The 70,014-nt window shown below is 43.0% G+C and overlaps 2 protein-coding genes across 4 annotated transcripts in view; both read left to right on the plus strand.

Moving 5' to 3' along the window:
• The window catches only part of LOC139404531 (sodium- and chloride-dependent GABA transporter 2-like), an 18,698-nt gene extending 17,943 nt beyond the window's left edge, over positions 1-755 (plus strand). For both annotated transcript variants that reach the window (XM_071147229.1, XM_071147230.1), the window contains exons 15-16: positions 1-101; positions 312-755. The exon at positions 1-101 is cut by the window's left edge and continues 49 nt beyond it. In XM_071147229.1, the coding sequence (XP_071003330.1) occupies positions 1-101; positions 312-479 (269 nt within the window). In that variant the 3' untranslated portion in view covers positions 480-755. The remainder of the gene's footprint in view (positions 102-311) is intronic.
• Positions 756-26,672: 25,917 nt separating this feature from the next.
• Positions 26,673-57,545, plus strand: LOC139404533 (sodium- and chloride-dependent GABA transporter 1-like). 2 transcript variants are annotated; one of them, XM_071147235.1, is made up of 15 exons: positions 26,673-27,033; positions 29,671-29,805; positions 30,086-30,186; positions 33,940-34,049; positions 34,599-34,731; positions 37,995-38,129; positions 38,280-38,383; positions 41,268-41,392; positions 42,239-42,351; positions 42,686-42,817; positions 42,889-42,991; positions 53,506-53,606; positions 55,625-55,792; positions 57,028-57,164; positions 57,245-57,545. In XM_071147235.1, the coding sequence occupies exons 1-14, from the start codon at positions 26,796-26,798 to the stop codon at positions 57,121-57,123; spliced, it is 1,794 nt and encodes a 597-aa protein (XP_071003336.1). In that variant the 5' UTR covers positions 26,673-26,795; the 3' UTR covers positions 57,124-57,164; positions 57,245-57,545. The 2 variants fall into 2 exon arrangements, with proteins under 2 accessions (XP_071003336.1, XP_071003335.1); XM_071147234.1 differs by having other exon boundaries at positions 57,028-57,545.
• The last annotated feature ends 12,469 nt before the right edge of the window (positions 57,546-70,014 follow it).

Consider the following 70,014-nt stretch of genomic DNA (forward strand, 5'->3'; position numbering starts at 1 on the left):
TAGAATACGCACCTGAGCCCTGGGCCTCCCGAGTTGCCTCTCTCCTCATCCTCACCCCGCTGATGTGTATCCCTGTCTACATTCTGCTGTGTCTGTGGAGGGTGAGTGTCTATACCTCACCTACCGTCACTCCATCATCACCCACCAGGCACTTACTGGGTGTCTACCCATAGATGTCTTGGTTTAGGGGTAGGTGGGGGGAGGTGTATGTGTATATATTTTAATATCTGTGTGTGTGTGTCTGTGGGTGTGTGCATGAATGTGGGTATTGTGGTTTTTCTTCAGTGTTTTGACCATGTCCTTCCTCCCAGAATCCTAAAGGGATGACCACTGCGTCCAGTGACCTGCGCCAGGCACGGCCACACGAACCCAGACTCACCGTGTGTGAGCGTGTCATTATCGAGGGACAAGAGAAACCCCCCAGGAACGTAGGGGATCGGGATGAGAAGCTGGCCATCGAGGAGATCAGTGGAGTCTAGTGTTGATGACATCATAGAACCTCGACTGTCAGGGTGCCGGACTGCCTGGTTGGTCTATGGGTTGTATTCATTATGGAGTCAGGTAGCCTAGCGGTTAAGAGTGTTGTGCCAGTAACCGAAAGGTCAACTGGTTCGAATCCCCTAGCCAAAAAGGTAAAAAATCTGATGCGCCCTTGAGCAAGGCACTTAACCTTAATTGTTCCTGTAAGTTGCTCTGGATAAAAATGTCTGCTAAATAACTCAAATGTAAAAATTTGCCACCAAACGGAAGAAAAAGGACTAAAAAAGGAGGGACAACTTGAACTTGTTCAATAAAAAAAAGAAGCAAATGTTCTATGAAATGCTTCGCTATGCTGTGGTCTGATAAATACAACCCAGGCTTCAACTGACCAGACTGAATGGCAGATACAGCAGGGCAACACCAACAAAACAAATGTTCTATGAAATGCTTCGCTATGCTGTGGCCTGATAAATACAACCCAGGCTTCAACTGACCAGACTGAATGGCAGATACAGCAGGGCAACACCAACAAAACAAATGTTCTATGAAATGCTTCGCTATGCTGTGGTCTGATAAATACAACCCAGGCTTCAACTGACCAGACTGAATGGCAGATACAGCAGGGCAACACCAACAAAACAAATGTTCTATGAAATGCTTCGCTATGCTGTGGTCTGATAAATACAACCCAGGCTTCAACTGACCAGACTGAATGGCAGATACAGCAGGGCAACACCAACAAAACAAATGTTCTATGAAATGCTTCGCTATGCTGTGGTCTGATAAATACAACCCAGGCTTCAACTGACCAGACTGAATGGCAGATACAGCAGGGCAACACCAACAAAACAAATGTTCTATGAAATGCTTCGCTATGCTGTGGTCTGATAAATACAACCCAGGCTTCAACTGACCAGACTGAATGGCAGATACAGCAGGGCAACACCAACAAAACAAATGTTCTATGAAATGCTTCGCTATGCTGTGGTCTGATAAATACAACCCAGGCTTCAACTGACCAGACTGAATGGCAGATACAGCAGGGCAACACCAACAAAACAAATGTTCTATGAAATGCTTCGCTATGCTGTGGTCTGATAAATACAACCCAGGCTTCAACTGACCAGACTGAATGGCAGATACAGCAGGGCAACACCAACAAAACAAATGTTCTATGAAATGCTTCGCTATGCTGTGGTCTGATAAATACAACCCAGGCTTCAACTGACCAGACTGAATGGCAGATACAGCAGGGCAACACCAACAAAACAAATGTTCTATGAAATGCTTCGCTATGCTGTGGTCTGATAAATACAACCCAGGCTTCAACTGACCAGACTGAATGGCAGATACAGCAGGGCAACACCAACAAAACAAATGTTCTATGAAATGCTTCGCTATGCTGTGGTCTGATAAATACAACCCAGGCTTCAACTGACCAGACTGAATGGCAGATACAGCAGGGCAACACCAACAAAACAAATGTTCTATGAAATGCTTCGCTATGCTGTGGTCTGATAAATACAACCCAGGCTTCAACTGACCAGACTGAATGGCAGATACAGCAGGGCAACACCAACAAAACAAATGTTCTATGAAATGCTTCGCTATGCTGTGGTCTGATAAATACAACCCAGGCTTCAACTGACCAGACTGAATGGCAGATACAGCAGGGCAACACCAACAAAACAAATGTTCTATGAAATGCTTCGCTATGCTGTGGTCTGATAAATACAACCCAGGCTTCAACTGACCAGACTGAATGGCAGATACAGCAGGGCAACACCAACAAAACAAATGTTCTATGAAATGCTTCGCTATGCTGTGGTCTGATAAATACAACCCAGGCTTCAACTGACCAGACTGAATGGCAGATACAGCAGGGCAACACCAACAAAACAAATGTTCTATGAAATGCTTCGCTATGCTGTGGTCTGATAAATACAACCCAGGCTTCAACTGACCAGACTGAATGGCAGATACAGCAGGGCAACACCAACAAAACAAATGTTCTATGAAATGCTTCGCTATGCTGTGGTCTGATAAATACAACCCAGGCTTCAACTGACCAGACTGAATGGCAGATACAGCAGGGCAACACCAACAAAACAAATGTTCTATGAAATGCTTCGCTATGCTGTGGTCTGATAAATACAACCCAGGCTTCAACTGACCAGACTGAATGGCAGATACAGCAGGGCAACACCAACAAAACAAATGTTCTATGAAATGCTTCGCTATGCTGTGGTCTGATAAATACAACCCAGGCTTCAACTGACCAGACTGAATGGCAGATACAGCAGGGCAACACCAACAAAACAAATGTTCTATGAAATGCTTCGCTATGCTGTGGTCTGATAAATACAACCCAGGCTTCAACTGACCAGACTGAATGGCAGATACAGCAGGGCAACACCAACAAAACAAATGTTCTATGAAATGCTTCGCTATGCTGTGGTCTGATAAATACAACCCAGGCTTCAACTGACCAGACTGAATGGCAGATACAGCAGGGCAACACCAACAAAACAAATGTTCTATGAAATGCTTCGCTATGCTGTGGTCTGATAAATACAACCCAGGCTTCAACTGACCAGACTGAATGGCAGATACAGCAGGGCAACACCAACAAAACAAATGTTCTATGAAATGCTTCGCTATGCTGTGGTCTGATAAATACAACCCAGGCTTCAACTGACCAGACTGAATGGCAGATACAGCAGGGCAACACCAACAAAACAAATGTTCTATGAAATGCTTCGCTATGCTGTGGTCTGATAAATACAACCCAGGCTTCAACTGACCAGACTGAATGGCAGATACAGCAGGGCAACACCAACAAAACAAATGTTCTATGAAATGCTTCGCTATGCTGTGGTCTGATAAATACAACCCAGGCTTCAACTGACCAGACTGAATGGCAGATACAGCAGGGCAACACCAACAAAACAAATGTTCTATGAAATGCTTCGCTATGCTGTGGTCTGATAAATACAACCCAGGCTTCAACTGACCAGACTGAATGGCAGATACAGCAGGGCAACACCAACAAAACAAATGTTCTATGAAATGCTTCGCTATGCTGTGGTCTGATAAATACAACCCAGGCTTCAACTGACCAGACTGAATGGCAGATACAGCAGGGCAACACCAACAAAACAAATGTTCTATGAAATGCTTCGCTATGCTGTGGTCTGATAAATACAACCCAGGCTTCAACTGACCAGACTGAATGGCAGATACAGCAGGGCAACACCAACAAAACAAATGTTCTATGAAATGCTTCGCTATGCTGTGGTCTGATAAATACAACCCAGGCTTCAACTGACCAGACTGAATGGCAGATACAGCAGGGCAACACCAACAAAACAAATGTTCTATGAAATGCTTCGCTATGCTGTGGTCTGATAAATACAACCCAGGCTTCAACTGACCAGACTGAATGGCAGATACAGCAGGGCAACACCAACAAAACAAATGTTCTATGAAATGCTTCGCTATGCTGTGGTCTGATAAATACAACCCAGGCTTCAACTGACCAGACTGAATGGCAGATACAGCAGGGCAACACCAACAAAACAAATGTTCTATGAAATGCTTCGCTATGCTGTGGTCTGATAAATACAACCCAGGCTTCAACTGACCAGACTGAATGGCAGATACAGCAGGGCAACACCAACAAAACAAATGATTGACATTTCAGATGCATCATGCTACACATGTTTACACCTGCTCTTGAATATTCAGAGGTGTTTTCTCTCTGTTGCATCTGTTTTTGTTTACTTTTCCTCCTGGATTGTATTTTTTTGAACCATTTTGATAACTGAGTCCAGAACCCTTTCATATACCTCATATGTTACGGAACCTTGTATATTTCATAAACAACCTCCTCATAATAAATTAAAAGGTTTTCTGTATGTTTACTTGTAACCTTTATTTAACAAAAATTCCTATTTACAATGACGGCCTACACCGGCCAAACCCAGACGACGCTTGGCCAATTGTAAACTGACCTATGGGACTCCCAATCACAGCCGGTTGTGATACAGCCAGGATTCAAACCAGGGTGTCTGGAGTGACGCCTCTAGCACTGAGATGCAGTGCCTTAGACCGCTGTGATACAGCCTGGATTCAAACCAGGGTGTCTGTAGTGACGCCTCTAGCACTGAGATGCAGTGCCTTAGACCGCTGCGCCACTCGGGAGACCCCAAATATGCTAATGACTGATACCCGTTGTATTATTCAACATATTTTCAGTATACATGGCGTCCATGTTGTTACTTTCCGTCGATATCTCGGTCTGAAACAGCAAGCGGCCAGGCTCAACTTGTTCCCACTGTCAATTACAAATCAATCTATTCTAAACAGGACTTTCCCCTGCTCCTACAATACAAAACATCATGTTGTTCACCAATACCATACCTCGCCCTCCCCTCTTGCCCGTATGTATGGCTTAATGGACCCATAGAATAGTCCCAACCTGTTAAACCCCGCCCACCTCGTACTCCAGGCAGACAAGAGCCAACACTCAAAGATTTCAAGTAATATTTGAACTGAGGTCTGACACTGTATGAACTTGGACAACCTACAGTATATTTGTTGGTGGGTACATATGTGATGTCACAGGGGGCACGGGGGGCGATGCCGGAATGGGATCCTATCGTCTCTTTCCTGGTTCTGTGTCTCTGTCATCAGGCCACTGCTCATCCGGGGCTGCCATCCATGTAATCTGAAGCGGCATTCAATTAACTGGCAATTCATCCATACGTCCTTGGGCTCCTCTCAATACCATCCGCACTGTGGAATTGTGGTACCTAACCTTGGGGCAACACCTCTCTGTCGGCCAATTGGAATCTGGGAGAGATTTTTTTGTTGTTGTCGTCAGGTAATTAAATATGAGGAAGTGGTTGATGGGGGCCAATGAGAATGCTAGGCTTGTGTGAAGGATCCAGTCAGCAGGCCGATAAGAGGATGGGGATTACGGGTGGGGGAGTTATTTAAATTCAAACCACCATTTTGGATGGATGGGTTGGCTCCAGTTAAGGGCCCCTAGGGGCCTCAGGGAAACCGAGAACAAGAGGCCAGGAGGTCCATCCAACTAATTACAGTATCTGCTCATCCACATTGACTGGTCATTCTATCCCCACTTCTTTCCATGCATACACACTAGAAGTAAAACATATGCTAAATATAGTATCTTCTCATTAGGCCATCACATCACTTTGGTGTCTAATTTGGAACCTGTGGAATATAGACCATTCTGGTACAACCAACATGGAATTGATCTAGTGTCAACAACACAATTCGCACTCCAAAGGCTAGCGTTCTGAACATTACCCTAACTAAACTGCACGAAGCTAACCAACTCCGCTACACCTGCACCAACAACATCCAAGTTTTAAGTCAGTTCTGAATCCCTAACATACTGCTGTCTGCAAATCACCAATGAGGATGCTTGTTCCCACATGTACCCAAACTAACAGTGAGGAGGCTTGTTCCCACATGTACCCAAACTAACAGTGAGGAGGCTTGTTCCCACATGTACCCAAACTAACAGTGAGGAGGCTGCAGTCCAAAATACATTGCTCTCTGATAGCTGTGACTTCACTGAATGAGAAATACATTGAGTGTAAATTGTGTTTTGGACAGTGTGATACAGTGTAGTACAGGATGATCTCCGTTCCAGGCTATCCTATCAACGGGACCTGAAAAACTGTAATATCCTATGTTTCTCAGAGTCATGGCTGAGCAAGGACATGAATATACATCTCACTAGTTTTTCTATTCATAGTCAAGACCAGACGGCAGACTCGGGTAAGACGAAGGGAGGAGGGGTGTGTCTCTTTGTTAAGAACAGCTGGTGCACCATTTCTAATGTTTTTACTCGCCTGAGTTAAAATACCTCATTTATAAGCTGCAGACCATCCTATTTACAGAGTGAGTTTTCATCTATATTTTTCATAGCTGTCTATTTGCCACCACAAACCAATGGTGGCACTAAGATACAAGAATCTGTATAGGGACATAGACAAGAAACAAGAAAACGCTCATTCAGAGGCAACGTTTCCCAAGGCCGGTGATTTTAATGAAGGGAAACCTCATTTTTATCACCTCTGCAACTAGAGGCGACAAAACTCCAAATCACTTTTACTCCACACAAAGAAACACATACAAGGCCGTCCATCACCTTCCCATTGGGGAATAAGACCATCACTCTATCCTCCTGCTTACAAGCAAGTTGTCCAATGAAGCTAATGCAAAGCTACAGACTGGAATATGTTCCGGGATTCATCCGATGACATTGAGGAGTTTACCACATCAGTCACCGGCATCATTAATAAGTGCAACAACAACATCATCCCCACAGTTACCATACATACCCCAACCAGAAGCCATGGATTACAGGCAACGTCTGCACTGAGCTAAAGGCTAGAGCTGCCGCTTTCAAGGAGTGGGACACTAATCCGGTCTCGTTACAACCTCCGATAATTCACTAAACCTTGCTGGTTCTGGCGCTCAATGGATTTGGCAGGGCTTGCAAACTATCACAGATTACAAAGGGAAACCCTGCCACAAGCTTCCCAGCGATGTGAGCCTACTAGACAAGCCTTCTATGCTTGCTTCGCGGCATGCAACACTGAACCATGCATGAGAGCACCAGCTGTTCCAGACGATTGTGTGATCTCGCTTTCTGTAGCCGATGTGTGTAAGACCTTTCAACAGGTTAACATTAATAAGGCCGCGGGGCCAGACAGAATACCAGGACACGTACTAAGAGCATGCGCTGACCAGCTGGCAAGTGTCTTCAATTACATTTTCAACCTATCCCAGACCACCGTAGTCCCCCAAGAACGCCAATGTCTAAATTACTATCATCCCATAGCACTATTGCCATCTATAGCCATGAAATGCTTTGAAAGGCTGGCCATGGTTCACATCAACAGCATCATCCCAAACACCCTGGATACACTCCAATTTGCATACCGCTCCAACAGATGCACAGATTACACCATCTATATTGCACAGCACACTGCCATCACCCACTTGGACAAAAGGATGCATATGTAAGAATGCTATTCATTGACTAGAGCTCACCATTCAACATCATAGTCCCCTCCAGGTTCATCACCAAATCCAGGACCCTGGGACTGAACTGCTCCCTCTGCAACTGGATCTTGGACATCCTGACGGGCCGCCTCCAGGCAGTAAGGGTAGGCAACAACACATCCGCAACACCGACCATCAACATGGGAGCTCCTCAGGGGTGTGTGCTTATTCCCCTCATGTACTGCCTGTTACCCACGACTGTGTGACCGCACACTACTCCAACACCATCTTCAAGTTTGCTGACGACACGACAGTGGTAGGACTGATCACCGACAATGATGAGGCAGCCTATAAGGAGGAGGTCAGAGACCTGGAAGTGTGGTGCCAGGACAATAACTTCTCCCTCAACGTCAGCAAGATAAAGGAGATGATCCGGAAATGGAGGGCTGAGCAGGCCCCCAACCATATCGACAGGGTTGTAGTGGAGCCGGGTCGAGAGCTTTGAGTTCCTCTGTGTCCACATCACTAAGGACTTAACATGGTCCACACTTCCAGGTGAGCTCTCTGCCATCCAGGACCCCTATACCAGGCGGTGTCATAGAAAGGCCCTACATATTTTCAAAGACTCCAGCCACCTAAGCCATATCCTGTTCTTTCTGTTATCGCACAGCAAGTGGTACCAGTGCACCAAGTCTGGAACCAACAGGACCCTGAACAACTTCTACCCCCAAGCCATAAGACTGCTAAACAAGACCGCTAAATAGATAATCAAATGGCTACCCAGGCTACCTGCATTTACCCTTTTTTGCATTGCCTTTATGCACACACACTGGACTCCCAGACCACTCACACACACACACACACACACTACATATGCACACACACTTTTACACTCACCACATAAGCTGCTGGTACTGTCTATTATCTATCCTGTTGCCTAGTCACTTTAAGCCTACCTATATGTACATAGCTACCCCAATTACCTTATACCCCTGCACACCGACTCAGTACTCATGCTGCCTGTAAATAGCCATGTTATTTTTACTTGTTATTTACTGTGTATTTATTTGTCTTGTCACTATTCCTATTTTTTTGTTCATTTAGTATCTTCATCTCTAACTTTATCTTTAACTCTGCATTGTTGGAAAAGGACCCATGAGCATTTCACTGTTAGTCTACACCTGTTGTTTATGAAGCATGTGACAAATAAACATGGATTTGATTTGTAAACGAGGAATAGATTTGACTATCATGTTGTGCAACAGTTCAAGCCTCACACTCCATCATCCTATAGTTTTATGTAAGGGATGTTTCCCAAGGAGAATAACAGACAATCACAGAATCATACATGAATCAATTGAAACAACTGCAAAGCATATAACTATAATGATACAGGGTGAGACCCAGATGCAGACACGGGAGGCAGATGGTTTGAGTCTCTGATATTTATTATAATCCAAGGGGCAGGCAAGAGAATGGTTGTGGACAGGCAAAAGATCATAAACCAGATCAGAGTCCAGGAGGTACAGAGGGGCAGGCAGGCTCGAGGTCAGGGCAGGCTGAATGATCAGGCAGGCTCGAGGTCAGGGCAGTCTGAATGATCAGGCAGGCTCGAGGTCAGGGCAGGCTGAATGATCAGGCAGGCTCGAGGTCAGGGCAGGCTGAATGATCAGGCAGGCTCGAGGTCAGGGCAGGCTGAATGATCAGGCAGGCTCGAGGTCAGGGCAGTCTGAATGATCAGGCAGGCTCGAGGTCAGGGCAGGCTGAATGATCAGGCAGGCTCGAGGTCAGGGCAGGCTGAATGATCAGGCAGGCGGGCTCGATGTCAGGGCAGGCTGAATGATCAGGCAGGCTAAAGGTCAGGGCAGGCTGAATGATCAGGCAGGCGGGCTAAATGTCAGGGCAGGCTGAATGATCAGGCAGGCGGGCTAAATGTCAGGGCAGGCTGAATGATCAGGCAGGCGGGCTAAATGTCAGGGCAGGCTGAATGATCAGGCAGGCGAGCTAAATGTCAGGGCAGGCAAAGGTCAGAACCGGGAAGACTAGAAAAACAGAGACTTGGAAAAAGCAGGAGCACGGAAAAACCACGCTGGTTGACACCACAAGACGAACTGGCAACAGACAAACAGAGGACAGGGAAGATGGGTGATACCTGGAGGGGGGTAGAGACAATCACAAGGACAGGTGAAACAGATCAGGGTGTGACAGTAATGGCTATTGTATACTCAACAGATACATGATGTGGCCATATTATAATGTTCTCTGTACCTCATTATTTACAGGACTGGATAATCATTTGGAGCTGATTAGGTCATTTTTGACAATGACATCCTGACCAGGCTCCTGGGACTGTCACTGCTCAAATAAAGCTACACAAGGGACACTGCTGAGAATAAATAGCATCACTGTTTATAGTCACTACAGTACAACACACACACACACACACACACACACACACACACACACACACACACACACACACACACACACACACACACACACACACACACACACACACACACACACACACACACACACACACACACACACACACACACACACACACACTCTTTCTCTCTCTCTCTAGGCCATTTTCCAGCCTAGCAGATCGGTAGGCTAGGCTAGGCTATTAAATGCTCTGCAGCCATGCAAAAGTGCTGAGTCAAAACCCCCAAAATGAATAGTTAAAAGTCAAACATGTCATAGTGGTAATGTGTTGGTCACAACTTATATACTGTGCTATGAAACAATCTATAATGGTTCATTCAAACTATAATGGGGTGACCTGCATGCATAGGATAAATGTGGAATGTTTTTTTCCTGGTCGGGCACATGTACCGTATACGGGCAGATCACCCCATTTCAGCATTTAGCCGTTATAAATCGCTGCATACTGTATATAAAGTGTGAACAACACATTGCTGCTATGACATGCTCGTACAGCTGGGGTCACTGGGTCTAGTGATAAAGAATGTAGAAATTGTCTGCCACTGACCACAGTAGTAATGGTGTTAGCTAGCTCGGTATCATTGTGGCAGACAACCAACTGCCAAACCTCTGCGTAACCTCTGCATAACTTCAGTATCATATTTGCCAGATTTCATCCTCAATGTAAAAAATAGGAAAACCCATTTGCTTGCTGGCCACAACAATAAACAGGCTTGTCTACATTTCAGGCCCCATATAGTTTTACACTAGGGACAACATGGTTTCTGTGAGGGTCACCTTTAGTGCTGGTGTGCGTTTTTCTTCACAACACCACACAGTGCAGACTCATTCGCTGTTCAGTGGCGCCTGAAAGTGTCCCATCATCTTGTCAAAGGACGTACATACATCACTCTGCGATCCTTCAGTCGGCCGATACTCCATGTACACACACACACACACACACACGCACACACACACACACACACACGCACGCACGCACGCACGCACACACACACACACACACACACACACACACACACACGCACACACGCACACACACACACACTTCACTCCGTGGTCCTTCAGTTAGCCGATACCCCATGTACACACACACACACACACACACACACACACACACACACACACACACACACACACACACACACACACACACACCTACACACTTCACTCCGTGGTCCTTCAGTTAGCCGATACCCCATGTACATGCACACACACACACACACACACACACACACACACACACACACACACACACACACACACACACACACACCTACACACTTCACTCCGTGGTCCTTCAGTTAGCCGATACCCCATGTACATGCACACACACACACCTACACACCTCACTCCGTGGTCCTTCAGTTAGCCGATACCCCATGTACATGCACACACACACACACACCTACACACTTCACTCCGTGGTCCTTCAGTTAGCCGATACCCCATGTACATGCACACACACACACACACACCTCACTCCGTGGTCCTTCAGTTAGCTGATAGTGCTTGGCGCCTATACATCTTCATCAAAGCTTAATGGAGCCGGCAACTGTTTGCTGCTCTCAGCAAGAAATCACATCACAGAAAGCGGAGGAAATAAAAACTTGAATATGCTGCCGGACATTTCTGAGTGACCTGACGCCGTTGAACGAGAGCGTCTGTGACAAAATAAATGCCACAGTTTATAGTAGCCAAAGAAAAGATCCGAAAGAGAGTGAGTGTGAAAAGGCTTTGATGAAAGTACTGCAGAAGAGAAAGTAAAGTACAACCTTTCCTCACAGACCCACAGTCATCAACAAACATATTCACAGCCATATTCTCTGTTCAATCAGCACAATTTCCCATTTGGAATTTCCCATATGATGGGGCTGTTAAACTGGGGAACCTTTTTTATTGAGCCGCATATTCCGAGGCATTAAAAGACGTTATCTGGGGAGATTGAAAATGCCTCAGGGTTTTGAGAGGTGGAGAGTGAGTGAGAAGTCTGTGGGAAGGTCCTGTAGGAGAGATTGAACATGCCTCAGGGTTTTGAGAGGTGGAGAGTGAGTGAGAAGTCTGTGGGAAGGTCCTGTAGGAGAGATACATTATGTTATGTTGCACTGCTCCAAATCCCCGTGAGCCGTAGATCAGACAAACTGTAAGGGAGACCTCTATTAGTCCTCAGCTCCCCCTCTCTTTAACTCTCTCTCCCTCCAACCTCTAAACTATCGTTGGCTGTTCTCTCTATCTTGACATAACTTCTTACTTGTTCTCCTTTTCTCCTCTCCAGACTCTCTCTCTCTCTTTCGCTCTCTCTATTTTTCTCTCTCTTTCTCATTCCAACTCCTCTACACACTCTCTCCCCCTTTCTTTCTCGTTTCTCCCTAAATTGCGCCAATAAAGGTTGTTTTAAAATGAGAAATAACCTTTCTTTCTTCCTCCCGCTCCCTCTCTCCACCTTCCTCTCCCTCGCTCCCCCTTCCTCTCCCTCTTTCCCCCTTCCTCTCCCTCTCTCCCCCTTCATCTCCCACTCTGTACTTTATGTGTCCCTACTGCTGGGCCCATTAGCAGTGGAGAGATTTATACTCCCGGTGTCCCCTGCTTCACCGGATGAAACCTCCACAATATTATCCTTTTATCTATGCATGCCAATCAGAGTGTGTGTGTGTGGACGGCATTGATTCTTGGCCAGGGCAGAGTGTGACCTGAATTAACACAAAGGCACAAGGATGCTGCAAAGACATTGCTTTTCGCACACTTTCTGTTTTCCAAAGTCACAGACAGAACTGGAGAGCTGTATTTGTAACAGTTTACTTTTATTGTTGGAATGTTAATGTGGAGAGAGAAATGAGAGATGAGCGAGTGACTAAAAGCTGTACATCCATTTGTTTTATTTTGTTGTAATACAGTTCACAGAAATCATCAATGGTTCAAATGATACCCCCACCTTTGCTGCAACAGTATTTGTAGATATACATTTGTGGGAAACTTGTTGTCAGAGTCCTTTAAGAACAGTGGGTTTGGAGTCCGGCGCAGAGAGCAGAGGGTTCGAATAAATGTATATTTTATTACCGGAAGAAAACGGTCACGCCAAAAACACAAGGCGCATCAACTGACCGGCCCATACACAGGACCCAAACTAACAGTATAACAATCCCGCACAAACCTAGGCGGGCCTAACAGGCTTAAATAGACAAAAATCCAGAAACACAATAAGGAACAGGTGCAACTAATAAAACCAAACAAACAGAAAAGGACAAAGGGATCGGTGGCGGCTAGTAGACCGGTGACGACGACCGCCGAGTACCACCCTAACAGGCAGGGAAGCCACCGCCGGTGGGAGTCGTGACACTTGTCTCGCTAATGCACTTTTGGAAGTGACCTGTTAACCTGTTGCCATAGTGATTGCCTAGTTGCGAGGTTGTTATATAAAAATATAAATGCTATTACGGATGAAATTACAAGATTAAAAAAAGGACTCAAGTTTTTTCTCTGTATTGATCTGTATTGCTCTGTATTGAACTGTATTGATCTGTATTGCTCTGTAAATTAGCATTTCTTTGGACAAGTCAAGTTCGGTACCTACCCCAACCCAGGCCTATTTCTGATTGGCCCTGATCAGTGCAAGGTCACAGCACCTTGACTAAGTTAGTTGAACACTAATGGGAAGATAGTAAAATATGGATGATAACAATACATATATGTTCTATAACAATAACAATACAATAAGAATCTAGCTATAACACAACATGGAGAGATGTAGATATCAATATATGAGGTCTGTAGATCTATTGGGAGAAACAATATCTCCTGTGTCTTGTACTTAGATAATGTTGTGAAACAACTCCTTAACCGTTAAATGTTTTCTGCTCTGAAGCCAAAGTTAGAAACAAAGGGGAAATAAGCTGTCCCAAAAGCTTCACTGTACAATGTTTACAATTGCTTTTCACAAAAAGTCTGTAGACATGTTATTTGTTGGGGATTTTACTTCAGGGCCAAAATGTGTTTGTTCGCAGACATCATTGTTCACATCTGACTTACACCTGGTCTAGTTTTTGCTTATGATCATTTCCAGTTTGTATTTGTTTACTGTCCTGTCCTCAAAGAGCCAACCAGACAGTATGTCTGACACAGGCTTTCACAATAAACCTATTGATGAGAAGACAACCTCTGAAATACATCAGAACAGAATGGCACCAAGATACACTCTCAGTAAACACTGCTTTGTACTCAGATGACAGATGTCAGTCAGGAGAACAACAAGACATGTACAACCAAACACCAAGCGTCATGCGGTTGTCTGGAGTTCGGTAAAGTTGACTTGATCGTTGAAGTAATGATTTTGTTTAACTCTCTACCTTTCTTTATTCTGTCTTTCTCGCTCATTCAAGATGGCCAATGCTAATAGGGATCCTTGGGACGTCCCTACCCTAAACCCTAACCATAACCTTAAACCCTACCCTTACCCTAAACCCTAACCATAACCTTAAACCCTACCCTTACCCTAAACCCCAACCATAACCTTAAACCCTACCCTTACCCTAAACCCCAACCATAACCTTAAACCCTACCCTTACCCTAAACCCTAACCATAACCTTAAAACCTACCCTTACCCTAAACCCTAACCATAACCTTAAACCCTACCCTTACCCTAAACCTAACCATAACCTTAAACCCTACCCTTACCCTAAACCCTAACCATAACCTTAAACCCTACCCTTACCCTAAACCCTAACCATAACCTTAAACCCTACCCTTACCCTAAACCTAACCATAACCTTAAACCCTACCCTTACCCTAAACCCTAACCATAACCTTAAACCCTACCCTACCCTAAACCCTAACCCTTTAAACCCTACCCTTACCCTAAACCTAACCATAACCTTAAACCCTACCCTTACCCTAAACCCTAACCATAACCTTAAACCCTACCCTTACCCTAAACCCTAACCATAACCTTAAACCCTACCCTTACCCTAAACCCTAACCATAACCTTAAACCCTACCCTTACCCTAAACCTAACCATAACCTTAAACCCTACCCTTACCCTAAACCCTAACCATAACCTTAAACCCTACCCTTACCCTAAACCCTAACCATAACCTTAAACCCTACCCTTACACTAAACCTAACCCTAACCAAAATGCTTCCCTAAACCCTAACCCTAACCTTAAACCCTAACCTTAACCCTTACCTTAACCATTTTAAATGTAAACTTCAATGTGGTAGGGACATCCCAAGGATCCCGGAGAGCACAAACCATTCAAAGACACGTATCGTACAACCGAACACCAAGCACCATGCTGTTTAATTGGATGTTAGGGTGTTATGTTTTTCTTCAACTAACCTCTCTCTCTCTTTCTGTTTCCCTTCTCTCCCCCTGTACCCCCATCCCCATCTCTTTCTCTCATTCATTATTCTCAGAGCGATTCTCTAGCCTTGCTATAGTAGCGGGATAATTAGCCTCCATTGATCACAGGGGCCACCAAAAGCAGATTGATGAAAACCAGCTCTGACAACACTAATTCTGTGAGCCATCAGCCAGAGAGTCCCAACTCCCACACAGATGACAAACTCTCACAAACCTCCAGCCGATGACTCCCATCTCCTGATCTGCTATCGACAGGACCTGCATCTCAAATGACATCCTATTCCCTATATACTGTACTTCTGAAGTGCCCTGGTCAACAGCAGTGGTCTACATAGGGAGCAGGGTGCCATTTGGGAAGCAGGCTCACTGTGGGCATTATTAGCCTCCCATTATGATGTTAATCTCTCCTTTTTTAATAAAAGCCTGTGGATAAACATGGGTTGCAGAGCTGGTCGTCAATGCCAAGGCTTTGTTGTGGCAGGTATTAATGTTCAATTAGCTCTAATTGGCTTGTATAATTGGATATGAGGGACAAGATATTGGAGTGAAGATGGTTCAGGAGAGATAGTGGAGTCTCTGAGGTCCTTGTGTGAAAGTAATCTCATTCCTTGGCTAGATGGATAGATGATAGATGAAGAAATTGTTTTACTATTGCTAATTCCTATGATCTAATGGCAACTTGGTAATGTTATAGAAAAATTGCACATTTACCTGATTTGTTTGATATTAATAGTTTAATATTAATACTTAACAAATAGGAGGGTATTTCTGTCCTGTTAGTGTCTGTGTTTTTATGGTCTCCACTCTAGTTCCCTGCAGCAAATCTGGGCGTATGGTCACTAGAGATGGCTTGAGCTGACACATTAGTTAAAGACTGCATTACATAGACAAGATGTGGTGGGTGTAACCGAGATAGAGATAGCCAGAAGGAGTTTAGAACAATTCCCCATTGTCTCTAAATCATCATTTCATCTGGGAAACTAAGCCAGGGTGGGGATAAGACAATAACCCACGAGCAGATAACAACAGGATGAACCCAGAGTGGCTTTTGATGCTCCTTGGTTTGCATGAGAGGGGTTGAACCAACCATGACTGAGCATTGTTAGTGTCAGCTATATATAGTACTCTGCATTTGTGTAAAGATTAGGTTACTCAGTCCAACACTCAAGGGTGGGGGGGTCAACCAACATCATTATTGCAATAATTAATCAATATTAAATAAAGATGATTGTTTGAAGAAATGACCAAATCTCCCTCAGTACTGAATTTCCACGACAGTAATCAAACCATCAGTATCGTCACCTGTCTTGCAAAGCAGAACCATATCCCACTATATCACCATTGATATAATAACCATGAACAGGAGTTTTCTCTGAGGTTCACCAAGTTACGTGGTCAGGAAGAAATCCTGGCCCTACATATAACTGTAAAAAACTCATAACTGCTACCAGTCCATGTGGTCACTTTCAGATGGAGGGAGAGAGTTCTGGACAAGCCTTGCTGAACAACACACTATGTATCTGGAAGACAGACTCAGCTCACACTGCAGAGAGAGTTCTGCTTAGTGAGTCTCTCTCCTCTACCCTGTCTCTCCATTTCCTCCTGGAAGAGTGTGAAGTAGATAAAGAAGGACAGGAGATACTCTCATCTCTCTATCTGTGGTGTTTCTATACTGTATGAGAGCTCCCCCCTCTCTCTCTCTCTCTCTCTCTCTCTCTCTCTCTCTCTCTTTATATATATATATATATATATATATCTTATCCTTTATTCTCTTGTATCAGTCTGCCTGTCTGTCCGTCTTACCCTATTTTTTCCACTTCTCTCTCTCACTTTCCCTCTCTGTTTTTCTCAATAATCAAAATCTTTGGATTCCCCCAGTGAGTGAAAGAGAGAGAGGAAGTAGGGTCTGGGCCTCCAGCGCTGGCTACGATGACCCATTTGGCAGCAGAGTGGGTCTACAGTATGTTCCAAATGACACTCTATTCCGTCTATAGTGCACTACTTTTGAGCCCTAGTCAATTCAACATCTATTCCACGTCAGTTCAGTGTAATTTCATTGAAATGATGTGGATACAACATTGATTCAACCAATGTGTGCCCAGTGGGAGGGTGCCATTTGGCAGCATTGCAGTCTCAGCAGAAGCTGGATTTGCCTGGCGACGCAGGCCCAGATCCAGCATTGAGATGGCAGACATATGCTGCTGGGACTGTTGTTTTCACCCAACTCCACACCTAGTCATACACACTATACTGCAGCCAGCTATAGTCTGCAAAGGAACAGCATTAGATGACTGCTTTTTCTAAAGGTATGAATGGAATGACTTGTTCTCTCGAGGCCACACAGTATCATTTGAAGATATTTGTGGTTTGGGTTAGATCTGAAAGTTTTAAATTGTGTGATATCTGCAGAAATAACTGTGGTATGATTGACAACGTAGAATTATATAAGGTTGCAGTAAAAGATCAGTTCTGCCACTCAGGTTAAGTCCTAATTATCTCTCCTTCCTCCCAAAATGTGCACTTGCTCACTTCCCTTCACTGATTTGAATGGAAATTGTGTGGAAAAGCCCTCGGGCCCATGCCTCCACCTATCCAATGCTTTGTGGGAAGATACAGTATGTGGGAAGTAGTGAACAAGTACACAGTTCAAGAGAAAGGAGATATTATAGGGATCATTATAGGGATCACCCTCAGAGTCGTATGATTTCACATTATGTTCTGTGCTCTTCATATTCCAGGCCTAGTGCCAGTAAGCAGTGAGCAGTGGCTGTTTCATTTTTCAAACTTCCAAATGTCTTTCACTGCTTGGATTAGGACCTCCTCTATAGGGAAATCCCATGGTAACGGCCCTGGCAAAAGCTGACTGACCCTCAAACACAAACACACATTTTCAAAGATACATATTCACACACTCTGGGAAACACACATATACCCACACACTGCAATACACACTGTGACACCACCACCCACTCATTAGCACTGCGACACACACACACACACACACACTCTCCACCCCCACCCGCACTGCAACACACAATGCACGACACCCTACCGGAATCAGGCGATTGACTTCTCCCTCATGGCCTGGGGCCTCACCGGGCAGAATGATAATCCGATCACACAACAGGTCAACCTTTATTATCTGCCACTCAGTACCAGCCGAAGGAAGAGACACCACCAGCTACAGAGAGAAAAAGGGGAGAGGGTGAAGAAGAAAGAGGGGGAAGCCATTTTTTTAAACTTTCTTTCCAGCAGCGTTGACATGATGACAGTTCCCTTGGGTGGGGCAGTGGATGAAAGCTTTTCATAGAGGGGATAGCTGGATCCTTTCTCCATTGGATGGTTTTACTCATTTTGCCTCGTGCTACAGGTGTAAAGGTATAAGGAAGGGACCCTGATCACCTGACAAGGGACATTAAGACTTCAGATACAGGTATGCTGCAGATCCTTCTCCATCCTCCTTCTCCTCACAGAGCTCTGAGTTAACTCCAGGAAGACTAGCTGCTGCTTCAGCTAATGGGGATCCTAATCAAAAGGTTTTTTTTGGGCTCTCCCCGTAGGATAACCCTTTTTGGTTCCAGGTAAAACCCTTTTTGGTTCCAGGTAGAACCATTTTCCCTCTGGGGAAAGGTTCTACATGGAACCCACAACATTTCTAGTTGGAACCAAAAGGGGGTCTTCAAATGATTATCCTATGGCGACAGCCAAAGAACCCTTTTAGGTTCTAGATATAACCTTTTTTTGTAACAATGTAGTATAATATAAAACATACAATACCAAAACTTAACTTATGATACCCCAAAGTTGCCTCTGGCTGTGACGAAAATACAATTTATGGGCGTATATAGTTTTCAGACAGTATCCGAAGATCACTTTGGTAATGGGACACTGAAATGACAAATGACGAGACTATGAGATCATATGCTCCAAACAAATGGTGTTTTCATCATTTCTCCTCTCTTTTATCTGTTTATTTCACAGTGTGGAGAACCATTCTTCTCCACAGCTCCTCTGGGATTTTGTTGGGTGTCTCCAATTCATCCAAAACACTAGTTTAATTGCAGGTGAATACTTCAATACAAAGCATTGTGCCAATAGCAGCCGTACTTCTCTCTAAATGATTAGTAGCAAGGTTACACAAAATAAGTATCTTTGAAATGGTCATTTGAAAGAAAAAGTTTTGGTCAACAGGGCAAATTGCCCATGAGAAAAAACTCCAAGATATGTCTAAATTGGTCATGAGAAAAAACTCCAAGATATGTCTAAATTGGTCATGAGAAAAAACTCCAAGATATGTCTAAATTGGTCATGAGCTAGAAAGCAAAGAGTTTTACATTTGAATAGGGAATAGAAAGTAAAGAGTTTTACATTTGAATAGGGAATAGAAAGTAAAGAGTTTTACATTTGAATAGGGAATAGAAAGTAAAGAGTTTTACATTTGAATAGGGAATAGAAAGGTAAAATATGGGAAAGGGAATGAAGACGATAAAACAAGGAAAAACAAACAAATACTTTAGGCCATTTTCCAAGGATATTGCCATGAAAATAAACATGCACATTTACCAAACTAAACCACAGTTCCAATAAGAACCGTAGGTCAAAAGTTTTCATTTGAATACATTTACATTTGAGCCAGACAAACATAACTTATAGCCTGCTGAAGTTTAACATGCTCCGGGACTTTGGCAACTTGTTTGTTGTTTAAAGTATTGTTTAAACCTCCTGCTTTGGGCTGGATATGTCAACGTGTAGTTCATACATGCATAATCTATGAATTACTGTTTTACAAAATCCCTAGTTGGAAAACGACTGTGTTTCTGGAAGATGTGCCGCAGCATTTACCCGACATATTCCCCCACGTGTGCCAGCCTCCTAGCAATTTGAGTTCTAGCCAATGAGCTTCAACCCATCGCCATTTGAGTGACAGCTTTCAAGAAGCACACACAGCAGAGCAAGAGAGACAGCAATCACGTAGCTCACATATCTACACATATGTGATGTAGTAAGCAATTAAATCCACTAAGAAAATATTTTTGCATCTTTGTAGACAGACTTACATATGTCACAAGCATTAAATACATAGTGCATTACACATACAGACACACAGCACGTCACAAGTATTAAATACATAGTGCATTACACATACAGACACACAGCACGTCACAAGTATTAAATACATAGTGTATTACACATACAGACACACAGCACGTCACAAGTATTAAATACATAGTGTATTACACATACAGACACACAGCACGCCACAAGTATTAAATACATAGTGCTTTACACATACAGACACACAGCACGTCACAAGTATTAAATACATAGTGTATTACACATACAGACACACAGCACGTCACAAGCATTAAATACATAGTGCATTACACATACAGACACACAGCACGTCACAAGTATTAAATACATAGTGTATTACACATACAGACACACAGCACGTCACAAGTATTAAATACATAGTGCATTACACATACAGACACACAGCACGTCACAAGTATTAAATACATAGTGCATTACACATACAGACACACAGCACGTCACAAGTATTAAATACATAGTGCTTTACACATACAGACACACAGCACGTCACAAGTATTAAATACATAGTGCATTACACATACAGACACACAGCACGTCACAAGCATTAAATACATAGTGCATTACACATACAGACACACAGCACGTCACAAGTATTAAATACATAGTGTATTACACATACAGACACACAGCACGTCACAAGTATTAAATACATAGTGCATTACACATACAGACACACAGCACGTCACAAGTATTAAATACATAGTGCATTACACATACAGACACACAGCACGTCACAAGCATTAAATACATAGTGCATTACACATACAGACACACAGCACGTCACAAGTATTAAATACATAGTGCATTACACATACAGACACACAGCACGTCACAAGTATTAAATACATAGTGTATTACACATACAGACACACAGCACGTCACAAGCATTAAATACATAGTGCATTACACATACAGACACACAGCACGTCACAAGTATTAAATACATAGTGCATTACACATACAGACACACAGCACGTCACAAGCATTAAATACATAGTGCATTACACATACAGACACACAGCACGTCACAAGTATTAAATACATAGTGCTTTACACATACAGACACACAGCACGTCACAAGTATTAAATACATAGTGCATTACACATACAGACACACAGCACGTCACAAGTATTAAATACATAGTGCTTTACACATACAGACACACAGCACGTCACAAGTATTAAATACATAGTGCTTTACACATACAGACACACAGCACGTCACAAGTATTAAATACATAGTGCATTACACATACAGACACACAGCACGTCACAAGTATTAAATACATAGTGCATTACACATACAGACACACAGCACGTCACAAGCATTAAATACATAGTGCATTACACATACAGACACACAGCACGTCACAAGTATTAAATACATAGTGCTTTACACATACAGACACACAGCACGTCACAAGCATTAAATACATAGTGCATTACACATACAGACACACAGCACGTCACAAGCATTAAATACATAGTGTATTACACATACAGACACACAGCACGTCACAAGCATTAAATACATAGTGCATTACACATACAGACACACAGCACGTCACAAGCATTAACATAGTGCATTACACATACAGACACACAGCACGTCACAAGTATTAAATACATAGTGCATTACACATACAGACACACAGCACGTCACAAGCATTAAATACATAGTGCTTTACACATACAGACACACAGCACGTCACAAGTATTAAATACATAGTGTATTACACATACAGACACACAGCACGTCACAAGTATTAAATACATAGTGCATTACACATACAGACACACAGCACGTTACAAGTATTAAATACATAGTGTATTACACATACAGACACACAGCACGTCACAAGTATTAAATACATAGTGTATTACACATACAGACACACAGCACGTCACAAGTATTAAATACATAGTGCATTACACATACAGACACACAGCACGTCACAAGTATTAAATACATAGTGCATTACACATACAGACACACAGCACGTCACAAGTATTAACATAGTGCATTACACATACAGACACACAGCACGTCACAAGTATTAAATACATAGTGTATTACACATACAGACACACAGCACGTCACAAGTATTAAATACATAGTGTATTACACATACAGACACACAGCACGTCACAAGCATTAAATACATAGTGTATTACACATACAGACACACAGCACGTCACAAGCATTAAATACATAGTGCTTTACACATACAGACACACAGCACGTCACAAGCATTAAATACATAGTGCTTTACACATACAGACACACAGCACGTCACAAGTATTAAATACATAGTGCTTTACACATACAGACACACAGCACGTCACAAGCATTAAATACATAGTGCTTTACACATACAGACACACAGCACGTCACAAGCATTAAATACATAGTGCATTACACATACAGACACACAGCACGTCACAAGCATTAAATACATAGTGCTTTACACATACAGACACACAGCACGTCACAAGCATTAAATACATAGTGCTTTACACATACAGACACACAGCACGTCACAAGTATTAAATACATAGTGCATTACACATACAGACACACAGCACGTCACAAGTATTAAATACATAGTGTATTACACATACAGACACACAGCACGTCACAAGCATTAAATACATAGTGTATTACACATACAGACACACAGCACGCCACAAGTATTAAATACATAGTGCATTACACATACAGACACACAGCACGTCACAAGTATTAAATACATAGTGCTTTACACATACAGACACACAGCACGTCACAAGTATTAAATACATAGTGTATTACACATACAGACACACAGCACGTCACAAGTATTAAATACATAGTGCATTACACATACAGACACACAGCACGTCACAAGTATTAAATACATAGTGCTTTACACATACAGACACACAGCACGTCACAAGCATTAAATACATAGTGCATTACACATACAGACACACAGCACGTCACAAGTATTAAATACATAGTGCATTACACATACAGACACACAGCACGTCACAAGCATTAAATACATAGTGCATTACACATACAGACACACAGCACGTCACAAGCATTAAATACATAGTGCATTACACATACAGACACACAGCACGTCACAAGTATTAAATACATAGTGCTTTACACATACAGACACACAGCACGTCACAAGTATTAAATACATAGTGCATTACACATACAGACACACAGCACGTCACAAGTATTAAATACATAGTGTATTACACATACAGACACACAGCACGTCACAAGCATTAAATACATAGTGTATTACACATACAGACACACAGCACGTCACAAGCATTAAATACATAGTGTATTACACATACAGACACACAGCACGTCACAAGCATTAAATACATAGTGCTTTACACATACAGACACACAGCACGTCACAAGCATTAAATACATAGTGCATTACACATACAGACACACAGCACGTCACAAGTATTAAATACATAGTGTATTACACATACAGACACACAGCACGTCACAAGCATTAAATACATAGTGTATTACACATACAGACACACAGCACGTCACAAGCATTAAATACATAGTGCTTTACACATACAGACACACAGCACGTCACAAGCATTAAATACATAGTGCTTTACACATACAGACACACAGCACGTCACAAGTATTAAATACATAGTGCTTTACACATACAGACACACAGCACGTCACAAGCATTAAATACATAGTGCTTTACACATACAGACACACAGCACGTCACAAGCATTAAATACATAGTGCATTACACATACAGACACACAGCACGTCACAAGCATTAAATACATAGTGCTTTACACATACAGACACACAGCACGTCACAAGTATTAAATACATAGTGCTTTACACATACAGACACACAGCACGTCACAAGTATTAAATACATAGTGCATTACACATACAGACACACAGCACGTCACAAGTATTAACATAGTGCATTACACATACAGACACACAGCACGTCACAAGCATTAAATACATAGTGTATTACACATACAGACACACAGCACGTCACAAGCATTAAATACATAGTGCATTACACATACAGACACACAGCACGTCACAAGTATTAAATACATAGTGTATTACACATACAGACACACAGCACGTCACAAGCATTAAATACATAGTGTATTACACATACAGACACACAGCACGCCACAAGTATTAAATACATAGTGCATTACACATACAGACACACAGCACGTCACAAGTATTAAATACATAGTGCTTTACACATACAGACACACAGCACGTCACAAGTATTAAATACATAGTGTATTACACATACAGACACACAGCACGTCACAAGTATTAAATACATAGTGCATTACACATACAGACACACAGCACGTCACAAGTATTAAATACATAGTGCTTTACACATACAGACACACAGCACGTCACAAGCATTAAATACATAGTGCATTACACATACAGACACACAGCACGTCACAAGCATTAAATACATAGTGCTTTACACATACAGACACACAGCACGTCACAAGTATTAAATACATAGTGCATTACACATACAGACACACAGCACGTCACAAGCATTAAATACATAGTGCATTACACATACAGACACACAGCACGTCACAAGTATTAAATACATAGTGCATTACACATACAGACACACAGCACGTCACAAGCATTAAATACATAGTGCATTACACATACAGACACACAGCACGTCACAAGCATTAAATACATAGTGCTTTACACATACAGACACACAGCACGTCACAAGTATTAAATACATAGTGCATTACACATACAGACACACAGCACGTCACAAGCATTAAATACAGAGTGCATTACACATACAGACACACAGCACGTCACAAGTATTAAATACATAGTGCTTTACACATACAGACACACAGCACGTCACAAGTATTAAATACATAGTGCTTTACACATACAGACACACAGCACGTCACAAGTATTAAATACATAGTGCTTTACACATACAGACACACAGCACGTCACAAGTATTAAATACATAGTGTATTACACATACAGACACACAGCACGTCACAAGTATTAAATACATAGTGCATTACACATACAGACACACAGCACGTCACAAGTATTAAATACATAGTGCATTACACATACAGACACACAGCACGTCACAAGCATTAAATACATAGTGTATTACACATACAGACACACAGCACGTCACAAGCATTAAATACATAGTGCTTTACACATACAGACACACAGCACGTCACAAGTATTAAATACATAGTGCATTACACATACAGACACACAGCACGTCACAAGCATTAAATACATAGTGCATTACACATACAGACACACAGCACGTCACAAGTATTAAATACATAGTGCATTACACATACAGACACACAGCACGTCACAAGCATTAAATACATAGTGTATTACACATACAGACACACAGCACGTCACAAGTATTAAATACATAGTGTATTACACATACAGACACACAGCACGTCACAAGCATTAAATACATAGTGCATTACACATACAGACACACAGCACGTCACAAGTATTAAATACATAGTGCATTACACATACAGACACACAGCACGTCACAAGCATTAAATACATAGTGTATTACACATACAGACACACAGCACGTCACAAGTATTAAATACATAGTGTATTACACATACAGACACACAGCACGTCACAAGTATTAAATACATAGTGTATTACACATACAGACACACAGCACGTCACAAGCATTAAATACATAGTGCATTACACATACAGACACACAGCACGTCACAAGTATTAAATACATAGTGTATTACACATACAGACACACAGCACGTCACAAGTATTAAATACATAGTGTATTACACATACACACATACGAGGGGGCATTAATGGCCAAACTCAATATCTTTGAATTGATTATGCCCCGATACTCAAACACATTAGTGTGTGTCGTCATTGAGGGTTCAGAGTTAGCATGAATGCACCACAACTCACAGTTACCTCTGTTCTATATCTATCTATCTATCTATAGGCTAGATAACTATTTATTTGTTTTTGTGTCATATACCATAAATTTACGAGTCAATGAGATTAATCTCTGTTGCTTCACAGCTCCACCTCATCTTCAGTTTCTCCTTCTCCCTGTGAAGTACACTGGTTGAGGACAAAAAGGACCAGACACACTAACCGAGGCTCAATTTGACCGTACATCATTTGACCACACATGGTGGACCGTACATAGTGGACCGTATAGGATTGTGAGGACCGGGGGTTCAACCCGAGTGAACCGTGGTCCAGTGAACCGTGGTCCCGCCCTATGGGGAAGACTGGTAAGAGCACAGTGGACCTCAACTCCCCGACAGAGGTCAAACAGGCAGTCCCATTCGAGGTCATGGAGATGGTGGCGTCCCCGGATGGCGAGGAGAAGGAGGAAGTACTTCCTGACAGGGGCGCCTGGAAGGGCAAGTTTGACTTCCTGTTGTCATGTGTGGGCTACGCCATCGGCCTGGGGAACGTCTGGAGGTTCCCTTACCTGTGCGGCAAGAATGGAGGAGGTAAGATAAAGCTGTTCGGGGAGGGAGGCCATTTTGGGCCTGGAGAGCCAAAACGGCGTCTGGGAGAAATCATTGTTACAGGCTTTGAAATAGTGAGATTTCAAGGGGTGCCTGAAGAGGCAGGAGGAAAACTACACATTTCAAAATATCATCAGTATAAAGCACAACCTATTACAATTCATGGGAGTGCACTGTTTGATAAACTAACACATTGTACTAAAAATAATATTTGAAGAAACATGCTATTTAATATTGTGGGTGTCCAGTGTCCGTATTGGCTTTAATGTGAACTATGGGACTTGCGTAAAATGACATGAAAATGAACAGGCATTGTAAAAAAAGGAGCTTTCAATGAGTACATTTGGCTATCCATCTTATTTTGTTTTATGCAACCTGAGTGAGAGAAAATCTAAACATGTCATTATTACCATGATGACTATTTAATGACCGACCTTGATTTTTATTGATGAGGCTATTGTTAATAATGAAATTGCCATTAGGAAACATCTATATTTCATCACAATGTACTGTACACTGCGCTAGTATGCGGCATCATCTTTATGGACTATTGAGGTCACTTTCTGTGTTACAAATACATTTTTCATGAGGACTAGATACATAACATCAACAGTGTTAGTGTTCACAGAAACATTCTTTTTTGTAAAAGTGAGTGTTTTTCGAGGTAAAACATCCTTAAAGTTTAACGAATAACACCTTTCTATTAAGTTCCATTTGTTTTTGAAATGAGCATCTTTCCAGTATTGTACAATCAAATAAATCACAGAGTTGATATTTTCTATTTTTAACATTAATAACTTTGAGAAGTGAGCAAAGATTAGAAGCAAAAACATTAGATACTATACTTCTGACAGGTATTTAATCATTTACAGATCGATTTTACTGACGTCATGTATTCTTTTTTGCATTTTACACTTGAGAGGAACTGATGTAATGCAGTGTTCCCCAAACTCAGTCCTCGGGACCCCAAGGGGGGGCCCGTTTAGGTTTATGCCACCGTACTACACAGCTGATTCAACTAATCAACTAATCATCCAGCTTTAATTATTTGAATCAGCTGTGTAGAGCTAGGGCTAAAAACAAAACGTGCACGCTTGGGGTCCCGAGGACCGAGTTTGGGAAACACTGATGTAACATATTGATACAGTATTGCACAGTCCCCTTGTTTTCATGCATAGTTCATTCTATTGATTTCTGTAGACCTCATATATTTCACTAGTTCCACCATTCATCAGGGCTCAGGTCTATAGGTAAGCATCTGCGTATGTTACTGTCTGTGTCCTACATCCAACTTCTCCTTTGGAGATCAATCAAGTGTTTTGAATTGAATTCAATATTGATATCCATTTAACCCTTGCAGGAGTGTGCTTGTTTTGCACAGCAGCGTGTCCCTGTGTGGGGAGTTGACACTTGATATAGAAATTGTGAGTTTGGTTGTGTGCTCTGGGTGATTTGTCAGCCAAGTTTACCATCAGAACTGAATGGGTCATGTCATCCCACTGGACACACGGTGGTTGACTCAGCATTGTTTCCACATCATTTCAATGAAATAACATTGAACCAACGTGGAATAGACGCTGAATACATAGGATAGACTGCTAGTTTGTTAATCACATGTGATGATGGCCAAATCACACACTTCTGAAATCACCTATTTGTAATGATGTGCGCTGAGAGTCAGGAAGCAAGTTCAGGGAGTGAGTGTTTTAATAAATAAACACAACATAATACTAAACACGAACAGCGCACAGACATGAAACAGAAACATTGATGCCTGGGGAAGGAACCAAAGGGAGTGACATATATAGGGAAGGTAATCAGGGAAGTGATGGAGTCCAGGTGAGTCTGGCGATGCGCAGGTGCGCGTAACCATGGTGACAGGTGTGCACCATAACGAGCAGCCTTGTGACCTAGAGGCCGGAGAGGGAACACACGTGACACTATCCATAAATCCACTATCTAAAACTGATTGAATACTGGCCATTTAGTGTCTTAATCACATCCGAGTCTCAATCATTCAACCTTCTCCACAAGTGTGCACTTGCACAACCCTCATGGTAAAAACTACAGGAGCCTGCAGAGGGGAGAATGTCTCATAATAATGGCTGGAACAGAGCTAATAGAATGGAATCAAACACCTGGAAACCATGAAAACCATGTGTTTGATGTATTTGATACCACTTCACTTATTCTGCTCGTCATTACCACGAGCCTGTTCTCCCAAATTAAAGTGCCACCAACCTTAAAAAAAAGCTGTCTCCAGCACAGGAGGTTGGTGGCACCTTGATTGGGGAGAGCGGGCTTGTGGTAATAGCTGGAGTGGAATAGGTGGAATGGAATCAAATGCATCAAACAAATGGTGTTCTTTCGCACCTTCCTTGACATTATTATGAGCCGTCCTCCCCTCAGCAGCCTCCTGTGGCTCCAGACAATGCTTACACCAATCCCATGCTTTTAAAATCCATGATAGTAAGTGTGCAAGTGCACAAGTTAGAGAAGGATTGAGAAAGGGGATGCAGACCGTAAGTAAAAGTGTAAACACAGATGAAAGAGGATTTATTTGGTGTGATGTGAAACACACTTCCTGTTCTGTCACACTGTGTCCTGGTCCTGTGACAGGGGCTTTCCTGATCCCGTACTTTCTCACCCTGGTGTTTGCTGGTATACCTCTGTTCCTGTTGGAGACGTCACTGGGCCAGTTCACCTCGGTGGGGGGGCTGGGGGTGTGGACCAAACTAATGCCTATGATGAAAGGTGAGATATGTTGAAAATCCCACATCATATTGACAGATAGTCTAGGTAGGTGATTGATTGTTTGATTACATTAATTAGACAGTTAAAGAATGTATATACATGTACATACAAATGCAACACATGAAAAATCTTTGAGGAGTCAAGCTCATTGTAGTTCATATAAAAATCCAACAGAATAGATATACACATATCCCAAAGACAAATAATACTTAGCTATAGCAGTTCCTAGTTAGTTAAAATTGTTTATTAATACTGACCTCTATCTCTCCCTCCCCTACAGGGGTTGGTCTGGCCTCAGTGGTGCTCTCCTTCTGGCTCAACATCTACTACATTATCATCATCGCCTGGGCCCTCTACTACCTCTTCAACTCCTTCAGAGAGGTAGGTGGCATCACTACACTAAATGATCATCATCGCCTGGGCCCTCTACTACCTCTTCAACTCCTTCAGAGAGGTAGGTGACATCACTACACTAAATGATCATCATCGCCTGGGCCCTCTACTACCTCTTCAACGCCTTCACTACACTAGAAAGCAGTAGGCCAGTCAAATCAAATCAACGTTTACTGGTCACATGCACACGGTACAGTGAAATGCTTGCTAACTCTCCTCAACAATGCAGGAAAACATCTGTCCCAGCTGTCTCGACAACTTTTATTTACTTTGATTTATTTCACCTTTATTTAACCAGGTAGGCCAGTTGAGAACACCTTTATTTAACCAGGTAGGCTAGTTGAGAACACCTTTATTTAACCAGGTAGGCCAGTTGAGAACACCTTTATTTAACCAGGTAGGCCAGTTGAGAACACCTTTATTTAACCAGGTAGGCCAGTTGAGAACACCTTTATTTAACCAGGTAGGCCAGTTGAGAACACCTTTATTTAACCAGGTAGGCCAGTTGAGAACACCTTTATTTAACCAGGTAGGCCAGTTGAGAACACCTTTATTTAACCAGGTAGGCCAGTTGAGAACACCTTTATTTAACCAGGTAGGCCAGTTGAGAACACCTTTATTTAACCAGGTAGGCCAGTTGAGAACACCTTTATTTAACCAGGTAGGCCAGTTGAGAACACCTTTATTTAACCAGGTAGGCCAGTTGAGAACACCTTTATTTAACCAGGTAGGCCAGTTGAGAACACCTTTATTTAACCAGGTAGGCCAGTTGAGAACACCTTTATTTAACCAGGTAGGCCAGTTGAGAACACCTTTATTTAACCAGGTAGGCCAGTTGAGAACACCTTTATTTAACCAGGTAGGCCAGTTGAGAACACCTTTATTTAACCAGGTAGGCCAGTTGAGAACACCTTTATTTAACCAGGTAGGCCAGTTGAGAACACCTTTAATTAACCAGGTAGGCCAGTTGAGAACACCTTTATTTAACCAGGTAGGCCAGTTGAGAACACCTTTATTTAACCAGGTAGGCCAGTTGAGAACACCTTTATTTAACCAGGTAGGCCAGTTGAGAACACCTTTATTTAACCAGGTAGGCCAGTTGAGAACACCTTTATTTAACCAGGTAGGCCAGTTGAGAACACCTTTATTTAACCAGGTAGGCCAGTTGAGAACACCTTTATTTAACCAGGTAGGCCAGTTGAGAACAAGTTCTCATTTACAACTGCGACCTGGCCAAGATAAAGCAAAGCAGTGCGACAAAAACAATAACACAGAGTTGCACATGAACAAACGTAAAGTCAATAACACAAAATAAAGAAAACTAGAAAAATGTATGTACAGTGTGTGCAAATGTAGAAGAGTAGGGAGGTAGGCAATGAATAAGCCATAGAGGTGAAAATAATTACAATTTATCATTAATACTGGAGTGATAGATGATGATGTGCAAGTAGAGATACTGGGGTGCAAAAGAGCAAGAGGATAAGTAATAATATGGGGATGAGGTAGTTGGGTGTGCTATTTACAGATTGGCTGTGTACAGGTACAGTGATTTGTAAGCTGCTCTGACAGCTGATGCTTAAAGTTTGAGAGGGAGATATAAGAGTCCAGCTTCAGAGATTTTTGCAATTCGTTCCAGTCATTGGCAGTAGAGAACTGGAAGGAGAGGCGGCCAAAGGAAGCGTTGGCTTTGTGGATGACCAGTGAAATATACCTGCTGGAGCGGGGGCTATGGTGGGTGTTGCTATGGTGACCAGTGAGCTGAGATAAGGCGGGGCTTTACCTAGCATAGACTTATAGATGACCTGAAGCCAGTGGGTTTGGCAACGAATATATAGCAAGGGCCAGCCAACGAGATCATACAGGTCGCAGTGGTGGGTAGTATATGGGGCTTCAGTGACAAAACGAATGGCACTGTGATAGACTACATCCAATTTGCTGAGTAGAGTGTTGGAGGCTATTTTGTAAATGACATCATTGTTGCGAAATAGGAAGCAGATTCTAGATGTAATTTTGGATTGGAGATGCTTAATGTGAGTCTGGAAGGAGAGTTTACAGTCTAACCAGACACCTAGGTATTTGTAGTTGTCCACATATTGTCCACAAGTCAGAACCGTCCAGAGTAGTGATGCTGGACGGGCGGGCAGGCGCGGGCAGCGATCGGTTGAAGAGCATGCATTTAGTTTTACTTGCACCTAGGTATTTATAGTTGCCCACATATTCTAACTTCAAAGGGCATTGACTCCTATGGTCATAGCCTGGTTCCATATCTGTTTGTGCCCTGTTGCTGACTCAGCAGAAAGAACAAAAAAATCTGGAACCAGGCTATGGAATAAGCAGTCAATAAATTGAATCGTTTATTGTCCTTCAAGGAGTATATTCTTTGCTGTGACTTCATAGCTTAACTATGTGACCTGACCAGAAATCAGTGTGGGTTGAATACGTTATAGACTATAATTAACAAATGCTCTAAGAAATATGCAGGCCTTAGTCAGATTTAGTGAATAGAGTTACTGAGTAGTTCACTTAATAGTGTTCTCACTCCTGTTCACTGTGGCTGCTCATTTTGTTCCACACAGAGTTATTATATCTGTAGAGACAGTCTCCATCACCACTCTTCTCACACCAGACAGGAGCACAAAGAGATGGGTCAGGGGTGTGCGGGGCGAGAGAGAGAGAGAGAGAGAGAGAGAGAGAGAGAGAGAGAGAGAGAGAGAGAGAGAGAGGCAGAGAGGCAGTTGGAGGTAGAGAGAGAAAGAGAGCTGGAGGTAGAAAGAGAGAGGGAGGGGGAGAGGGAGGGAGACAGGAGGGAGAGGGAGGGAGACAGGAAAGAGAGAGAAGACATCATTGAAATGAAGCAGACAATCTGAGACACTAAGAGCTTTCCACTCAGAAGTGGTGAAGAAATACATATATGATGATGATGATGATGACCTGCGAACAGGAAATAAAATAAAATGGTTCTAAGCACAGAGTGTACCTGAGACTCCATTACGGGTTATTTCATCTCGATTAACTGAGATGTAATTTGGTCCGTCAACGGGAGATTGGTGTTTTTAGTGGTTTGTAGTTTTTTACATATAGCTTACAGTAACATAAATGAATGAAAATGCTATTATGTTCTTTGACCTTACCCAAGACCTTCATAAATATAACCAAAGGCTTGATTGAAGCAATATTGCAGCAATTAGATAGAAGGTGGAAAGACCTTTAGTTTCTACATGACAATGAAAACCCTGCATCCATTGACTTCAATTCAAATGACTCTATTTTCTTGTGAGGGAGCTTGTTGTGTGGAATGGTTCTTATGACAAACAAAAAGCACATACAAATAAGTACAAGCAGGCAGTAGAGGACAGGACAAAGGTGACCCGAGTTGCTCACTCCATCAAAAAACATCATAGATTCCTACCATAATAGCCTCCTGTACCAGCCAGCTCTGAGCCTGGGGAGGAGGCTACTAGCATACATCATTGATTACTACCCTACTGTATGAGTTAAATAGCTCTCTGCTCTCCACTGTCCTCCATTATGCAATGGACAATGCTAATGCATGTTGGTGCTCATCTTATGTCTGTCTGTCTGTCTTTCTGTTCCCACCCTCAACTCCTTGTTCTCGTCTCTTTTTGTCTTCCTCTTTGTCTCTTTGGATGACACAAAGACACTCCCTATCTCATTTATTTCTCCCCCCTGTCTCTCCATCTCCATCTCTCTCCATCCATCTCTGTCTCTATCTCTCTCTAGGATTTGCCATGGGAGGGTTGTGATAACCCGTGGAACACAGAGAAGTGTTTCTCCAACTACAGTTTGACAGACACTACCAACCTCACCAGTGCCGTCACTGAGTTCTGGGAGTACGTCAAATCATTTATTTTAACACTTGAATTGTGGGGTTTCTAATGGTTTTTCATTTTACATCTAGCCTACATTAACATCAATGAATGAAAACGCTATTATCTTTGAAGAAAAACATTCATATACTAATGACCTTCATAAATATAAGCAAAGGCTTGTTTTCCTGATAGCACACCTGACATGTATTTATTAGACTGTTAGAATGTTGATGTCCAAAAGACACGTCATTGGCTGGAAGTGGGGTCCCTGGAGGCCAGGCATTTCTAGTGCTTCTATCATTTTTCACTGAGTCATGTGAAAAGCATGGTGTCAAAGGTGGAAAATGTGTGTGTGTGTATATTAAACGTGTGTGTGGGGGACCTGAGAGTGTTCATAACTGTTTGTTTGTGAGAATGTCCTGTCTGTCTGTATGGTGAAGTGATCATGTGTGTGTGTATAATATGTCCGAAAGTATGTATGCATGTGTCTGTGTGATCCAGGTGTGTGTGACTGCACTGATCGGTGTGTGTGTGACTGCACTGACCAGTATGTGTGCGTGTGTCCGCCAGGCGGAACATGCACCAGCTGTCCAGTGGTCTGGAGGAGCCTGGTGAGGTGCGCTGGCCCCTGGCTGGAACTCTGGCTCTGTCCTGGATCCTGGTCTACTTCTCTATCTGGAAAGGAGTGGAGTGGACAGGGAAGGTCAGCCCTGCTCTTATTATTACGCTCTCTCTTTTTGCCTTCTCTCTTTTGCCTTCTCTCTTTCCTTTCATGTCTCTTCCTCTCTCTCTTTTTGCCTTCTCCTTCCTTTCATGTCTCTTCCTCTCTCTCTTTTTGCCTTCTCTCTTTCCTTTCATGTCTCTTCCTCTCTCTCTTTTTGCCTTCTCTCTTTCCTTTCATGTCTCTTCGTCTCTCTCTTTTTGCCTTCTCTCCTTCCTTTCATGTCTCTTCCTCTCTCTCTTTTTGCCTTCTCTCTTTCCTTTCATGTCTCTTCCTCTCTCTCTTTTTGCCTTCTCTCCTTCCTTTCATGTCTCTTCCTCTCTCTCTTTTTGCCTTCTCTCTTTCCTTTCATGTCTCTTCCTCTCTCTCTTTTTGCCTTCTCTCCTTCCTTTCATGTCTCTTCCTCTCTCTCTTTTTGCCTTCTCTCTTTCCTTTCATGTCTCTTCCTCTCTCTCTTGTTGCCTTCTCTCCTTCCTTTCATGTCTCTTCCTCTCTCTCTTTTTGCCTTCTCTCTTTCCTTTCATGTCTCTTCGTCTCTCTCTTTTTGCCTTCTCTCCTTCCTTTCATGTCTCTTCCTCTCTCTCTTTTTGCCTTCTCTCTTTCCTTTCATGTCTCTTCCTCTCTCTCTTTTTGCCTTCTCTCCTTCCTTTCATGTCTCTTCCTCTCTCTCTTTTTGCCTTCTCTCTTTCCTTTCATGTCTCTTCCTCTCTCTCTTTTTGCCTTCTCTCCTTCCTTTCATGTCTCTTCCTCTCTCTCTTTTTGCCTTCTCCTTCCTTTCATGTCTCTTCCTCTCTCTCTTTTTGCCTTCTCTCTTTCCTTTCATGTCTCTTCCTCTCTCTCTTTTTGCCTTCTCTCTTTCCTTTCATGTCTCTTCGTCTCTCTCTTTTTTGCCTTCTCTCCTTCCTTTCATGTCTCTTCCTCTCTCTCTTTTTGCCTTCTCTCTTTCCTTTCATGTCTCTTCCTCTCTCTCTTTTTGCCTTCTCTCCTTCCTTTCATGTCTCTTCCTCTCTCTCTTTTTGCCTTCTCTCTTTCCTTTCATGTCTCTTCCTCTCTCTCTTTTTGCCTTCTCCTTCCTTTCATGTCTCTTCCTCTCTCTCTTTTTGCCTTCTCTCTTTCCTTTCATGTCTCTTCCTCTCTCTCTTTTTGCCTTCTCTCTTTCCTTTCATGTCTCTTCCTCTCTCTCTTTTTGCCTTCTCTCCTTCCTTTCATGTCTCTTCCTCTCTCTCTTTTTGCCTTCTCTCTTTCCTTTCATGTCTCTTCCTCTCTCTCTTTTTGCCTTCTCTCCTTCCTTTCATGTCTCTTCCTCTCTCTCTTTTTGCCTTCTCTCTTTCCTTTCATGTCTCTTCCTCTCTCTCTTGTTGCCTTCTCTCCTTCCTTTCATGTCTCTTCCTCTCTCTCTTTTTGCCTTCTCTCTTTCCTTTCATGTCTCTTCCTCTCTCTCTTTTTGCCTTCTCTCTTTCCTTTCATGTCTCTTCCTCTCTCTCTTTTTGCCTTCTCTCTTTCCTTTCCTGTCTCTTCCTCTCTCTCTTTTTCCATCTCTCTCTTTCTGTCTTGGTGCTTTCGTCTCGGTCTCTCTCTTTCTGTCTCCTGATGTCTGGGTGTCTCTCTCTCTGCCACTCCATATGGCACATCTCCATCTCTCTCTCTCTCTCTGCCTCTGGCACATCTCTCTCACTCTCTCTCCCCCTGGCACATCTCTCTCTCTCTCTCTCTCTTTCTCTCTCTCTCTCTCTCTCTTTCTCTCTCTCTCTCTCTCTCTTGCAAAAGGTATTTAATGAAAAAACTCTCGTCACCTGTAAGACACATCAGCCACAATACAATTGATAGAATGGCTAAATCCATTTCAGCAACATCATATACAATAGTTCAATCCTGAAACATGCAGCAGATCACAGCCTCCTTCCATAACGGTAACCTGGCAAAAAAATACCTTAACAACTTTGTCGAGTTAGGGGGTGTTAAATTAACGCTCACTTTTTAAGAAAATAAATGTATGAGCAAGGAACACATCTTCGCATTCTGCTCCGAGGGTAATTGGAATTTAATGTGAACTGCACAAAGCAGAAAATTAACTCCCCCAAGGCCCTGGCCTTGATGGAATTTACCAATTAATCACAATCATTATTTGACAAAGTGCAAAGCACGTTCACAGATCTCTGTCAGGAGAGGAAGGCGAGGCAGGCGAGCAGGAAGTAGAATGTTTCAGTCCCTAGTGGGGAATGTTTCAGTCTGCTCATGTACCATTGAGGCTGGAAGTTCACCTTCATCTGGGATTTTTAGTTAGTCAACTACCCACCTTTTCACTCCTCACCAATACACCATGTCTGTTATTCAGGTGGTCTATTTCTCTGTCTCCTATCTGTTATTCAGGTGGTCTATTTCTCTGTCTCCTATCTGTTATTCAGGTGGCCTATTTCTCTGTCCCGTATCTGTTATTCAGGTGGTCTATTTCTCTGTCCCCTATCTGTTATTCAGGTGGTCTATTTCTCTGTCTCCTATGTGTTATTCAGGTGGTCTATTTCTCTGTCCCCTATCTGTTATTCAGGTGGTCTATTTCTCTGTCCCCTATCTGTTATTCAGGTGGTCTATTTCTCTGTCCCCTATCGGTTATTCAGGTGGTCTATTTCTCTGTCTCCTATCTGTTATTCAGGTGGTCTATTTCTCTGTCTCCTATGTGTTATTCAGGTGGTCTATTTCTCTGTCTCCTATATGTTATTCAGGTGGTCTATTTCTCTGTCTCCTATATGTTATTCAGGTGTTCTATTTCTCTGTCTCCTATATGTTATTCAGGTGGTCTATTTCTCTGTCTCCTATCTGTTATTCAGGTGGTCTATTTCTCTGTCTCCTATCTGTTATTCAGGTGGTCTATTTCTCTGTCTCCTATCTGTTATTCAGGTGGTCTATTTCTCTGTCTCCTATCTGTTATTCAGGTGGTCTATTTCTCTGTCCCCTATCTGTTATTCAGGTGGTCTGTTTCTCTGTCTCCTATCTGTTATTCAGGTGGTCTATTTCTCTGTCTCCTATCTGTTATTCAGGTGGTCTATTTCTCTGTCCCCTATCTGTTATTCAGGTGGTCTATTTCTCTGTCTCCTATCTGTTATTCAGGTGGTCTATTTCTCTGTCCCCTATCTGTTATTCAGGTGGTCTATTTCTCTGTCTCCTATCTGTTATTCAGGTGGTCTATTTCTCTGTCTCCTATCTGTTATTCATGTGGTCTATTTCTCTGTCTCCTATCTGTTATTCAGGTGGTCTATTTCTCCGCCACGTACCCCTACTTCATGCTGTTCATCCTGTTTTTTCGTGGGGTCACTCTCCCCGGGGCCAAGGAGGGCATCCTTTTCTACATCACCCCCGACTTCAACAAACTCCTCAAGTCTGAGGTACGGTGGCCCCTAAGAGTCACACACTCACAGACCATATGCCTATGCACACACTGAAATGTCAACAGGAAAAATAAGATATGTTTTATGTCTTGAAAACTGTCCTTAAAAAATGTGTGTGTGTGTGTGTTTGTCTGACTACTCTCCCAGGTGTGGCTGGACGCTGCCACTCAGATCTTCTTCTCCTATGGACTGGGTCTGGGTTCGCTCATTGCCTTGGGAAGCTACAACTCCTTCAACAACGATGTGTACAGGTAAACAACCCCCACAGCCTCTCCTTTATGCCTTATGCCCCTGTTAGTGACCCACTGGTTTCAAACCTGGGTCTCATGTGTGAATGAAGAATGAGCTAAAGCCTGTGCATTTTCTCAGGGAGCTAACGCACATCTTCAGGTAAGGCTCATCAAACCACCTCTGTTACATGTTAAAAACCTAGATGATGGAACCATTCTATTTGCTTTGATTCTATACTTCTAGGTCCCACTCCATCTTTCCTCTATTTGCTTTGATTCTATACTTCTGGGTCCCACTCCATCTTTCCTCTATTTACTTTGATTCTATACTTCTGGGTCCCACTCCATCTTTCCTCTATTTACTTTGATTCTATACTTCTGGGTTCCACTCCATCTTTCCTCTATTTGCTTTGATTCTATACTTCTGGGTTCCACTCCATCTTTCCTCTATTTGCTTTGATTCTATACTTCTGGGTCCCACTCCATCTTTCCTCTATTTGCTTTTTCTATACTTCTGGGTCCCACTCCATCTTTCCTCTATTTACTTTGATTCTATACTTCTGGGTTCCACTCCATCTTTCCTCTATTTACTTTGATTCTATACTTCTGGGTTCCACTCCTTCTTTCCTCTATTTACTTTGATTCTATACTTCTGGGTTCCACTCCCTCTTTCCTCTATTTACTTTGATTCTATACTTCTGGGTTCTACTCCCTCTTTCCTCTATTTACTTTGATTCTATACTTCTGGGTTCTACTCCCTCTTTCCTCTGTTTACTTTGATTCTATACTTCTGGGTTCTACTCCCTCTTTCCTCTATTTGCTTTGATTCTATACTTCTGGGTTCTACTCCCTCTTTCCTCTATTTACTATGATTCTATACTTCTGGGTTCTACTCCCTCTTTCCTCTGTTTACTTTGATTCTATACTTCTGGGTTCCACTCCCTCTTTCCTCTATTTGCTTTGATTCTATACTTCTGGGTTCCACTCCCTCTTTCCTCTATTTACTTTGATTCTATATGTCTGGGTTCCACTCCCTCTGTCCTCTATTTACTTTGATTCTATACTTCTGGGTTCCACTCCCTCTGTCCTCTATTTACTTTGATTCTATACTTCTGGGTCCCACTCCATCTTTCCTCTATTTGCTTTGATTCTATACTTCTGGGTCCCACTCCATCTTTCCTCTATTTGCTTTTTTTATACTTCTGGGTCCCACTCCATCTTTCCTCTATTTACTTTGATTCTATACTTCTGGGTTCCACTCCATCTTTCCTCTATTTACTTTGATTCTATACTTCTGGGTTCCACTCCTTCTTTCCTCTATTTACTTTGATTCTATACTTCTGGGTTCCACTCCCTCTTTCCTCTATTTACTTTGATTCTATACTTCTGGGTTCTACTCCCTATTTCCTCTATTTACTTTGATTCTATACTTCTGGGTTCTACTCCCTCTTTCCTCTGTTTACTTTGATTCTATACTTCTGGGTTCTACTCCCGCTTTCCTCTATTTGCTTTGATTCTATACTTCTGGGTTCTACTCCCTCTTTCCTCTATTTACTTTGATTCTATACTTCTGGGTTCTACTCCCTCTTTCCTCTGTTTACTTTGATTCTATACTTCTGGGTTCCACTCCCTCTTTCCTCTATTTGCTTTGATTCTATACTTCTGGGTTCCACTCCCTCTTTCCTCTATTTACTTTGATTCTATATGTCTGGGTTCCACTCCCTCTGTCCTCTATTTACTTTGATTCTGTACTTCTGGGTTCCACTCCCTCTGTCCTCTATTTACTTTGATTCTAAACTTCTGGGTTCCACTCCCTCTTTCCTCTATTTACTTTGATTCTATACTTCTGGGTTCCACTCCATCTTTCCTCTATTTGCTTTGATTCTATACTTCTGGGTTCCACTCCCTCTGTCCTCTATTTACTTTGATTCTATACTTCTGGGTTCCACTCCCTCTGTCCTCTATTTACTTTGATTCTATACTTCTGGGTTCCACTCCATCTTTCCTCTATTTACTTTGATTCTATACTTCTGGGTTCCACTCCCTCTTTCCTCTATTTACTTTGATTCTATACTTCTGGGTTCCACTCCTTCTTTCCTCTATTTACTTTGATTCTATACTTCTGGGTTCCACTCCCTCTTTCCTCTATTTACTTTGATTCTATACTTCTGGGTTCCACTCCCTCTTTCCTCTATTTACTTTGATTCTATACTTCTGGGTTCCACTCCTTCTTTCCTCTATTTACTTTGATTCTATACTTCTGGGTTCCACTCCCTCTTTCCTCTATTTACTTTGATTCTATACTTCTGGGTTCCACTCCCTCTGTCCTCTATTTGCTTTGATTCTATACTTCTGGGTTCCACTCCCTCTGTCCTCTATTTACTTTGATTCTATACTTCTGGGTTCCACTCCTTCTTTCCTCTATTTACTTTGATTCTATACTTCTGGGTTCCACTCCCTCTTTCCTCTATTTACTTTGATTCTATACTTCTGGGTTCCACTCCTTCTTTCCTCTATTTACTTTGATTCTATACTTCTGGGTTCTACTCCCTCTTTCCTCTATTTGCTTTGATTCTATACTTCTGGGTTCCACTCCTTCTTTCCTCTATTTACTTTGATTCTATACTTCTGGGTTCCACTCCTTCTTTCCTCTATTTGCTTTGATTCTATACTTCTGGGTTCCATTCCCTCTTTCCTCTATTTGCTTTGATTCTATACTTCTGGGTTCCACTCCTTCTTTCCTCTATTTGCTTTGATTCTATACTTCTGGGTTCCACTCCCTCTTTCCTCCATTTACTTTAATTTGTTCTGTCCTTTTCGTGTTCCTTTCTTCCGTGGTGTTCCATTATAGTGTCCTGTCTACTTACCAATACCAAACATGGGTTGTGTTTTCTTCTCCTGTCAGGGACTCCCTCATCGTGTGCTGTATAAACTCCTTCACCAGCATGTTTGCGGGCTTCGTCATCTTCTCCATTGTGGGCTTCATGTCGTACATCACCAAGAAGCCTGTCCAGGAACTAGCTGCCTCCGGTACAGTGCAGTTAGCTCACCCTCCTGCAGCATTCACTGTTGCTGACGTCGAAGTCAGCTGTTCCTGATTAACACTACAGAGTCAAACCGAGCTGTACTGACCTGGTCTAAATACGCATCCACTATAGTTTCTGAAACAGTGCTGGAAAGGACAATGTCTAAATAAAATATAGAGTATGTTCAGACTCTTTAGCGGGGAATCAAACTCATTCCATGGAGGACTAGTGTCTGTGGGTTTCTGTTTTTTCCATTCAATTAAGACCTAGACAACCAAGTGAGGGGAGGTCATTACTAATTAGTGACATTAATTCATCAATTAAGTACAAGGGAGGAGGGAAAACCCGCAGACACTCAGCCCTCCGTGGAATGAGTTTGACACATGTACTATAGTGTCACTGGTTATCTTCTTCTTGATACAGTAAAAGTAATGAATTGATTAATGCCACTGATTGGCCACAGACTCCACTCAACTTGTGCCCGAGGGTCTGAATTAGTCCCTGATTAGAGGGGAAGAATTAAAATCAGCAGCACTTCTTCTGACGTAAGATTAAAGGGGTAATAGTGCTCCTAATCAACTCATCAATTGAAAAATGAAGCCAAGTAAATGATTGGTTTCTTAGATACATGTAAGATACAATACACGAAGGAAGTAAAACCTACGCTTTTTATTCAACAGAAGAGATTTCATATGGTACAATTATTATCATGGTGTGCATTACTGTGTCCATTTGAGGTGTGCAGTGAAGTGTGATTATGCAATGTGGGCTGAGGCTCAATGATGTGGTTTGGTGTCTAACTCAAAGCCCAGATTTAGCTCACTGTGTTTGGTGTGGTGTCTAACTCAAGGCCCAGGCTTGGCGTTCTTGGCCTACCCCCAGGCCGTGACTCAGCTGCCCATGTCCTCCCTGTGGGCCATCCTGTTCTTCTCCATGCTGATGATGCTGGGGCTAGACAGCCAGGTGAGGATCCCACCTAGAGTCACCTGGCACCCAGATAACTAGGAAGGGAGGAGAGGTGTTCGTGGTGAGAACCAGACAGGCAACAGACAAGCCAACGTTACAATTCATTACAGCAGAACAAAGAGAATAACAGAACGGCAGGTAGATATGTTACAAGTGGCTTGTTGCTACTGAGTAGACATTACATAGAATTACCACTGTTATTTTCATTTTCAACAGAAGCGTCCAGGTGACCCTGCAGAAGTTGGTAGCCTGTTAGTGTTCTCTGGTGCAAGACCTGAGTGAGCCAACGTGTGTGTGTGTGTGTGTGTTAACCTGTGTGCTCTGCCTGTAGTTCTGTACTGTGGAGGGCTTCGTCACAGCTCTGATGGATGAGTTCCCCATGGTGCTGAGGAAGAGGAAGAAGGTCTTTATCCTCGGCGTCTGTCTAATCTCCTTCCTCATCGGCTTCTCCAACATTACACAGGTAACAGTGTATGTGTGTGTGTGTGTGTGGGTGTGTAGCCTTTTAACAACCCTCTATGGTTGCTTCCCCAGGGTGGTCTGTACGTCTTCAAGCTTTTTGATTACTACTCTGCAAGCGGGATGTGCCTCCTCTTCCTCGTCTTCTTCGAAACCGTCTCGATTTCCTGGTTCTATGGTAGGACACAGTAAGCTTCTGTACCATTAGGAAAATATAGGATCTATCATTGTTGTTTTCTACAAGCATACATCCTGTTTAAACATGTATATAATACTAGTCTCTTTACATACACAAGAAAACCAGCAGGATCAACCGTTATAAAATCACATAAAGTAAGTATGTAAAAGTACCCTAAACATGAGAACAGACTGACCATGGAGAACACTAAACATGATGACAGACTGACCATGGAGAACACTAAACATGATGACAGACTGACCATGGAGAACACTAAACATGATGACAGACTGACCATGGAGAACACTAAACATGATGACAGACTGACCATGGAGAACACTAAACATGATGACAGACTGACCATGGAGAACACTAAACATGATGACAGACTGACCATGGAGAACACTAAACATGATGACAGACTGACCATGGAGAACACTAAACATGAGAACAGACTGACCATGGAGAACACTAAACATGATGACAGACTGACCATGGAGAACACTAAACATGATGACAGACTAACCATGGAGAACACTAAACATGATGACAGACTGACCATGGAGAACACTAAACATGATGACAGACTGACCATGGAGAACACTAAACATGATGACAGACTGACCATGGAGAACACTAAACATGATGACAGACTGACCATGGAGAACACTAAACATGATGACAGACTGACCATGGAGAACACTAAACATGATGACAGACTGACCATGGAGAACACTAAACATGAGAACAGACTGACCATGGAGAACACTAAACATGATGACAGACTGACCATGGAGAACACTAAACATGATGACAGACTGACCATGGAGAACACTAAACATGATGACAGACTGACCATGGAGAACACTAAACATGATGACAGACTGACCATGGAGAACACTAAACATGATGACAGACTAACCATGGAGAACACTAAACATGATGACAGACTGACCATGAAGAACACTAAACATGATGACAGACTGACCATGGAGAACACTAAACATGAGAACAGACTGACCATGGAGAACACTAAGCATGATGACAGACTGACCATGGAGAACACTAAACATGATGACAGACTGACCATGGAGAACACTAAACATGATGACAGACTGACCATGGAGAACACTAAACATGATGACAGACTGACCATGGAGAACACTAAACATGATGACAGACTGACCATGGAGAACACTAAACATGATGACAGACTGACCATGGAGAACACTAAACATGATGACAGACTGACCATGGAGAACACTAAACATGATGACAGACTGACCATGGAGAACACTAAACATAAGAACAGACTGACCATGGAGAACACTAAACATGATGACAGACTGACCATGGAGAACACTAAACATGATGACAGACTGACCATGGAGAACACTAAACATGATGACAGACTGACCATGGAGAACACTAAACATGATGACAGACTGACCATGGAGAACACTAAACATGATGACAGACTGACCATGGAGAACACTAAACATGATGACAGACTGACCATGAAGAACACTAAACATGATGACAGACTGACCATGGAGAACACTAAACATGAGAACAGACTGACCATGGAGAACACTAAGCATGATGACAGACTGACCATGGAGAACACTAAACATGATGACAGACTGACCATGGAGAACACTAAACATGATGACAGACTGACCATGGAGAACACTAAACATGATGACAGACTGACCATGGAGAACACTAAACATGATGACAGACTGACCATGGAGAACACTAAACATAAGAACAGACTGACCATGGAGAACACTAAACATGATGACAGACTGACCATGGAGAACACTAAACATGATGACAGACTGACCATGGAGAACACTAAACATGATGACAGACTGACCATGGAGAACACTAAACATGAGAACAGACTGACCATGGAGAACACTAAACATGATGACAGACTGACCATGGAGAACACTAAACATGATGACAGACTGACCATGGAGAACACTAAACATGATGACAGACTGACCATGGAGAACACTAAACATAAGAACAGACTGACCATGGAGAACACTAAACATGATGACAGACTGACCATGGAGAACACTAAACATGATGACAGACTGACCATGGAGAACACTAAACATGATGACAGACTGACCATGGAGAACACTAAACATGATGACAGACTGACCATGGAGAACACTAAACATGATGACAGACTGACCATGGAGAACACTAAACATGAGAACAGACTGACCATGGAGAACACTAAACATGATGACAGACTGACCATGGAGAACACTAAACATGATGACAGACTGACCATGGAGAACACTAAACATGATGACAGACTGACCATGGAGAACACTAAACATGATGACAGACCGGCCATGGAGAACACTAAACATGATGACAGACTGACCATGGAGAACACTAAACATGATGACAGACTGACCATGGAGAACACTAAACATGATGACAGACTGACCATGGAGAACACTAAACATGATGACAGACTGACCATGGAGAACACTAAACATGATGACAGACTGACCATGGAGAACACTAAACATGAGAACAGACTGACCATGGAGAACACTAAACATGATGACAGACTGACCATGGAGAACACTAAACATGATGACAGACTAACCATGGAGAACACTAAACATGATGACAGACTGACCATGGAGAACACTAAACATGATGACAGACTGACCATGGAGAACACTAAACATGATGACAGACTGACCATGGAGAACACTAAACATGATGACAGACTGACCATGGAGAACACTAAACATGATGACAGACTGACCATGGAGAACACTAAACATGATGACAGACTGACCATGGAGAACACTAAACATGATGACAGACTGACCATGGAGAACACTAAACATGAGAACAGACTGACCATGGAGAACACTAAACATGATGACAGACTGACCATGGAGAACACTAAACATGATGACAGACTGACCATGGAGAACACTAAACATGATGACAGACTGACCATGGAGAACACTAAACATGATGACAGACTGACCATGGAGAACACTAAACATGATGACAGACTGACCATGGAGAACACTAAACATGATGACAGACTGACCATGGAGAACACTAAACATGATGACAGACTGACCATGGAGAACACTAGACATGATGACAGACTGACCATGGAGAACACTAAACATAAGAACAGACTGACCATGGAGAACACTAAACATGATGACAGACTGACCATGGAGAACACTAAACATAAGAACAGACTGACCATGGAGAACACTAAACATGATGACAGACTGACCATGGAGAACACTAAACATGATGACAGACTGACCATGGAGAACACTAAACATGATGACAGACTGACCATGGAGAACACTAAACATGAGAACAGACTGACCATGGAGAACACTAAACATGATGACAGACTGACCATGGAGAACACTAAACATGATGACAGACTGACCATGGAGAACACTAAACATGATGACAGACTGACCATGGAGAACACTAAACATGATGACAGACTGACCATGGAGAACACTAAACATGATGACATGATGACAGAATGACCATGGAGAACACTAAACATGATGACAGACTGACCATGGAGAACACTAAACATGATGACAGACTGACCATGGAGAACACTAAACATGATGACAGACTGACCATGGAGAACACTAAACATGATGACAGACTGACCATGGAGAACACTAAACATGATGACAGACTGACCATGGAGAACACTAAACATGAGAACAGACTGACCATGGAGAACACTAAACATGATGACAGACTGACCATGGAGAACACTAAACATGATGACAGACTGACCATGGAGAACACTAAACATGAGAACAGACTGACCATGGAGAACACTAAACATGATGACAGACTGACCATGGAGAACACTAAACATGATGACAGACTGACCATGGAGAACACTAAACATGATGACAGACTGACCATGGAGAACACTAAACATAAGAACAGACTGACCATGGAGAACACTAAACATGATGACAGACTGACCATGGAGAACACTAAACATGATGACAGACTGACCATGGAGAACACTAAACATGATGACAGACTGACCATGGAGAACACTAAACATGATGACAGACTGACCATGGAGAACACTAAACATGATGACAGACTGACCATGGAGAACACTAAACATGGGAACAGACTGACCATGGAGAACACTAAACATGATGACAGACTGACCATGGAGAACACTAAACATGATGACAGACCGACCATGGAGAACACTAAACATGATGACAGACTGACCATGGAGAACACTAAACATGATGACAGACTGGCCATGGAGAACACTAAACATGATGACAGACTGACCATGGAGAACACTAAACATGATGACAGACTGACCATGGAGAACACTAAACATGATGACAGACTGACCATGGAGAACACTAAACATGATGACAGACTGACCATGGAGAACACTAAACATGATGACAGACTGACCATGGAGAACACTAAACATGAGAACAGACTGACCATGGAGAACACTAAACATGATGACAGACTGACCATGGAGAACACTAAACATGATGACAGACTGACCATGGAGAACACTAAACATGATGACAGACTGACCATGGAGAACACTAAACATGATGACAGACTGACCATGGAGAACACTAAACATGATGACAGACTGACCATGGAGAACACTAAACATGATGACAGACTGACCATGGAGAACACTAAACATGATGACAGACTGACCATGGAGAACACTAAACATGATGACAGACTGACCATGGAGAACACTAAACATAAGACAGACTGACCATGGAGAACACTAAACATGATGACAGACTGACCATGGAGAACACTAAACATAAGAACAGACTGACCATGGAGAACACTAAACATGATGACAGACTGACCATGGAGAACACTAAACATGATGACAGACTGACCATGGAGAACACTAAACATGATGACAGACTGACCATGGAGAACACTAAACATGAGACAGACTGACCATGGAGAACACTAAACATGATGACAGACTGACCATGGAGAACACTAAACATGATGACAGACTGACCATGGAGAACACTAAACATGATGACAGACTGACCATGGAGAACACTAAACATGATGACAGACTGACCATGGAGAACACTAAACATGATGACAGACTGACCATGGAGAACACTAAACATGATGACAGACTGACCATGGAGAACACTAAACATGATGACAGACTGACCATGGAGAACACTAAACATGATGACAGACTGACCATGGAGAACACTAAACATGATGACAGACTGACCATGGAGAACACTAAACATGATGACAGACTGACCATGGAGAACACTAAACATGAGAACAGACTGACCATGGAGAACACTAAACATGATGACAGACTGACCATGGAGAACACTAAACATGATGACAGACTGACCATGGAGAACACTAAACATGAGAACAGACTGACCATGGAGAACACTAAACATGATGACAGACTGACCATGGAGAACACTAAACATGATGACAGACTGACCATGGAGAACACTAAACATGATGACAGACTGACCATGGAGAACACTAAACATAAGAACAGACTGACCATGGAGAACACTAAACATGATGACAGACTGACCATGGAGAACACTAAACATGATGACAGACTGACCATGGAGAACACTAAACATGATGACAGACTGACCATGGAGAACACTAAACATGATGACAGACTGACCATGGAGAACACTAAACATGATGACAGACTGACCATGGAGAACACTAAACATGGGAACAGACTGACCATGGAGAACACTAAACATGATGACAGACTGACCATGGAGAACACTAAACATGATGACAGACCGACCATGGAGAACACTAAACATGATGACAGACTGACCATGGAGAACACTAAACATGATGACAGACTGGCCATGGAGAACACTAAACATGATGACAGACTGACCATGGAGAACACTAAACATGATGACAGACTGACCATGGAGAACACTAAACATGATGACAGACTGACCATGGAGAACACTAAACATGATGACAGACTGACCATGGAGAACACTAAACATGATGACAGACTGACCATGGAGAACACTAAACATGAGAACAGACTGACCATGGAGAACACTAAACATGATGACAGACTGACCATGGAGAACACTAAACATGATGACAGACTAACCATGGAGAACACTAAACATGATGACAGACTGACCATGGAGAACACTAAACATGATGACAGACTGACCATGGAGAACACTAAACATGATGACAGACTGACCATGGAGAACACTAAACATAAGAACAGTGTCACGTTCGTCGAAATGGGTAGACCAAGGCGCAGCGTGCGTAGAGTTCCACAACGATAAACAGCTGTCTCTGATTGGGAACCATACCAGGCCAACATAGACAAACAAATCACCTAGATGACCCACCCTAGTCACTATCACGCCCCAACCAACATAGAGAATAAACAGCTTTCTATGGTCAGGGTGTGACAAACAGACTGACCATGGAGAACACTAACCATGATGACAGACTGACCATGGAGAACACTAACCATGATGACATATACATTTATATGAAATAACACATATGGAATCATGTAGTAACCAAAAAAGTGTTAAACAAATCAAAACATATTTTAGATTTCAGATTCTTCAAAGTAGCCACCCTTTGTTTTGATGACAGCTTTGCACACTCTTGGCATTCTCTCAACCAGCTTCACCTGGAATGCTTTTCCAATATTCTTCCAAGTTCCCAGATATGCTGAGCACTTGTTGACTGTATTTCCTTTACTCTGCGGTCCAACTCATTCCAAACCATCTCAATTGGGTTGAGGTCAGGTGAATGTGGAGGCCAGGCCATCTGATGCAGCACTCCGGCACTCTCCTTCTTGGTCAAATAGCCCTTACACAGCCTGGAGGTGTGTTTTGGGTCATTGTCCTGTTGAAAATCAAATGATAGTCCCACTAAGCGTAAACAGGATGGGATGGCGTATTGCTGCAGAATGCTGTGGTAGCCATGCTGGTTAGGTGTGCCGTGAATTCTAAAAAAAATCACAGACCGTGTCACCAGCAAAGCACCACCACACCTCCTCCTCCATGCTTCAGGGTGGGAACCACACATGCGGAGATCATACGTTCACCAACTCTGCGTCTCACAAAGACATGGCGGTTGGAACCAAAAATCTCAAATTTGGACTCATTAGGCGAAAGGACAGATTTCCACCGGTCTAATGCCCATTGCTCGTGTCTCTTGGCCCAAGCAAGTCTCTTCTTATTATTGTTGTCCTTTAGTAGTGGTTTCTTTGCAGCAATTCAACCATGAAGGCCTAATTCACATAGTCTCCTCTGAACAGTTGATGTTGAGCTGTGTCTGTTACTTGAACTCTGTGAAAGACTTATTTGGGCTGCAATCTGAGGTGCAGTTAACTCTAACGAAGTTATGCTCTGAAGCTGAGGTAACTCTGGGTCTTCCTTTCCTGTGGCGGTCCTCATGAGAGCCAGTTTCATCATAGCGCTTGAGGCTTTTTGTGACTACACTTGAAGAAACTTTCAATGTTCTTGATATTTTCCGGATTGATTGACCTTCATGTCTTAAAGCAACAATGGGCTGTCGTTTCTCTTTACTTATTTGAGCTGTTCTTGCCATAATATGGACTTGGTCTTTTACCGAATAGGGCTATCTTCAGTATACCCCCCTACCTTGTCACAACACAACTGATTGGCTCAAACGCATTAAGAAGGAAAGAAATTCCATAAATGTACTTGTAACAAGCATACCTGTAATTGAAATGTATTCCAGGTAACGAAGCCTCACGAAGCTGGTTGAGAGAATCATCAAGGCAGCTTTGCACACTACTTTATATTTGAGATTCTACTTTAAAAATCTTAAATATAAAATATCTTTTGATTTAACACTTTTTTGGTTACTACATGTGTTATTTCATAGTTTGTCTTCACTATTATTCTACAATGTAGAAAATAGTCAAAATAAAGACACTGACTTGTGTCCAAACCTTTGACTGGTACTGTATATATATATATATATATATATATATATATATATATATATACACACAGTTGAAGTCGGAAGTTTACATACACCTTAGCCAAATACATTTAAATTCAGTTTTTCACATTTCCTGACATTTAATCCGATGTAAAAATTCCATGTCTTAGGTCAGTTAGGATCACCACTTTATTTTAAGAATGCGAATTGTCAGAATAATAGTAGAGCAAATTATTTATTTATCAGCTTTTATTTCTTTCATCACATTCCCAGTGGGTCAGAAGTTTACATTCACTTAATTAGTGTTTGGTAGCACTGCCTTAAAATTGTTTAACTTGGGTCAAATGTTTTGGGTAGCCTTCCACAAGCTTCCCACAATAAGTTGGGTGAATTTTGGCCCATTCCTCCTGACATAGCTAGTATAACTGAGTCAGGTTTGTAGGCCTCCTTGCTCGCACAAGCTTTTTCAGTTCTGCCCACACATTTTCTATGAGATTGAGGTCAGGGTTTTGTGATGGCCACTCCAATACCTTGACTTTGTTGTCCTTAAGCCATTTTTTGTCGCAACTTTGGAAGTATGCTTGGGGTCATTGTCCATTTGGAAGACCCATTTGCGACCAAGCTTTAACTTCCTGACTGATGTCTTGAGATGTTGCTTCAATATATCCACATAATTGTCCTCCTCATGATGCCATCTATTGTGTGAAGTGCACCAGTCCCTCCTGCAGCAAAGCCCCCACAACATGATGCTGCCACCCCGGTGCTTCATGGTTGGGATGGTGTTCTTCGGCTTGCAAGCCTCCCCCTTTTTCCTCCAAACATAACGATGGTCATTATGGCCAAACAGTTCTGTTTTTGTTTCATCAGACCAGAGGACATTTCTCCAAAAAGTACGACCTTTGTCCCCATGTGCAGTTGGAACCGTAGTCTGCACTTTTTTATTTTTATTTTTTACCCTTTTTTCTTTCTCCCCAATTTTGTGGTATCCAATTGTTGTAGTAGCTACTATCTTGTCTCATCGCTACAACTCCCGTACGGGCTCGGGAGAGACAAAGGTTGAAAGTCATGCGTCCTCCGATACACAACCCAACCAAGCCGCACTGCTTCTTAACACAGCGCACATCCAACCCGGAAGCCAGCCGCACCAATGCGCCGGAGGAAACACCGTGCACCTGGCCACCTTGGCTAGCGCACACTGCGCCCAGCCCGCCACAGGAGTCGCTGGTGCGCGATGAGACAAGGACACCCCTACCGACCAAGCCCTCCCTAACCCGGGCGACGCTAGGCCAATTGTGCGTCGCCCCACGGACCTCCCGGTCACGGCCGGTTACGACAGAGCCTGGGCGCGAACCCAGACTCTGATGTCACAGCTGGCGCTGCAGTACAGCGCCCTTAACCACTGCGCCACCCGGGAGGCCTTAGTCTGTACTTTTATGGCGGTTTTTGGAGAAGTGGCTTCTTCCTTGCCGAGTGGCCTTTCAGGTTATATCGATATAGGACTCGTTTGTTCTGGGATTGATTTGCACATTTTGCACCAAAGTACGTTCATCTCTCCTTCCTGACCGGTACGACGGCATGGTGTTAACACTTGCGTACTATTGTTTGTACAGATGAACGTGGTACCTTCAGGTGTTTGGAAATTGCTCCCAAAGAGGTCTTGGCTGATTTCTTTTAATTTTCCCATGATGTCAAGCAAAAAGGCACTGAGTTTGAAGGTAGACCTTGAAATACTTCCACAGGTACACCTCCAATTTACTCAAATGATGTCAATTAGCCTATCAGAATCTTCTAAAGCTATGACATCATTTTCTGGAATTTTCCAAGCTGTTTAAAGGCACAGTCAATTTAGTGTATGTAAACTTCTGACCCACCGGAATTGTGATACAGTGAAATAATCTGTCTGTAAACAATTGATGTAAATATTACGTGTGCCATGCACAAGTAGATGTCTTAACCAACTTGCCAAAACTATAGTTTGTTAACAAGAAATGTGTGGAGTGGTTGAAAAACGGGTTTTAATGACTCCAACCTAAGTGTAAACTTCTGACTTCAACTGTACATCTTTTAAAAATATATTCTCCTTTATTATTTTCCACTAACCCGGTCATGCCAAAGTTGATAAAGTCTCTTGATGAGGGAGTTGGGGCCCATGTGCATGATCTCAGTATTGTTGTAATTTACTTTTAAAAGGTTATTGCTCATCCAAGTTTTCACTTCACTGAGTAAGTCAACAACAGCTGGCTGCCTAGCTAACTCAAAAGCACATCAACAGTCCCACTTGGGATATAGCCTACAGATAACATTTAGGCTGTCTTGACATATAACCTATAAATCGTCACCTGTGTAGTTTGTTCAATGCTCTCTCTCTCTCTCTCTCTCTCTCTCTCTCTCTCTTCTCTCTCTCTCTCTTTCTCTCTTCTCTCTCTCTCTCTGTCTTCTCTCTCTCTTCTCTCTTCTCTCTCTCTCTGTCTTAGGAGCTGATAAGTTCTATGGGGACATTGAAGAGATGATCGGCTATCGGCCCTGCGGCTGGTGGAAGCTCTGCTGGAAGTTCTTCACTCCGGCAATCTGCCTGGTAACTGCCATTTCCATTCAGGCTTCTCATTGGTTTTCAATGTGCTTAAATCCTCAGGGAAATTATACTTAACCCTGGTCCCAAATGGCATCCTATTTCCTATATAGGGCATAATGTATACATTTTTTCAGCTTCCAGGGATTTTGTACAGATCCTTGCAACATGGGGCCGTGCTTTATCATGCTGAAAGATGAGGTGATGGCAGGTGATAAGTGGCACGACAATGGGCCTCAGGATATCGTCACGGTATCTCTGTACATTCAAATTGCCATAGACAAAATGCAATTGTGTTCGTTGTCCGTTGCTTATGCCTGCCCATACTATAACCCCACATACTATAACCCCACCGCCACCATGGAGGACTGTTCACAACGTTGACATCAGCAAACTGCTTGCCCACTAGCAAACTGCTTGCCCACTTGCCCACACGATATATACATGGTCTGCGGTTGTGAGGCCAGTTGGACATACTGCCAAATTCCCTAAAACGACTTTGGTAGAGAAATTACCATTCAATTCTCTAGCAACAGCTCTGATGGACATTCCTGCAGCCAGCATGCCAATTGCACGCTCCCTTAAAACTTGAGACATCTGTGGCATTGTGTAGTGTGACAAAACTGCACATTTTAGAGTGTCTTTTACTGTCCCCAGCACAATGTGCACCTGTGTAATGATCATGCTGTTTAATCAGCTTCTTGATAAGCCACACCTTTCAGGTGGATGGATTATCTTGGCAAAGGAGAAATGCTCACTAACAGGCATGTAAACAAATTTGTGCACAAAATTTGAGAGAAATATGTTTTTTGTGCGTATGGAAAGTTCCTGCATTCAGCTCATGAAACATGGGAGAAACACTTTACATGTTGCGTTTATATTTTTGTTCAGTATACGTGTATTTTATTTTTATGGATTTTCTTTTACCATTTAGTACAAAACAAAAACACACACAAAAAATACAAAAAACACAGTTGCCAGACATGTGAAGTATTGCTATTTATCCAAAAGTGAAAATGCTGCCCCCTATACCTTAAGAAGTTAAGTACGAAATGGGACAAGAATAGAACAACACTATGACAGATACAACACTACTCAGTGTTCACAATCAGTCTCTGTCCAGAATAAACCTGTGGAGGAGTTAGTCCTGAAAAAAGGCATGTAGTGCTGTATGTTTTCACAGTGGCCCATAGGGCTGTATCAATATGGGAAGATCAATGTTCTAGACACATCTATGGGCTGCTATCGTTATTCTGACTGTGTGATGAAGTACCGCTCTCCCCTACTCAGTTAATCACTTACTATCTGGCCTTATTCAACCTATTTGGCTGAACTTATCTTTTCTGGCCGGCTGGCCGAACATGTCCTACCTGTCCGGACTGACTTGTGCTGTCTGGCCAACTTATCCTATCTGACTGGCTGGCCAAACTTGTCCAGGCTGATTTGTCTTACCTGACTGTCCAGATAGGACAAGAGATGGTCCTATCTGTCCGGCTTGTTTTATCTGGCCATCCGTCAAACTTGTCCTATCTGGCCGGCATGCTGACTTGTCCCATTTTGTCAGCTTGTCCTATCTGGCCGGCATGCTGACTTGTCCCATTTTGTCAGCTTGTCCTATCTGGCCGGCATGCTGACTTGTCCCATTTTGTCAGCTTGTCCTATCTGGCCGGCATGCTGACTTGTCCCATTTTGTCAGCTTGTCCTACTTGTCCCATTTTGTCAGCTTGTCCCATTTTGTCAGCTTGTCTTATCTCGCCGGCATGCTGACTTGTCCCATTTTGTCATCTTGTCCTATCTCGCCGGCCGGTGTTTTTTTTCTTCCGTTTTTCGTTTATTTACTTTTACAGGGACAGTGCACATTAATCAACGTTTCAGTAGAAGTGCCCGGTTTTAGCCAGCAGGCTAATTGTCAACCGCAGTCCCTGGGCAGGTTATTATTGGGAGATCTGGTATACATCTGTGATGTAGTCGGCCTGGAGCATCACCTATTACCTTACCTAATGTAAATGTTTCTGTGTGTGCAGGGAGTGTTTACCTTCAGTGCCATTGAGATGACCCCCCTGACCTTGGGGAAGTACGTGTACCCGGCGTGGGGGCAGGGGATTGGCTGGGTCATGTCTCTGTCATCCATGGTTCTTGTGCCAGGCTATGTCATCTACATGTTCTGCACCTCCAAGGGCGGCATCAAACAGGTACACAGTCAAGCAGCAGATCCCACGATGCTCCATATCCTTCCCCTCTGGCCCCAACCCCTCGATAATAGCATGTCTGTAGGGTCTGGATAGATAGATGCTTGGACCATATTGCTTCCACTATACAGATCTGCACATATCAAGGGTTGGGGCTAAGGGGAAGGGGTAGAGAGATTGGGGATTGGCTAGACATCTCTACCTCTCTCAGGCTAAGGGGAAGGGATAGAGAGAGATTGGGGACCGGCTAGAAAATCTCTACCTCTCTCAGGCTAAGAGGAAGGGATAGAGACAGATTGGGGACCGGCTAGACATCTCTACCTTTCTCATGCTAAGGGGAAGGGGTAGAGACACATTGGGGACCAGCTAGACATCTCTACCTCTCTCAGTTGCTTTTTCTTTCTGGTTATTTCTCACTCTGTTCCATTTGATTTTTTATTTGATCTTTACATCTCCCTCTATGACTCTCTCTCTGCCCCCCCACTCTCTCTCTCTCTGCCCCCCACTCTCTCTCTGTCTCTGTCCCCCCCTCTCTCTGCTCCCCACTCTCTCTCTCTCTCTCTGCCCCCCTCTCTCTGTTCTCTTTCTCTGTCCTCTCTCTCTCCCCCTCTCTCTCACACACACTCCCCTCTTTCTGTCCCCTCGCTATCTCTATGTCCCTTTACTCTCTCAGACATTCCCCTCTCTCTCTCTCTCTCTCTCCCTTCACTCTTGTAGACTCAGTAGTAGACTGACTGATCTACAAATCACCTTGTATCCTCAATAACGTTTTAATATGATTGTAGACCAGTCAGTCTGCTTAGTCGGTGATCAGCTACTGAGTAGAATTGATGCTTTCAAATACGGCCTTCATCTCTTTATACACCTCTTCCTTTCTCTCCGGTTTTCCCCTCACTCCACCTCTTTCACATATGAGAAGAATGAATAAATTGCTCTCGCTATAAAAGGTAATTTATCAAACAGCCCCATTATAATGGAAAAGATTACCTTTATAATGTAGTCAAAAGCAGACCTGGGTTCAAATGGCATTTGTGCATGACTGAGCTTGCCTGCCATGAACCAATAGAATAGTCACTACCCAACTAGAATTCCAGGTGGGCTCAAACAAACCCTCAACATATTTGAAGTATTTCAAAGGCTATTTGAACCTTGGTCTGGTTGAAAGTATTATGATAAATCACCTTTAGACTGTAGTTGAAAGTATCCCTCATTGCTGGTTCCCTGTCTGTCCTGAACAGCGTTGGCACAAGATGACCACCAGCGCACCTTGTGAACATGCTGGCGTCACACACCAGAATTCACACACAGGAAGTGTGGGCGAAGCCGCCGTCTAACTGGGAATAGGATACAGTTGACTCCTGGGCCCTGATCTAAGGTCGGTTTAGCGTTTTTCTCCTAATGGTTAAAATTAGGAGTTTTGGGTGGGTAAACCGATTCCTAGATCTGTTCCTACAGGCAACTTCCACCCAGAATTCCTGACTATGCCGGACACCTCGTCAACACAGGGGTGTATTCACTAGGAACCAAACGAACCAAATGAAAGCCAACAGAAGCAAACAGAATGAAACGGGGAGTGACCTACCTGAATTTGTCCAATAGAAACTATTGTTTCCGTTAGGAGTGAACGATTTCCGTTGCGAAACGTTTTACAACTATTTGCTACGGTCTTGCTCTAATGAATACACCCCAGTATTCAGACAGAGAGAGGCATCATGGGAGATGCCCTGGCCAAAATGCTTCCATTCCATATGTATCCTCTGGAACTGAATGGTCACATAATATAATGGACTGTATTATTGAACAATACAATGTTTTTTCTTCTGTGGTACACCGCTGTATACAATTCATAAGGTGACACCATCTTTTTCAGATCTATACGAAGTCATTGTGGCCCACTTTGGCTTACGAACAAATACAAAGCATTTTGTAAAGTATCTGAATAAATTGAAAACATTTATTTGTATTTTTTATGTGTTGTGGCTGTTTCTTCTACGATGCTGTATACAGTACATATTCATTAGAGGTAGCGTTCACCAGTTTAGCGTTTTAATAACAGTTTGTAATATAAATAACGGTTTGTAAAATATAGGAACATTTCTTAAATGTTTATAACTGGCCCTTGTGAAGACACTGTGTTTGTTTTCAATAGTGTTGAACTGTAAATATTATTCTGTGAGTCCAAATGCTGTAATAGTGTATGAAATGAAACAAAATGTGGTCAATGATGTACTGTATAAAGTAGCCCTATATAAAGGTACTGTACAAGCCAGGAGTAACACTAATTAAAATGCCTCATGGCTAAATGTGTACTATGAGAAGGGATTTGGTTGGGTATTCTTTCAGTTCAATAAAAGCAAACATAACCACCAAAATACATTTAATCGAGTGTCAACTCTTTTATGCTAGCCTCCCTTTTCACAGATCGGCCTGCTGCAAACCATCTCTCACAATACAAAAAGGTCAGCGGACATACACTCAGGAGAGAGTTGTTTATCTCTCCTCTGTTTATCTGTCACATTGTGAGAGCCATTTAGTGTTTCTACATAACTAGCACGTTAGTCAGGCAGCCACAACAGCTGGAGTTCTGCAGAGAGCTCTGATATCTCCTTCCCAGTACTGCTAAAACACGGGACACAGTTTGGGACACAAGAAACAACGGACACAGTGGGAGAAGCCACTCACTAGCCAGGAGTAATTCCTCTCCTAACCTGACCAGAATAAACTACCCACTGGGCACAAATGTCAATTCAACATTTATTCCACGTTGGTTCCATGTAATTTCATTAAAATAATGTGGAAACAACATTGATTCAACTAGTGTGTGCCTAGTGGGTATTGGCTCTAGTTATCGGCTAGAACTTGGGTCCAAAGGTTTTCCTGATCAGGTCACTTGGTCAGGAAAACCTCTCAGGCTCAACTAGTGAACTGGAGGTATATTTTACAGTACTAGAACATGTTATGTACTACAGTCACTCACATACAGTTTCATAGAACGTTGTGTGTACTCTACCTACTCACATACTGCGCCAGCTGAGGAAACTGGTTTGGTTCTGCACATCCATCATCCTCACTTGTACTATCACTGTCTGGTTTGGGTCTGTGTCTGCCCGCTGCACACACAAACTGCAGCACATCTTCTGTCACCTGCTATCCGTCAAGGACCTGCACGCCTTCAGGACAAGGACGAGTGCAGGTAAGATCATCGCCCACCCTGCCCACCCCGGACACCCCATCTTTCACTGTCAATGCACTGAATATATTCACCACGGCAGTATCCCTCCCTATGCTTATATACAGTGCCTTGCGAAAGTATTCGGCCCCCTTGAACTTTGCGACCTTTTGCGACATTTCAGGCTTCAAACATAAAGATAAAAAACTGTATTTTTTTGTGAAGAATCAACAACAAGTGGGACACAATCATGAAGTGGAACGACATTTATTGGATATTTCAAACTTTGTTAACAAATCAAAAACTGAAAAATTGGGCGTGCAAAATTATTCAGCCCCTTTACTTTCAGTGCAGCAAACTCTCTCCAGAAGTTCAGTGAGGATCTCTGAATGATCCAATGTTGACCTAAATGACTAATGATGATAAATACAATCCACCTGTGTGTAATCAAGTCTCCGTATAAATGCACCTGCACTGTGATAGTCTCAGAGGTCCGTTAAAAGCGCAGAGAGCATCATGAAGAACAAGGAACACACCAGGCAGGTCCGAGATACTGTTGTGAATAAGTTTAAAGCCGGATTTGGATACAAAAAGATTTCCCAAGCTTTAAACATCCCAAGGAGCACTGTGCAAGCGATAATATTGAAATGGAAGGAGTATCAGACCACTGCAAATCTACCAAGACCTGGCCGTCCCTCTAAACTTTCAGCTCATACAAGGAGAAGACTGATCAGAGATGCAGCCAAGAGGCCCATGATCACTCTGGATGAACTGCAGAGATCTACAGCTGAGGTGGGAGACTCTGTCCATAGGACAACAATCAGTCGTATATTGCACAAATCTGGCCTTTATGGAAGAGTGGCAAGAAGAAAGCCATTTCTTAAAGATATCCATAAAAAGTGTTGTTTAAAGTTTGCCACAAGCCACCTGGGAGACACACCAAACATGTGGAAGAAGGTGCTCTGGTCAGATTTGGCAACAATGCAAAACGTTATGTTTGGCGTAAAAGCAACACAGCTCATCACCCTGAACACACCATCCCCACTGTCAAACATGGTGGTGGCAGCATCATGGTTTGGGCCTGATTTTCTTCAGCAGGGACAGGGAAGATGGTTAAAATTGATGGGAAGATGGATGGAGCCAAATACAGGACCATTCTGGAAGAAAACCTGATGGAGTCTGCAAAAGACCTGAGACTGGGACGGAGATTTGTCTTCCAACAAGACAATGATCCAAAACATAAAGCAAAATCTACAATGGAATGGTTCAAAAATAAACATATCCAGGTGTTAGAATGGCCAAGTCAAAGTCCAGACCTGAATCCAATCAAGAATCTGTGGAAAGAACTGAAAACTGCTGTTCACAAATGCTCTCCATCCAACCTCACTGAGCTCGAGCTGTTTTGCAAGGAGGAATGGGAAAAAATGTCAGTCTCTCGATGTGCAAAACTGATAGAGACATACCCCAAGCGACTTACAGCTGTAATCGCAGCAAAAGGTGACGCTACAAAGTATTAACTTAAGGGGGCTGAATAATTTTGCACGCCCAATTTTTCAGTTTTTGATTTGTTAAAAAAGTTTGAAATATCCAATAAATGTCGTTCCACTTCATGATTGTGTCCCACTTGTTGTTGATTCTTTACAAAAAAATCTAGTTTTATTTCTTTATGTTTGAAGCCTGAAATGTGGCAAAAGGTCGCAAAGTTCAAGGGGGCCGAATACTTTCGCAAGGCACTGTAGATATAGCCCCTCTGTAAATGGTATATTCTCACTGTAAACAGCCTATACTCCAGAGTTTTAGGTTTACTGTTCTGATATTGTACATTCTGTATGATGTCTATGTTGACTTGTCTGTATTCCGCTTGGATATTGTCTATTGCTGGCTGCACCTTCTCACTGAGGCACATTGCATTGTGGGTATGTGTAAATGTACTTGGGAGAATAAAGGTGATTCTGATAGAGTGTAATAGAAAGTTGTGTGTACTACACCCAGTCATTCAGCACAACAGAGGGAAAGAACAGAAGACATCCAGTATGGTGAATAGACTGAAAGCATCTTTAATAGCATGTTGATATACTGCAGAACAGAAGACAGGTAAAGAGGGATTCAAAGCCAACCGAGGGAGGCGATGGTTAAAACCTATGCCCAAATTCAACAAGCCTGTCCTCCTAAAAGGCCCCCTTCCTCATTGTGCGACAATAGAACAACATAGGTGACAGAAAACCCCCAGAAGGGAAGAGTTCCACGCGTCATCTGAAACGACAGCAGTGCATTTTTAGCATCACAGAGCCCTTTCGTCTATATCCAAAGAAAAAGGTTAGTCATTTGAACGAACTTACAGTAGCATTCAATCAATTCCACTAAACCTCCTTTTTGCTGCTTGAGACTCCATTCATGGGAGACAGTCACATTTTTGCCCACAAAGACAATGATAGGCTTTTCACATTCTGATGCATTGTGGGTGAACGGACAGAATAATGACATATTTATCCCCTGTGCTGCACTCTGTCAAATTCAGTCATGCACAACAAAGTTGACTTTGAAGGGAAAGCATGTATCACAGTATCAATAGGCCTCCTATACATACAAAACCAATGTCATGCCGGGTTGAGGAATCACATTCACTCCACATGTTGAATTGACAACGACGAAAGGAACAGAAAACAGATTAACTTGTTCTTAGAGTGTGAAATGGATACAGACACAGCTCTCTGGTTTGCCATAGGCTGTTAAACCCTAAAGAGACACTGAGCGTCCCAAATGGCACCCTATTCCCTTTCCAGTGCACTAATTTTGACCAGGGCCTATAGGTCAAAAGTAGGGGACTATGTAGGGAACAGTGCCCTATTTGGGACACTGACACAGTGAAGTATTTGAAATATGTAACCCTGTTTTAAACACCCTTCAGCAGTTAATATAACAGAGCCTTGTGTCTATTGAAACTGACACATTAAAAAGGGGAAGGATCTCCGCTGAAGAGATTCGTGTGAGATCTCCTCTTGGTGAGCGGGAGTCACGATGCTGCGGAGGGCAAGGGACAATCTCCACACACACACACACACACACACACACACACACACACACACACACACACACACACACACACACACACACACACACACACACACACACACACACAGGAGATATGGGATACATATCACATTTGGTATATCACACACACACACACACACACACACACACACACACACACACACACACACACACACACACACACACACACACACACACACACACACACACACACACACAGGAGATATGGGATACATATCACATTTGGTATATCACACACACACACACACACACACACACACACACACACACACACACACACACACACACACACACACACACACACACACACACACACACACACACACACAACCTCTCAGCCCCCACAGCAGCGTGGTGCAATAGATTGTTTTTCCAGAGGCTCGCTCCTCACAGATGAAGTAGACTGAGATTGGAGATGAGTTGGAGACCTCCACACAGCAGGTTGGTAATTATCTGAACTAGCGGCAGGGCTGAATGAGAGGAGGCCAGGAGGGCCAGCCGAATATATATTCCAAACCACCTGATGTAGCTCATGTTTTAAACATGGGCACATTCAGACCAGAGCAGTCGATGAACTATTTCAGATAAATTACATTTTGTTGACCTTAGCATTTACATGGATGGAGATAACTCGGTTGTCCTCTCCGACAACCCAATTTGATATTTAACAAACTAAGCTGAGCGAAAAGTGAGAGATTAAGATTATTCTTGTCCCCTTCAATACAGATGAGCAAATAACAGACAAAACATCTGAGTGCTGTTATGAATGATGTGAATATTGGAGTACTAAGCTTTTAAACAAGTCAAATAAAAAGGCTATCTTGATACACAGAAGAAGCAGCATTGAGAAATTACAAGTGTCATGTTTGTCCAGTGCATATGTTTAACATAATGAGTGTGTTGCACTCCAAAATACACTGGGAAATCATTTTGGTTGGATTGTATTGGCAGACAGATCTGCAGACTGGCAAAGGGCGAATAGTGGGAATTACCAGTCTTATTGGCTGTGATTAGGGCCTGGAGTTATTCCTGGTCCTAGTTATGCTCTCAGCATAACAGCACATGCACACAATAAATGTGCAATCTAAACCATTCCAGAACATTCCAGAACATTTACGTCAAGAATTCCTGAGCTGAATATAACAATGACGACAGCAAATAAAGAGCTTATTTCCTGGGCTGTTATTGGCTTTTGGTTTGGCAGTAAGCCTTCTGATTGGTTGCCTTGCCTTCATATGCCATCATCCTTAGCTACAGTAACTGGACGGGGGATCTGTGGAGGATGACAGTGGAAGTGTGTTTCCTGATAATAGAAAATAAAGAAAAACAACACCACAGAGAGTGACAAATAACACACCTCCTCAGATCACAGAGAGAGAGAGAGACACAGAGAGACGAGAGAGAGACAGAGAGACGGGAGAGAGACAGAGAGAGCGAGAGACAGAGAGAGAGCGAGAGAGAGAGCAAGAGAGAGAGAGAGCGAGAGAGACAGAGAGAGCGAGAGACAGAGCGAGAGAGAGAGAGAGAGACAGAGAGAGCGAGAGACAGAGAGAGAGCGAGAGAGAGAGAGAGAGAGAGAGGGGGGGGGGAGATAGAGAGAGAGAGGGGGAGAAAGAGAGACAGAGAGAGACGAGAGAGAGACAGAGAGAGAGTGAGACAGAGGGAGAGAGGGGGAGATAGAGGGAGAGAGAGGGGGAGAAAGAGAGAGAGAGGGGGAGAAAGAGAGACAGAGAGAGACGAGAGAGAGACAGAGAGAGAGTGAGAGAGAGGGAGAGAGGGGGAGATAGAGGGAGAGAGAGAGAGAGAGAGAGAGGGGGGAGATAGAGAGAGAGAGGGGGAGAAAGAGAGACAGAGAGAGACGAGAGAGAGACAGAGAGAGTGAGAGAGAGGGAGAGAGAGAGAGGGGGGAGATAGAGAGAGAGAGGGGGAGAAAGAGAGACAGAGAGAGACGAGAGAGAGACAGAGAGAGTGAGAGAGAGGGAGAGAGGGGGAGATAGAGGGAGAGAGAGGGGGAGAAAGAGGGAGAGAGAGGGGGAGAAAGAGAGACAGCAGTCTCCCATTTCAATGAATAAATCCACCACATTGCAAACAAGGAGACAGGTTGCACTGAAATATCGCTAGCTGTAATTCTTTTTACATGTAGGGTACTCCTCGAGGTGAGAGTGGAGGAGATTCTGAGTTCTTCTAGTTTTCTTCTAGCCGAGTACAAAGTAGTCCGTTTGGTGGAGACTTCCGTCATTTTGGCACACACATTGTTCAGTCATTGTCAATCAAATGCACACACACATAGTAGAGATGAGGTTAGGATATGAATGGTAAAAGTGAACAAAAGTCGTTCTTAGATTAAGTTCAATCTTGGAGGGAATCTCCAAGACATTCACATAGTCTGTGGAATCCATCTGAATCTAGTTGGTTGGTGCTGGACTTTGTACTACGTCCTTCCTTGTTAACTACTAAAGATCCATCCAGAAAACTAAAGAAACCAATGATATGATCTATATTTAAAGAGTTAAAACTGACAAAACTGTTCTAGAAATGTGTTAAAACTACATAATATTTCAAAATACACATGGAATCAAGTAGAATTCGTCTTCTTTTCCACTTGGATTATTCTCATGACGTTACTCCACACCTCCTTTTACCTCCATTCATCTTTTGTCGTTATTTCCTTAAATATATGCATATAGATGTGTTATCTTTTTTTATAGCTCTGTCTCTGTATGTATAGCATGTACATATGTTCTGTTAGTGACGTGGGCGGGGTGGGTGGGGTTGGGCTGAGGTTGGGAGTGAGGTGTGAGGTTGGGGTGAGGTCAGGTGGGTGAGGGTCATTGGTTCATTGGTCTCTTATTTACAGCAGGCTTCGAGAGCCACTTGGGGTCCTCTGGAGGCTGAGGCGGGGGTCCGCCGGGGGGATGTACTGGTGGGGATGGTTGTAGGGGGGAGGAGGAGGGGGTAAGGGGGGCTGGTGACCGTCCTTGCTCTCTGGCGACCTCACAGGAGTGGAGGTGGCCGACCGGATGACCTGGTGGTGGTGGGCATGGTGATGATGATGGGCGTGGGTGGGGGTGTGGCTGAGGAAGGCCTCCACGCGGCCATGGCCGCTGTTGTCCAGGACGATCACCTTGACAATCTGCTGGCACTGGATGAGCGTGTCGGGCCGAAGGTCGCCCATGCTGATTGGCTGGAGCTGTTGCAGGTGGTGGAGGGGGGTGCCAGCGGCTGACTGAAGCTGCGGCTGCTGCAAGAGCTCCCCCCGGTGGTTAAGAAGGGCTCCAACACTCTCGGGGCTCCGGGGCAAGCTCCCGCTGCTGCTGAGCTGGTACGTATGAAGCCTGTTGTGAATTGACACCTAGTTTAGAAAACAGCCAGAGACAGCATCAAATGTTATAAGACTGGCCTCCTTCTAGTGCTCCCTCAGCCCTCTTCTCTTTTTTTGGGTGACACCACATCACAACTGGCATGCGTGGGGTGGGGGGTGGGGGAAGAGAGGGGGAGGGTTGGAGGGCGAACGTGCGCCCCCTGGTGCTGGGGGGACCAGTTCAGACTGGGTGCTGGAAGCATTGGTGTAGAGGTGGGAGAGGTGGGGGGAGGCTGTGGATAGAGGGGGGGGTGTCGGTTGAGAGGAGAGATGTGGGTCAGTTGTTTCTTTTGGGGGAGCCTGGTGGTTCTAAAGGAGTCAGAGTGCCTCCCTCTCAAACCACTGTGCAGCACTAAGGGTCACTGAACACTGGGGGTGAAGGAGAGAGGGAGGGGTGCTTTTAGACGGCCATTGAACATAGAAGGGGGGGGGATTAGAACTGGAGACGAAGGTGAAACCAACAGGGGGACGAGACATCCACAGACACCACAGGCAAAACTCATCAGAATGCATGCCTCATCATTTTACAACACATTTTAGTAGGCCTTGTCACTCGCCAAGCCTGCTCTGTTCAGCAGGCCTGGTCACTCACCAAGCCTGCTCTGTTCAGCAGGCCTGGTCATACCTTCAAAGATGAAGGAGGGTTTTGACATCCTACTTAAACATGACCTCCCATGAAGTTTCCTAAGAAACTCTTTATTTTCCTACCTGTGAAACTTTTTCGGTTAAAAACTAAAGCATTCTCACTGGGGGTTGTGTACATCCTACATAGTTTGGTGTTGCAGGGAGAATTACTTTGTCTTCGATTCCTATTTAGCCCTATTCCCATGTTTTGAAAATGTCCTTAAAAGCTAAAAGAGAAAGTATGTTCAAGGCTTCGGTGACATAACACGTTTGTGCATGTTTCGCAACAAATGGACGTCTTAATTCACAATAAACACTATAATACAATTCAGTCTCAAAGCGAGCACTGCTTTGCTTGCAGGGTGAAAGGCCACTACTTGGCTAATCAACTGTATGACTCCACCCCAGCAGTACTCATGCAGCTTGGGTACCTTCCACAGTTCCCCTCATCTCCCCAAACATATGGGTCTTGGAACGAAGAGATATGTTGGGAAATGTCTAGTTGTCTAAACATCCAGAATGAGCTGCGTTTCATTACAGAGCACTTGTAGGTGGATTCTCAGTGGAGTCTGCTAATCAGCCGCTGAACACATTTGCGGTGTAGCTCGTATGTAAATTAGATCTAAATCAGCCTCATTATGTATGCAGGCATGTGTAATTTCCACCAGGAAGTGCTTGTCATGGAGGAATGTGTTCCCTTTCGTTATGGAAATGATTAAACACTTACAGTACCTTCGGAAAGTATTCAGACCCCTTGACTTTTCCACATTTGTTACATTACAACCTTATTCTAAAATCGATTACATTTTTAAAAAAAACTCCTCAGCAATCTACACATAATACCCCATAATGACAAAGCGAAAACAGGTTTTTGCAAATTTTTTGCAAATGTATAAAACCTTAAAAACATAAATACCTTATTTACATAAGTATTCAGACCCTCTGCTGTGAGACTCGAAATTGAGCTCAAGTGCATCCTGTTTCCATTGATCATCCTTGAGATGTTTCTACAACTTGATTGGACTACACCTGTGGTAAATTCAAATGATAGGACATGATTTGGAAAGGCACACATGTCTATATAAGGTCCTACAGTTGACAGTAAATGTCTGAGCAAAAACCAAGCCATGAGGTCGAAGGAATTGTCTGTAGAGCTCCGAGACAGGATTGTGTTGAGGCACAGATCTGGAGAGGGGTACCAAAACATTTCTGCAGAATTGAAGGTCCCCAAGAACACAGTGGCCTCCATTATTCTTAAATTGAAGAAGTTTGGAACCACCAAGACTCTTCCTAGAGCTGACCGACCTGCTAAAATGAGCAAAGCAAAGGCTTTGGTCAGGGAGATGACCAAAAACACGATGGTCACTCTGACAGAGCTCACAAATTCCTTTGTGGAAACGGGAGAACCTTCCAGAAGGACAACCATGTCTGCAGCACACCTCTGGTCAGGGAGGTGACCAAAAACCCGATGGTCACTCTCACAGAGCTCACAAATTCCTTTGTGGAAACGGGAGAACCTTCCAGAAGGACAACCATCTCTGCAACACTCCACCAATCAGGTCTTTATGGTGGAATGGCCAGACGGAAGCCACTCCTCAGTAAAAGGCACATGACAGCCCGCTTGGAGTTCGCCAAAAGGCACCTAAAGACTCTCAGACCATGAGAAACAAGATTCTCTGGTCTGAGGAAACCAAGATTGAACTCTTTGGACTGAATGCCAAGCATCACGTCTGGAGCAAACCTGGTACTATCCTACGGTGAAGCATGGTGGTGGCAGAATCATGCTGTGGGGATGTTTTTCAGCGGCAGGGACTGGGAGACTAGTCAGGATCGAGGCAAAGATAAACAGAGCAAAGTACAGAGAGATCCTTGATGAAAACCTTCTCCAGAGCTCTCAGGATCTCAGACTGTGGCAAAGGTTCGCCTTCCAACAGGACAACAACCCAAAGCAGACAGCCAAGACAACGCAAGAGTGGCTTCGGGACAAGTCTCTGAATGTCCTTGAGTGCAGCCAGAGCCCGGACTTAAACCTGATCGAACATCTCTGGAGACCTGAAGATAGCTGTGCAGCGACGCTCCCCTTCCAACCTGACAGAGCTTGAGAGGATCTGCAGAGAAGAATTGGAGAAACTCCCCAAATACAGGTATGCCAAGCGTATAGTGCCATACCCAAGAAGAGTAAAGGGTCTGAATAATTTCACTATGTAAATGTGATATTTCAGTTCATTTTTTTATTTTTATAAATTAGCAAACATTTCTAAAAAACAGTTTTTTCTTTTTCATTATGGGCTATTTTGTTTAGATTGAGGAGAAAAAAACCATTTAATCAATTTTAGAATAAGGCTGTAACCTAACAAAATGTGGAAAGAGTCAAAGGGTCTGAATACTTTCCAAAGACACTGTATGATAGGGGCGACTCTTAGGAAGGAACTTTGGCATGGTAGGCTAGGCCTTAGACCAGGGATCAACTAGATTCAACTGCGGGACCATTATTTATTGAATGGAGGGTCAGGTGGTCGGAAGATAATTAGAACATAATCATTTCAAACCTGGCTTACATTTATATACAGTACGATCATGTCTCTTTATTATGCATGGGAATCAGGGCATAAAATGAACCCCAGCCCAATGCCAAATGCAGGTAGATTTAGGTATTGTTGGATAAGAATGTCTATTCCACCAGCCACGTTGGCGGGGGGTCAATTTGCAGGGCTCTACAGCGGAGCATTATGTTCGCATTTGTGAATAAAAATAGACTCAAAGGTCAAGTATGAACATAATGTGCGATTTGTAGCAAAGAAATGCTGATGTAGTTGTTTTCAAAGTATTTCTGCTGCTTTGTTTCATAGCTGCTAATCGCACAAAGAAATAAGAATCCTACATCCCACCTTGCGCAGCAACAGCTTTGCACACTGTGAGTGAAGCGCTGATAGATTCGTTTTTGGAGGCGCAGGTACAGGTCAGTAAAGTGAGACAGATTTTTTTCATCTACTTGACACAGTGGCTGGTGGACCAAAAATACATTTTTAGGCCCCGGTGGGAATATTTGGGAACAGATTTCCCAAATTAAAATAACTTGGAGTTGATTTCCTGGTCTGTTGTTATGTTAGTTTTTCATGTCCAACAATGAAAATGTTTTGCTCAGTAAACTTGGGGGGCCAAATAAAACCACCCACGTGCCAACCTCGGCCCACAGGCACCAGTTGGGGAGCCCTGCTTTAGATTATTATGCAAGCTTGGTAATGGAACTGTGACAAGAATGACTATTGGCAGGTCCATATTGATTTTTCATGTGGGTTTGGGCTCCGTATTGCCCTTAAGCTAGATGGATGACATGGATGCCATTTCCAATGACGGCTTTTGATGTACATCTATTCATAATGTAATAAACTAGATGTTTTATCTTCATCATCGTCCTTAACGAACAATGAGTTACGCTCTTCCTTTGATTTCTCTCCCACCCCCCTCCCGCCCTTTCTCTTTCACCTTCTCTATCCATCTCTCCCTCTGTCACACATATTCAGCTTCCTTTTGAGCAAGCTGGACATACTGCAGATTGTGTCTTACAGGCTGTATATAGATCATGGGTACAACATGAATTGACCTGTTATGTGATTAATGACTGTAACTTCAGATATCATTAATGGCACATAATTAATCAATGAAAAACCTTCCTCCATACATGCTACACTTTATCCAGACAGAATAGACCCATGGCAGGGCAGGGTGGTCAAGGGCAAATGGAGCCCCCCGATCTCTAAGACCGACACGTACTCTATCCACCTTGGCCTTGGGAGGTACGACATACCTACAACTACAATATACCTCCATTACTAATAATACAACTCCAAATCGGCATTTAACCCAGTTATTTAACCCAGTCATTTAACCCAGTCATTTAACCCAGTCCTTTAACCCAGTCATTTAACCCAGTCATTTAACCCAGTCATTTAACCCAGTCATTTAACCCAGTCATTTAACTCAGTCATTTAACCCAGT

This window comes from Oncorhynchus clarkii, unplaced genomic scaffold (genome assembly GCF_045791955.1).
Source record: "Oncorhynchus clarkii lewisi isolate Uvic-CL-2024 unplaced genomic scaffold, UVic_Ocla_1.0 unplaced_contig_2426_pilon_pilon, whole genome shotgun sequence".
NCBI classification, from domain to species: domain Eukaryota; kingdom Metazoa; phylum Chordata; class Actinopteri; order Salmoniformes; family Salmonidae; genus Oncorhynchus; species Oncorhynchus clarkii.

Bases quoted from the DNA above. Each gene is read 5' to 3' on its own strand.
- LOC139404533 (XM_071147234.1), top strand. From the start codon at position 26,796: ATGGGGAAGACTGGTAAGAGCACAGTGGACCTCAACTCCCCGACAGAG. The intron at 38,130-38,279 runs GTACGGTGGCCC...CTACTCTCCCAG, and splicing joins ACAAACTCCTCAAGTCTGAG to GTGTGGCTGGACGCTGCCAC. The intron at 42,818-42,888 runs GTAACAGTGTAT...TTGCTTCCCCAG, and splicing joins GCTTCTCCAACATTACACAG to GGTGGTCTGTACGTCTTCAA.